Below are 56,632 nucleotides of genomic sequence, written 5' to 3'. Positions count from 1 at the left end.
TGCTGTAGTAGCTGTGATCTGACGTAGGAGGCAGAAGGTCCTGGATTTAACTCTTTGGGACACCGTACTTCTCATAACTTTCATCTGTCTGGTCTTAGATAAAGACATGCTAAAATAAATTTAATGACTATATATCAATGAGAACACTGATAGAGATTTTTTTTTTCTTTTTTGGAAAACTTGGCCTCTTTTGAATGAGTTAGTTTACCTAAGCTCTCTCTCCGTATCTGTGTACAATAAGCTCTTCTCTATTATTTTTATTGTCTATACTTGTTTTGACAATTTATCATAATATATATAAAATTGTTGCCTGGTCATAAATGAAAACGATTGCTGTCACATTAGCCTTTAAGAAAAGTATCCTCAAACCTTACATTTCTTTATAAAGTGCTTACAAGTTTTAACATTTCTTATTTCATTATTGTAAGGCCAGGAGCCACCATCGTGGCCATTCACATGCAGGTTCCCATTGGATTCGGGCAGACGATAAAGAAATGGCGGAGTCAGAGGATAGAGGGCCATCCTATTTATTGGTGTCTCACCAAGACAGGCAAACCACAAGAGAAGACAAGGGAAAAGCAGAAAACCAGCTCTTCCCATGAAGGGCAAGGGATCAGGGAAGCCGCTACAATTGTGATAGCAGGAACTGTATGTCCAAGCTCCTGGTCTGTCCCACTTTATAGTGTAGAAAACCAAAATCCCTTAATCCAATATACAAACAAGGAAGTCCCCGATACAAAGTCACCTATCCAAGGCATAATTGGATTCCTCATGAGAGTGCACCACCCAGATCATACAATCAGTCAAGGGTGTGGGGAAAAGCTTAGTCCCAAAACCAAACCCCAGGCCACAACAACCTGGCCTGCCCACAGCCTGTCCCCCACACCCAATATAAGTCACAAGCGAGCAAACATATATATCATATTTACAAACTTATTTGACCAACAATTATCTTTTATAAAAATGTCTCTCTACGTTAAGACAAAATATACCTCTGTTGTATGAAGAAGAATGCTAAGTATTACAGATTCAGAGACCTGCTCAACACAAAGTCTCCCTTGCTCAACGCTGGGCCCTGTGTGAGCAGAGGCTTGCTGTCCATCCAGCACTGTGACAGAAAATATGGAGAACCTGATCATGTAAGATAGGACTTAGATCCTACTTTTAGGCAGTTTAAAATAATTTGGGGGTGATAAGGTGTGATAGGGACCTATGTTGTATATGGGACCTCAGTATTGTGTATAGAGTTGGACATAAAGAGGAACTTTAAACTTGCTTTTAGTAGCTGCATAGAGTAGAAAATCCCCAACAGTCTGTACAAGGAAGTTAAGCATTAAAAGGAGCTTGCCTGGGGCTATAGTTTAGAGTGAATATTTTTACAAGCCCAACTAGTTAGATATCTTGACTTAAATCTTGCCTACAGAAACAAGATGTAGTTTTATGCTTTTAGCTTTGCAGCAATTATAGGAAGAGCTGTAATCAGCTTTAGAACAAAGAATGCTTTCTATGGAAAGGTCAAGAATGTTGTGCATACCTGTTGTAATACCTATGACTTTGTGGTTTATGCCCTTAAATACTGCCCTCTCCCTAGGCTCGGGGCTGTTAGCTGTTTCTCAGCTAGCAGTCGCTGGCTGGCTATTAAAGGCTCTTTAGCTTTATAATCAGTTTAGGCTCCAATCAATAATTACTCACGTTCGGTCCATAACAAAGGCATGAGAGTACAGCAGAACATAGAATAAAAGTGCTATATCAGAAAATTGGGAATTAAACGTTCTGAAGCAGACAGGAAGATTTTGCACAGGTTGTAGGCCTTGCTCCTAGAACCTATAAGGTGAAAATTTTTATGTAAGTACTTGTAAGGTGACCAACATTTTTACAATGAAAAGGAAGACAAAAATAAATTGAAGAAAACAATATCATAACTAAAAGAAACATCTTATTCATTGCAACAATAATATACTTGTTGGGCAGATAAAATGTATTATGCTCACTTTGTTAAAGATGGTGCTGCCCACGAGGAGGCTGTGGCCCAGGTGATATTAATGTGTGTTGGGGGTGGGCTGTGGGCAGGCAGAATCCTTGTAGCTTGGGGCTTGGTTTTGGGATTAAGCCTGTCCTACCCTTTTTGATACGGGGTGGTACAATCCCATCATACCCCAGATAAGTGACTTTGTATTAGAGACTTCCCTATTTTGCACATTGGATTAAAGGTTTGGATTTCTACACTATAAAATAGGGTCAGAATAGGAGCTTGCTCTCTTGGTTCCTGGGATTAGCATTAGAGAGCAGAGCAGAGAAAGGCCACGTGGAGGAGGCCAGGAGAAGCAACCAAGATGGCGGAGTGTTGAGTGAGAAGCCAGTTTGTGCAGAGTTTGTGCAAGGAGAAGGAAGGAGATGGGGAACAGAGGTGAATAAGTCTGGTGAGCTAGAAACCTTTGATTCTAGGAAACTCGGATAAGTCAGTAGCTTTGTGAGCACTGAATGTGAGTGGGTTTTGGAGCCCAGTGTGTGTTTTTTACTTGCCCGCTGGCTGCAAGGTAGGATTAAAGGCGATGGCCCATCAGTTCTTGGCTCCGTTGTTTCTTTACTGACTGTTCGAATCCAATGCAAACCTGCATGGGCCAGGCTGCTTTGATAGTGGTAGCCCTGGCTGCTGGCTTTACAATACTATAATAAGATAAATGCATAATAAAAACCTTTGTAATATTTTATATTGTAATTACTCTTACATGCCTATTTTTAATAATAAATGTAAGAAAAAGTATTTATTTAGATAATATTATCCATAATATTATCTATCTAAATGAGTATTTTTCCATTGAATGAAATTTTTTTAAATGTATCATCTTGTAACAATATATTGGAAATATCTGAACAAAAAATATACTTCCTATTGAATTTTATGGCAAGAGCTGCAACTAGAGTATCAACATTCAATCTCAAGTTCTCACTTGTCCAAAACTCATTAGCAATTAAGAAAACTCTTTCAACTGCTGCATTAGTTCCAGGGCAGCACAATGTAAATTGAACAAGAATAAATACATTTTCAGACCAAATATGTTCATTTTGGAAATGGCTGTATATTTCCACCCATCTTTTATCAATTTTGACATGTTCATTTTTCCATTGTATTTATTTTTTAGAATTTAAATATATATTCAGTCTTCTAATCTCTTCAAAGAAATGATTGTCATCTATTTGATGCCTAGCATTTCTTTAGATGAAAACTCAAGACAAGATTCAGTATCTGTCCAATTTGTTTGTGATGAAGTAAAAAAAACCATTGAAAACTCTTATTTCCTATGATGTTTGTTTCAGATCATTCTTTGATATATTGAAAACATGTCTGGTAAAAATTTTGCAATTCTTTGATAAACTTTTCTGTTATGCTCAGATTTGATTTCTCTAAGTCTGAAAATTTTCTTTTTATAATTAAAGAAAGAAATTTTTCTTCAAAATGAGATTTATATTGAAGGATAATGTCATTCAAAATAAAACTAACTTCTGTAGCTGAACTGTATTCACCTTCAATCTTTTGAATTGTTTTGTGAAAAATAGATGCTTGATTTTGTACAAAATACATTAATATCTCAGATATTTTATTATTGAAAAACAAGTCCAGGATTTTAGGACATTCGTTTAAACTTAAAAAAATAAGAATGGAGAGGTTCAAATAATTATAGAACACACCTATAACAGGTGTTAAAGCAAGCCATCTAACTTTTGAATATCCTAAAAGTTTTTTATATTCAACATTTGCTTCTTCACAGACTTATTTTAAAGTAGCAACACAAATGATAAAATGACTGAAATGCAAATAAATTGCAGTTATTATTACTTCTACATCAATTGGAATGACACATGACATTGTGTTGATTGCATTTGACAAAATATGTGCATTTCAACCTCTTCCTAGTATTTTTTTTTGGAGTACCTTTTGTAATTTTACATACACATTATTTGTGTCTTTGCCCACCAAAATTAGTACAATATTTATATTATCAGCCGTTAGTGCAACGTTGGATTTCAAGTTGTTTTCATTCATTACTCTGTATAGATAATTTGACAAAATTTCAGAAGTTTCACCCTCAATGGATTCTAAATTTAAAATGTTTACTTGAATGTCCTTGATAACAATAAAATATCTTCCTATTATTGGATACAATTTAATTTTATTATGATTTGATGCATCAGATAAAAATGTTAGAAATGCTGCAGTTTCCAAGTCCTCTGTAACTATTTTGTCACAGTAATTTTTAAATATTGATTTCAAAATAGCCTTGCATTTTGCACTGGCACATGAAAATTTTGCATTGTGTAACTTTTACAATAATTTAGTTGTACAATCTATACTACAAAAACTTTGATTGTGAATTATGCTATGAAATGCAAATGTTCCCTCCATTGCAGCCAACTGTTTTTTATCTTCAGAATAATTTGAAGTTTTTAAAAAAATGTTACTTTACAACTGAAAGCTGATGCATCTAATGATTGCTTATGTTTGTTGGTGGTCAGGTGTTTCATTATTGCTGCTCTGCCCCCAACTTCAATACAAAATTCTCCACTGCAAATATTGCAGAAAACAATGGTATCTTTGTTTAATATGAGGAATAAAAATCCCTTTTTCAATTTATTGTTGAAATGGCATTTTCGCTTTTTTTATTTTTCTATCCCTTAAATGAAATTTAGAATTAAAAATAAAATATAGAGCTACACAAATGGTGCAAGCACATTAAGAACTGAAAACGTTATATTATGGTAGGCGAATTTTCCAGAAGCTAAATTAACAAAACTAAATATCAAACAAAACCACTAATTTGAAATGAGATTTGAGTGTACTTAATATTTTGTTAATTTGAGCTAAATTAACAAAACTAAATATCAAACAAAACCACTAATTTGAAATGAGATTTGAGTGTACTTAAGTTGTTTTATGCAACAACTTAATCAAAATGCATTATTAATAGATATGGTTTGAGGTTAGATTTTCACTTTAAAACTTATATTTGGGAAAATACTTGTAAATAAAATTATATGGTATTTGGAAATTATTAAAAAGATAATGAATTAACAAAATGTGAATTGTGCTTACCTGTCTATGATTGAATATTCACTGAGAAAGTAATAATAGTGAGTCTACAATGTTGTATGTGCCGTGTCATGTTTCAGTAAAAAGTACACAAAGCCATTTGTGCCCAGGGTATATTGCACGCTCTCTCAAGGTGTTCTATGCATCTCATAATCTCATCTCACTGCACTGTACTCCTCCTTGACAAATCGTCATGTCAAATACAAATATGTCACATCATACGCAATGGATCGACTCTGCATTGATCAAATACAAACATTTACAGTTTAGTCTTTTAATATCAAAAAGGAGGACATGTAGGAGGACACTTTTTGAGGGAGGATGGAGCTTACAAAAGAAGAACTGTCCTTCCTATAGGAGGACGATTGGTCACCTTATATGACACTTGTAATCAGGGTTCTCTCTGAGGTGGGCACCTGGGCAGTCGCCCAATGTGGAAATCACAAATTTACATTCCTTACTCTTTTTAAATTTTCATCTGCTCCATAGAGTATTCTAAGTGCCTGTAGTAATGTTCATTCTGTTTACTGGTGAAAAAAATTGCAAGTGAGAACGCCAATCAAGAAGCAATATGGAAATATCTTAAATAACAGTTATACCATTTTTTGTTAGGTATTATTTAATATGTTTTCATTAAGACTTTAAAACAGTTTGTTATAACATAATCTAGTTTTGTGTACCTCTTCAATTTTCTATTTAAGTATTAAATACATGAAACATTAAACTACCTTTCAGTATATATTTTTCCTTACTTAAAATGGTCATTAGGGCAGAGAACCAGTTGTTAAATTATTTGAATCCCACCACTGGCTTCATTGGTTTTAGCAATTGGCCCTGGGTTCTGAGGATGGCTCAGTGGCCTTGCCTCAGGTGCTAAAATAGCTTGGCTGCTGTGCAATGGAGCAAGGGCCCCAGATGAGCAGAGCATTGCTGGATAAGAGGGGCTTGCCTGGTGGATCCAGTTCAGGGCACAAGCAGGAGTCTGTCTCTCAGCCTCCCTGCCACTCAATAAAAAAAATAAAAATAAATTTTTATTTTTATTGTTTTCTGTGTTGTAATATTTCTGACAATAAGTTTGCAGTCACTTTTATTTTCATTTCCTTATATATAATTTGTCCTTTTCCTATGGCTTAAAAACATCTTACTGAATTTTTGGACTAGTATTTATTGAGTTTTTTAATTCTATGAGTTCATAATTTTTATAAATTTTAAAAATATGCTCATTATTTCTTTGAATACTTGTACCTCTCTGTCTTTTTCTAGAAATCCAATTACACAAGTATTTGTTAGATCCACTTTTTTTCTTTTTTTACTGAGACAGAGAGAGGGATAGACAGACAGGAACGGAGAGATGAGAAGCATCAATCATTAGTTTTTCATTGCGCATTGCGACACCTTAGTTGTTCATTGATTGCTTTCTCATATGTGCCTTGACCGTGGGGTTACAGCAAAACCAGTAACCCCTTGCTTGAGCCAGCGACCTTGGGTCCAATCTGGTGAGCTTTGCTCAAACCAGATGAGCCCGCGCTCAAGCTGGTGACCTTAGGGTCTTGAACCAGGGTCCTCTGCATCCCAGTTCGATGCTCTATCCACTGCGCCACCACCTGCTCAGGCTAGATCCACTTTTTATTATCCCACAGATTACTGAGGCTCTGTGTCTGTTATTTTTTTTATATGCCTTAGTTTAAATAGTTTCTGTTGCTAAGATTTCAATTTCAGTTTATTTTTGTACAGTTTTTAATAGGCAGTTAACTATATCCAGTAAAATTTCCATCTCCTATATTACCTTTTCAAGCTCTTCAAATTCAATGTGAATATTTTTCAACCCACTTAACTCTCACTTTTTATGGTTATGATTTTCTTAATATTACTAAGCCTACTTTTATTATTCTTTTAAAGTCTTTGTCTAATTTTATAATTTTGCCAGTTTATATTTAATAATATTTTTATTGTGTCAAGTAACACTTTGACGATTCTTTAAATGTGTAGTAATATTTGATATGTTGCCAAATGTTCATTAAAAACATTATGTATTTCTAACTTTGAATTTAAAGACTTTTATTTAAAGAGTGTTAACATTTGTTTTGGCAGGAACTTAAATTTATTTGTATGTCACTTTTATCATTTCAAGACTTCTTTTTAAAGTGTATTCCTCTGGAAGATTTAAAGTCGTTTTTATTCCAGCGTTTTTTAGCCCAACTACAAAAGCATGACTTCTGGAATCTTTACTTATTACTTTGAGTGTTCACTGAGCCCTGTCCATCATGATTAAAATTCAACTATCTACCAATGTTGTATGAATCATATGGATTATTAATATTACAATTCCTTATCATTTCATAAAAGTGTTGATACTCTTTTGAAAACTAAAGAGGACTACTCTATAGCAATTTGAATTTCTTTTTTGTTTATCTCCTTTACCTCGGGAATTTAATTTTTCATATTTCAGCTGCCTCAACATACCTAAAATTGATTTCTGTCTTTTCAACTCATTGAAACTGTCATAATTTGCTTCTTATTTGTTTCTGTGCTGTGTAACAGAAATTTTAATCAAGCATAAAAATGTGTGTTGTGATATATTTTTATGCTTTGTGTCATTTGTTTTCCTTCTCTTAGCAAAAGCAGTAGCCTAAACTTTCATTGTTAAATGCCTGAAATGAACTGTTTCAAAATTTTTGCACAGTCTTTTTATTATTTATGGCAGAATGACAATACCTGTTACTAGTCTATAGCCACATGACAATTTTTTAAATTTTGGTAAATATTAGAGGCAAGAATAAAACAAAAAATACTAAAAATTGTGTAGTTTATTTGGATATAAATTATCACCCCTTTGTTCCCTACTTTAATCAATATTCTGATGGCTAACATCAGCTATTGATACTAATTTTAGTTGCCTGGAAAGAGGTAAAATTCTCTGGTCATAGTTTGTCTTTCAAGTGTGGGCATCTGGGCTTTAACAGTTGGATTTTCAAATGATTGCTGAACCTGAAAATAAAAAGAAAGTTTTGAGTTCTGCTTCTTGGACAGGAACAGGGAACTCATTACACTATTTGCCAAAATGAGGATGTTTGGGAGGAAGGATGCTTGTACAAATGTCAGAGAAGAAGAGCTATAATAGTCTTAAAATGGAATCAACCCTTTAGTTATGCTGTCAATCCCCATTTACACCATAAACTGATATCCTAAATCAGAGCCTAAATTCACCTTTCAATAAATTCCCACCAAATACAAGACCACAATGTTATAGGCTGAATTGCGATTTCCCAAATATTGTTTTGTTTTATGCAGTCTCACAATGTCTAATTTATTTGGTGTGTTTTAGACCATTTATATTTAATATAATTATTGTTAAGGTTAGGTTAAATTTTGCAACTTTAAAACAATTTGTATTATCTGTTATTTTTCCCTTTTTTCACTTTTTCTGCTATCCCTTGGATTGAGTATCATGATTTTATATCCTTTTGTTGAATTATTAGCTATAATTTCTAATTTTTTTCTTTTCATAATTAAAGGTTTATGATATATAACTAATGTCATAAACTCACCACAGGTGTTATTATTTTTGTTTAAACCATCTTTTCCCTTAATAAAGAATTGGATAAAAAAGAAGTGGTACATATATACAATGGAATACTATTCAGCCATAAGAAATGTGACATAGTGCCTTTATGACAACATTCATGGACCTTGAGAATATTATACTGAGTTAAACAAATTAATCTAAGAAAGCTAAAAACTTTACAGTTTCACACATAGGTGGGATATAAAACTGAGACTCATGGACATAGATACAATTGAAGTGGTTACCAGGGGGAGGGGATGTAGGGAAGTGGGGATTGGAAGATGGTGGAGGAAGGTGTAAAAAAGGGAAAATATAAAGGACAGAAAATTGTTTGACTTTGGGTGATGGATATACAACATAATTAACAGCTCAAATGCTATAGAAATGTTTGCCTGAAACCTATGTACTCTCGTTGATCAATATCACCCTATTAAATTTAATTTCCTAAATAAAATTTCAAAAAATCAAATTTTCCCTTAAAGATTATTTTTAAAAAGAATATATGTATATTTGTTCATGTAGTTACCACTTCTAGTGTTTTCATTCTTTTTTGTAGATCTCTATTTTCATATGGTATCATTTTTCTTCTGCTGATTGACTTCCATTAACATATCTTGTAGTTTAGATCTGCCGGTGATGGGCTATTTCAGCCTCTGTATGGCTAAAAAGTCTTTACTTTGTCTTTCTTTATAAAAAAAATAATTATTTTGTTTTTTTTAGACTTTAAATTTTAAAATGACTTTCTTTTGTCTTTCACTACTGTTGTCCAGCATGAAGTCTCTCTGATAATTCATCTGCTTCATTCTTTGTTTCTCTGTATTTAGCATATCTCTTTATTCTCTTTACTTTTAGGATTATATTTTTATCAGTGCTTCAGATAATTCAGGCTAATATGGATCTGTTGTATTTATTCTACTTTTTCAAAACTTCAGGTTTGCTACCTTTCTTAAACCTATAGATTTACAGATTTCATTACATTTGGAGAAAATTTGGCTATAATTTCTTCAGATATTATTTTGTTTCTTCCCCTTTGAGATATGACTTAAATATATCTTAAGTCTTTTCATTTGATTTTACTGTTCACTACTGCTTTTTCTTAATTGTATTTTTGTAGTCTGCTGTACTTTATCTTGCACAGATTCTTAAATTCATTATTTTTTACATCGTCTAATCTGCTGTTAATCCTATTCATTGTATTGTTCAGTTTACACATTTTAGTTTTTCTATCTTAAAATACAGTTTACATCTTTTAGTATGTTCCATTGCTCCACTTAACTACATATTTGGACATATGGAGCACTATTTATTGTCCATATTTGTTATTCTTAGTATCTGCGCCAGTTATGATTCAATTTTGATTATTCTGCTGCTAGTAGGTTTTATTTTTCTGATTCTTTACATCTCTGATAGTTTTTATTGATGTTCTATTTTTTGAATTTTATATTTTCAAGTGCTAAATACTTTTGTATATACTCTAGTACTTTGCTCTTGGATACACTGTGTTACTTGGGAACAGTTTGATCTTCTTGGGTGTGGTTTTAAATCTGTTTGGAAGGATCGGAGAGAATTATTTCTGAGTTTTTTATTCCCCACAATTTAGGTAAGACTCTACTGATTAATCTGAAGGAAAATTATGATATATTTCCAGTCTGGCTGGTGGCAATAGGCACTATACCTGGTTATGCATGAGTATAATATTTTTCCCTATAATGGAAATGGTAGTTCTTTCCCCTGATTCACACACATCCATGCTGAACATACTCTGCTAAATACTTCACCAGTACCCTCTAAAGAAACCCAGAGTTCTCTCTTTGTGTAGGTCGCTCTTTTTTGGTATTCCTTTCTGTGAACTCTAGCCACCTTGTACTCTTTGGACTACCAGCTCTGTCTCTTAAACTTTGGGAATCCACCAGATTCTGTCTTGTTTCTGCCTACCCGTGCAGTGACCTGGAAACTCAAGATAGTAAATTGACATCATTTTAGGACTCATTGTTGTTTACCATTCCTCAAGAATCAATGTTCTTCCTGGCCTAATTTCCAGTGTATTGAAAACCATTGCTTCATATAGTTTACATTTGGTGTTTATTAGTTTGTTTTAGACAATAATCTAAATCTAGTCCCCCTTAGTTCATCTTTGCTGAAAGCAGGAGTTTCTGACCCTTAGATTTTTAACTACAAATTTTTACATCATGGTTTATACCCTAGATCTTAATTTTGAAGATTTTTTTCCCTTTATTCCCCTATATTCTCTACTCTGTACAAGCATCCTCTTGACTAATGTTGTGACTGGCAGTTTTGTACTTCTTAGTCTCTTCCCCTCCTATCTGGCAACCGTCTGTTTGTTTTTTGTCTCTACAGGTTTATTTCTTTTAGTTTGGTTTGTGTTTTAGATTTCACATATTAATAAAACCACATGGTTTTTGTCTTTCTCTATTTGACTTATTTTGCTTAGCATAGTATCTTGTAGGTTAATTCAAGTTGTTGCAAATGTTAAGGGCTTATTATGTTTTTTTACAGCTAAGTAAGAGTCCACTGTACATTTTTTAATTAGAGTTTTTATTTCTTTCATAAGTTTTTTGCATTTGTTTGCAGAACCTCTTAGAAAAGGTACTAAATGAAAAGGGGAGAGGAGGAAATGGTGTTAATATTACTGACATTTACTTTACCTTATTTCCATTGTTTCTCACCTTATCTAAAAATAGTTGCATATTAAAAAATATAGATTTCATAAACAGGTCATTTGTTGATGAGATTTTTGTCATTTATACCTTCTTTCAAGTTAACATTTTTAGTGAATATCAACTCATTTTCTAATAAGCCTCATTTTATTATGGACAATATAAATTTTATAGTAATATAGTCCACTGAATATATGTACCACATTCTCTTTATCCAACCATCTAGCAATGGATACCTATGACCTTACCTCGGATTTTTTTACTCATTTACCATTCCATGTTATCCTCTTCCAAAAACCAGTTAATATTTTTATGCCAGTCAAAATCACACAAACTGCTTTATACTACCAAATTTTTACTTTACAGATGACAATATGTAACAAAGAACTTTTTGCCTATTCTCTCTCATGAAATCCTGTTATACTTTTTCTTAGAAATTGAAAATGACATACTTTGAATAATGTGGTTTTTACTACTTACATCTAATACTAGAATATTAGCTATGAAAGCAGGCCTTATGTCACTCTCTCTCTCTCTTTTTTTTTTTTTTACTTTTTTATCTGAACTAGGCAGTTTTTGTTATTTATAAAGAAAACCAATCAGTATTAATCAAATGTATATTTTATACCAAAATGTTCTCTATATGGTATGAACATATAAGTGTATATTATTCCATACCACATTAACTGTATAGAAAATATTTTTTTATCACTTTCTGTATTCGACAGTCCTTTTAATTTCTTCTTTATCTTCCAAATTTTTAATATTTTGAATACAGAATCTTAGAATGTATTATCTTTCTTTGCTTACTAGAGTTTAGTACTTTGGAAATAATTAAAACCAAGGTATAGTACAGTATGAGTAATAGTCTATCATTTGTGTGACATGCTCAGGTAGGTTATCATATACAATTTTTTTTTACTTTTATCAATAAATAGTTTAACAGATAATATGTAACTTACATTCATAAATATTTCTGTCAGGTGACAATTCCAAGAATGTTCTTGAACACAATTTATTAATTCTTTGATGAAGAGAGAACCACTTGGTTTTCTCCAGGAAACATTATCTGTACATGAAGGAAATGATATATTTTGAGTAACAGTCTTCATCCTTACAAAAAGGTCATAGATTACAAAAATCTCCAAGGAGACTTAAGCATGTAGGAGAAATAAAAACATAGATTTATGTATTTGGCTTTATATACAAAGTAATATGATGGATACAGACTGAACCATAAAAAATCATGTAAGGGTTATAGCACCTCACATGAAAAAATAGAGTTTTGTATAGCTTTACAGTTCAAAATCTAAAACTGATATGTTTAAATTGGTTATATAAGTCATATATTATAGCAAATATTCTCTCACTCTTATTTTTTTCAATGCTTAACAGTCTCAATGGAGCAGTTATTAAACCCACATCTGTCTATCTAAGAAGATGCTTAAATACTACACCATTAATGCCCTCTCCAGGTAAAAGGACAGCCAGAAGGTAACCGGGAGGGTGCTCTCTCTTAATTAACACTGGTTGGTTCAATTGCTAGATCAGTCATGGACAGAGTTTATCTTTGTTAAGACTGCTGTGTTCTGGTATTCCAGTATCCCATTCCTGAGCACAAAATTCTTCGTTTCTGACTTTGGAATGGTCCAAATGTGTAAATAATATAGGTTCTCTATTGTTTTTGTTGGATTAGCAAAAATATACTAAACTTCATATTCAAATGGACTTGGATTTATATTTGAATACTACCAGTGTTTATTCAGGAAATTGATATAATTTTTATGAGCTTTAGTTTCCTTATTTGGGTAAATGAAGTAATAGTATCTAGCTGACAGATATATGTTATAATAAAATATATCAAATAAGATAAGCTTTAGCTTCAGCATTTTAGAAATTCTATCTGCCTTTATTTAGGCCTGAAAATTCTCTTTTCTTTACTATCTTATTGTCTTTTTTAAATTATATTACCTTAAATATGATGGTTATTGGAATTGATTCTCTAATACTCATTACTACCCTTAGGTTGCAATCTCACTTTACCCAGTGCTACTAATTATTTGAAGATCTTCTAACAGTATTTTATACCTACATATTTTATTTTCCAAACTAGAAAATATACTTTCTGCAAAGGAATGCACATCTTCCTTTAAAAACAATTCTTCAGCAGCAAAAATAATGCTATTTTGCTTAACCAATACTGCTCACTAAACCAATACTGCTGTATGCCTACTGACTGATCACCTAGAAGATATGCAAGACTAGCATCTGGGTAGATATAGAATCTGAAGGAGACTGGACAACTATGGGAATCTACAAAGAAGCCTGTAAAAACTTAAATGGGCTCTTCATTCTTTATAAATGCCTTCCAAAGACTTTTAGCCTGTGTTCTTTCCTGGAATATTGAGCCAAATTACAAAGGCAGGAAGGTCTTATCCCCCCAAAAAATCTTGCTTACAAATAAAAGACACATACGTGGGGTTGAGGAGTAGAAAGCAACAAAGTCCTTCTCCACATGGGTCTTGTGAACACTGTCCTCCTTCAGGTCCTCTGGAGACTGTGCAGAGCTGTCTGTTGAGGCCACTGGAGAATCATTGACCCACAGCTCTCCCATATTTGCTGCGGGAACAACATCCTGCTATGTTATTCACTACTAAATCCATTTAAAAAAATCCTTGACAATTAAATAAATAAGATGCCCTTATGAAGATGTTCCAATTACACATGCACACACACATACATACATACACCTAACACAACGTCATCTCTGCTTACATCTAACAGGATGTCAATAAATAGAAACTGCCATCTGGATTTGGAACATGCTTATTGATCAGAGAGAGTAATGATGCTTTAAACTGCTATTGACTATTCCTAAGTAAAGTAACTGTAGTAAACTAACAATTCATAGTCAAGGAAAAAAATATCTGCTCTACTCAACAACAGACATAGAGTTCCAAAACAATTTTTCCCTAACTTTTCCCATTACTGTTCTTTCCTTCTAAGTCATTCCCTATTTGATTAATTACATTAAACTTTAGAGTAAAATATTTATGGGAGAAGGCAATGTCATAATTATTTGCTTTTGTTAATTGAGGTATAATTTACATATATAGAATTTACTTTTTTAAAATGTATAATTTACTTGATAAATATATATGGTTTATAACTACCACTGCAATCAAGAAGAGACTGGCCCTGGCTGGTTGGCTCAGCGGTAGAGCGTTGGCCTGGCGTGCGGGGGACCCAGGTTCGATTCCCGGCCAGGGCACATAGGAGAAGCGCCCATTTGCTTCTCCACCCCCACCCCCTCCTTCCTCTCTGTCTCTCTCTTCCCCTCCTGCAACCAAGGCTCCATTGGAGCAAAGATGGCCCGGGTACTGGGGATGGCTCCTTGGCCTCTGCCCCAGGTGCTAGAGTGGCTCTGGTCTCGGCAGAGCGACCCCCTGGAGGGGCAGAGCATCACCCCTGGTGGGCGTGCCAGATGGATCCCCGTCCGGCGCATGCGGGAGTCTGTCTGACTGTCTCTCCCCGTTTCCAGCTTCAGAAAAATACAAAAAAAAAAAAAAAAGAGACCTTTTATCCTTCACGCTCAACAATCATTGACCTGGTTTTGTCCGTGTGCTTTTGCTTTTCTCTTACACCATGTAAACAGAATTATATAAAATGTAAACTTGGGGTCAGTCTTCTTTCACTTACTTAGCATTGTATTGCATTTTAATCCCTCACTATCGTGTGAGATACTTCTCAAGCCAGAGATCCTAAAATTTTGATTAACAATGTTGAAATTGGCCATGGCCGGTTAGCTCAGTGGCAGAGCATTGGCCTGGCGGGCAGGAGTCAGGGTTCGATTCCTGGCCAGGGCACACAGGAGAAGCGCCCATATGCTTCTCCACCCCTCCCCCTCTCCTTCCTCTCTGTCTCTCTCTTCCCCTCCTGCAGCCAAGGCTCCATTGGAGCAAAAGGTTTCCAGGGCCCTGAGGATGGCTCTGTGGCCTCTGCCTCAGGAGCTAGAATGGCTCTGATTGTGGCAGAGCGACTCCCGGGGTGGGCAGAGCATCACCCCCTGGTGGGCGTGCGGAGTGGATCCCTGTCCAGCGCATGCAGGAGTCTGTCTGACTGCCTCCCCGTTTCCAACTTCAGAAAAATGCAAAAAAAAAAAAATGTTGAAATTAAAGTTATTTTTCTGCCATAATTTTAATAATTCCATGTAAAGATAATTTAGAATTAACTTTAATATCATCATCACTTGCTATGAGTCACTAAGAGCAGATGGCTTTTATATTTATTTATTTGTATATCAATTTCTCTATTGTCACTGCTAGGTACTTAAGAAGTATATTTGATATAATTACACTAAAGTGAGGCATAGTGTTATTTTCTTCTTTTTCCTTTCTATTGAATTTATAGGGGTGACACTGGTTAACAAAATTATTTAGGTTTTAGGTACCCAATTATATAATACATTATCTGTACACTATATTGTGTGTTTACCATCCTAAGGCACAGTATTATTTTCACTAGATATAAAGCATCCAGTAATACCTTGCATGACACACACCACCCTGTCCTTTAGACCCATCAGAACTCACCACCTCTGCAGGCCTGGATGATTATGACCTTGGGTTTATCCCTAAGATGGCAGCAGTTTCGACTATTAAAAATCTGGAATATGGTGTCATAAGGTAGCACATCTGGTTTTTCATCACTATGCAGAATCCCACACATTCTATCCAGGATGCCATGTGACATGAACACCAAGAATGTGCTGTCTGAGGACATGTGCTCTGGGCGATTGGCAAATTTCTTTAGCACTGACTCCATGGCCTGAAAAAGAATAAAGCTTTAAATATCAGATCATGATACCTACCCTTTCTACCTCTGATGCTTTGAGGATTAGATAGAATAAATGTCTACTTTCTAGTACTTTACAGTGACTGATATATAAAAGATGTTCAGAAGTAGCCATTGTCACAGTAATTTTGCTGTTATTGTAAATGTCATACTTACTATAATAATTCTGACAAGTATTTCACAATATACATAATACTTATGTTATAAGTATTATATTATATTAATAATATAATATAATAACATTATATTATATTATATTATATACATAATATAATATGTACTTATAAATTTTAACCATTCATAAGTACAACTCAGTGGCATGAATTACAGTCACAGTGTTCTATAAACATTATAATGATCTGTTCCAAAACTTTTAAAATTTATTTATTAATTTTTTTAAAGAGAGAATATGGAGGAAGGGGAGGGAGAGAGATAGAGAGATAAACATTAATTTTTTTGTGATTTATGCATTCATTGGTTGATTTTTGCATGTGCCCTGATCAGAGATCAAACACACAACCTTGGCATATCAGGACAATGCTCTAACCCACTGGGTTACATTGCTAGAGCCCGAAAACATTTTCCCCATCCCCAATTAAATAATAACTCTTCCTCATCCTCATCTCACAATCCTGGGTGATTTATTCTACTTTCTTTTTCTATGAATTTGCATATTCTAGGCACATCAGATTATATAACGGAGTTATATAATATTTGTCCTTCTATATCTAATATTTCAATTAATATGATTTAAGCCCCATTCGTATATCAAAATTTCATTCCTTTTTATGGCTAAATAATACTTTATTTTAAGTATATGGTATTTTGGGTCATTTCTACCTTTTAGCTGTTGTGATTAATGCTGCTATGAACAATGGTGTACAAATATCTTTTCAAATCCTTGCTCTCAGTTCTTTTCGATATATACCTAAAAGTATATATTGATGGCCATAGAGTAGTATAACATTTTGAGAAACTATTAAACTCTTTTCTACACTGCTGCACCACTTTACATTACTACCACCAATTTCACCATATTCTTGCCAACATTTGTTATTATGTGTGTTTCTAATAGCCTACTTGGTAAGTGTGGAGTGGTATCTCTTTTTTTTTTTTTACTTGAATTTTCCTAATAGCCAATGATATTGAGCATCTTTCATGTCCTTATCAGCCATTTGTATATGTTTTTGGAGAAATGACTATTCAAGTCCTTTGCTTACTTTTGAATTGAGTTGTTTGTATTTTTGTTGTTGCTGAGTTTTAGAAGGCTTTATTTACTCTGAATATAAGTCCCTTACCAGATATAAGATATATAACCATTTTGTCCCACTCAATGGATTATGTTTTTACTTTATTGATTGTATTCTTCAAGACACAAAAGTGGAGATGACGTCAGAGTAATGGCGGAGTAGGAAGCGATACCGATAAATCTCCCCAAAAACTCAACAAGATCTTCAACCAGAAACAGAAAAACCTATACTTGGAGCCTCCAGATGCTTCACAATACACCCGAAGGTATGGTCGAGTGAAAAATTGGCTAAATATATAACCAAATCCTGAAGGAAATAGGGAGTAAGAAATGCTCCGCCTTCCTCACTAACCTAAACAGGGCGGCTTTCTCTGGTAACTGTGAATATAGAAACTGAGGCGGGCAAAGGGGGTGAATACATCCAGGCTGCAGCAAAAAGGGCCGAACCAGGCTGTGGCACGGAGATCCTAGCGGAGGAAAAACTGTTCCTGTGGCAAGCCGGGCAATACAAGCTAACACTCGCACCAAACCCAAACAAAGAAAGACAAGCGGGGCAGCCATTTTACCCGTTCTCCTGGTCGGCATGCGCGCAGTTAGTGGGCGAGAGATCTCTTCCTAAGCCCCAGAAGTGGGTGTCCGTGTTGCTCCACAGAGAGGCAGGGTCAGAGGCCTTTCTGTGGGCCGAAAGCAGAATCTCTGGGCAGCCCCAGTGCCCTGGGAAAGCCGAGCACGGGAGGGAGCAAGAACTAATTCCAATGGTGGAAATTTTCCGTGCTGGTGAGGGTTTCACTCAGGGAAACGCGGCCGGCCTCATATCCTGGTGTGCGCGCGCAGATAGGTAGTGAGCGATTCCTCCGAGTGCCTCGGCAGGGCGCGCCCGTGTTATCGCACAGAGGGGCAGAGTCAGGGGCCTTTGTGTGGGCCAAAGCAGAATCTCGGGCCGCCCCAGCGCCTTGCAAAAGCCACGCACGGGGACGGAGCGAGAGCAAATTCCAGCGCTGCAAATTTCCAAGCGGATGGGGGTTTCACTCAGAGCGTGAGACTACTGGCCGGATATCCTGGTCTGCGCGCGCAGATAGTGAATGAGAGTTTCCTCCAAGCACCCCGGAAGTAGGTGCCCGCCTGTGTTACCGGACAGAGTGGCAGAGCCAGAGGTCTTTGAGTGGGCGGAAAGCCCGCCTGATTATGCTAGCAGCTCTGACTGACTGAGCCTTACCCAGAGCCCTGTGCTGAGTGGAAATAGAGTGGGGAGTTGCCAGCTCTTTGAGCCTCTTACTATCCAGGTAGAGGCAGCAGCAACCCCATAGCTGGATTCTCAGGCTACTAATTGAGGAAGGAAAGACTAGGAGAAAGGCTCCAGGAACACGGACTCCCTCACTGTCAGAGCCTATGAATGCTAATGAGCCTTGACTCCCAACGAGACTAAAGCACAATACATGACATTGCCATAGAGACTTATCAACTGCAAACCTCTACCTGAGCATGCCAAAGGGGCAGAACCTGGGGTACAGAGTCACCGACCAGGAAGAGGGAGAGAAAAGAAAAAACAAGAAGATAACCTCTCAAAATCAAGAATAATCTGCAGACTTTATAACCTATCCCATTTTATTATATTTGTTCATTTGTTTCTCTTATCTTCATTCTTGATACTTTTTTTCCTCCTCCAATTTGGCCGATTAACTCTCTGCCGGTCTTACTCTCTCCTCTCCTTGAACTACACTACCCATAAGTGTTACATCTCCCATTATCTTTTTTCTCCTTTTCCTTTCTCTCTATGAGGGTTGCACTCCAAAACCCTTAACTCTCTCTCTCTCCTTTCTTTTTTCATCTTTTACTGGTTCCCTCTTTTTTTTTCTCTCTCTCTCTTTCTTTTCTCCCTCTATATTAGTTTCTTCCTTTCTCCTTTACATCTCCTCTCATTCAAACATCAATAACAAATTATCTTATCTGGGACTCAAACTTATGTTTGTGGCATTTTGGGGGTTTTTACTTCACCTTTTTAACTCACTAGCAGTGCTCCCATCCCTGGCTCTCCATTTTATCTAGTTCTTGTTCCACTAAATACAATAGTATTTTTTTAATTTGTCCCCCCATTTTTCTGTTCTCCTCTTATTCCTCTCATCATAACTCTTAGACAACCAACACCTAAAAGCAAATCATTTTATTCTTGACCCAAATTTTTTCCTTATTTGCTTTTTGTGGGTCCATACCACCCCCCTTTTTCTTTTTTTTTTTTGCCCCTTTATTACTTTTCCCCAATTCAGGACCTCCATCACAGGCATTATTTGTTATAATTCACAGTTCACCACAAGATTTTCTCAAGAAAAAGGGGAGAGGAGAGGAAAAAAGGAGGGGGGGAATAATTTCCTTTTTTTAAAAATTATTATTTTATTTTTCTTTATTTCATTATTAATTTTTTTATAAAAAAACAACTCTTTTTTATTTTTTATTTTTTTTAACTTTTTATTCTTTATTAAATCTCATTAATACTATCAACAAAACCACCCTCAGATGCCATTAAGGAAGAGAAAATCAAATATCATGGATACAAAAGAAAGAGAGGTAACACAGCTAGATGAGGAAAAATCTATGGAGAAAAAATTTAATATATTGGAAACCTTGGAGCTAAATGACAGAGAATTCAAGATAGAAATCCTAAAAATCCTCCGAGATATACAAGAAAACACAGAAAGGCAATTTAGGGAGCTCAGAAAACAACTCAATGAACACAAAGAATATATGTCCAAAGAAATTGAAACTATAAAAACAAATCAAACAGAGATGAAAAACTCAATTCACGAGCTAAAAAACGAAGTAACAAGCTTAGCTAATAGAACAGGTCAGATAGAAGAGAGGATTAGTGAAATAGAAGACAAGCAACTTGAGGCACAACAGAGAGAAGAAGAAAGAGACTCAAAAATTAAAAAAAATGAGATAGCCCTACAAGAATTATCTGACTCCATCAAAAAGAATAACATAAGAATAATAGGTATATCAGAGGGAGAAGAGAGAGAAAATGGAATGGAGAACATACTCAAACAAATAATAGATGAGAACTTCCCAAGCCTGTGGAAAGAACTAAAGCCTCAAATTCAAGAAGCAAACAGAACACCGAGTTTTCTTAACCCCAACAAACCTATTCCAAGGCATATCATAATGAAATTGACACAAACCAACAGCAAAGAAAAAATTCTCAAGGCAACCAGGGAAAAGAAGAATACAACATATAAAGGAAGGCCCATTAGATTATCATCAGATTTCTCAGCAGAAACTCTACAAGCTAGAAGAGAGTGGACCCCAATATTTAAAGTCCTGAAAGAGAGAAACTTTCAGCCACGAATACTATACCCATCAAAGCTATCCTTCAAATATGAAGGAGAAATAAAAACATTCACAGATACAGAAAAGATGAGGGAATTTATCATCAAAAAACCCCCACTCCAGGAATTACTAAAGGGGGTTCTCCAATCAGATACAAAGAACAAAAAAAAAACCAGAGCCACAAGTAAAAGCTCCAAGAAGAACACAATAAAACCAAATTTAAACTGTGACAACAACAAAAAGAAAGAGGGGGAGAAGATGGAGATTAACAGTAGCAAAGGACGATGGGGTGCAAAAGTACTCACAAAATAGTTTGCTACAATGAACAGGGTAGGGACCCTTTTCATTACTCAAAGGTAACCACCATTGAAAAAACCACCACAGAACCACATGAGATAAAAAAGATAGCAACAGAGGAAAGATGTATGGAATACAACCAAATAAAAACAAAAGATAGAAAAACGAAAGAGAAGGATCAAACAAGACACAAAACTAACAGAAAGCAAGATATAAAATGGCAATAGAAAACTCACAAGTATCAATAATTACACTAAATGTAAACGGATTAAACTCACCAATAAAAAGGCACAGAGTAGCAGAATGGATTAAAAAAGAAAATCCAACTATATGCTGCCTACAGGAAACTCATCTAAGTAACAAGGATAAAAACAAATTCAAAGTGAAAGGCTGGAAAACAATACTCCAAGCAAATAACATCCAAAAAAAAGCAGGTGTAGCAATACTCATATCGGATAATGCTGACTACAAGACAGGAAAAGTACTCAGAGATAAAAATGGCCATTTCATAATGTCTAAGGGGACACTGAATCAAGAAGACATAACAATTCTTAATATATATGCACCAAACCAAGGAGCACCAAAATATATAAGACAGCTACTTATTGACCTTAAAACAAAAACTGACAAAAATACAATCATACTTGGAGACCTCAATACACCGCTGACGGCTCTAGATCGGTCATACAAACAGAGAATCAACAAAGACATAGTGGCCTTAAACAAAACACTAGAGCACCGATATGATAGACATCTACAGGACATTTCATCCCAAAATGACTGAGTATACATTTTTCTCCAGTGTACATGGATCATTCTCAAGAATTGACCATATGTTGGGCCACAAAAACAACATCAGCAAATTCAGAAAAATTGAAGTTGTACCAAGCATATTTTCTGATCATAAAGCCTTGAAACTAGAATTCAACTGCAAAAAAGAGGAAAAAAATCTCACAAAAATGTGGAAACTAAACAACATACTTTTAAAAAATGAATGGGTCAAAGAAGAAATAAGTGCAGAGATCAAAAGATTTATACAGACTAATGAAAATGACAATACGACATATCAGAATCTATGGGATGCAGCAAAAGCAGTGATAAGAGGGAAGTTCATATCACTTCAGGCATATATGAACAAACAAGAGAGAGCCCAAGTGAACCACTTAACTTCCCACCTTAAGGAACTAAAAAAAGAAGAACAAAGACAACCCAAAAGCAGCCAAAGAAAGGAGATAATAAAAATCAGAGCAGAAATAAATGAATTAGAGAACATAAAAACTATAGAAAAAATTAATAGAACAAGGAGCTGGTTCTTTGAAAAGATCAATAAAATTGACAAACCCTTGGCAAGACTTACCAAGGAAAAAAGAGAAAGAACTCATATAAACAAAATCCAAAATGAAAGAGGAGAAATCACCACGGACACCGTAGATATACAAAGAATTATTGTAGAATACTATGAAAAACTTTATGCCACTAAATTCAACAATCTAGAAGAAATGGATAAATTCCTAGAAAAATACAACCTTCCTAGACTGAGTCAAGAAGAAGCAGAAAGCCTAAACAGACCTATCAGTAGAGAAGAAATAGAAAAAACCATTAAAAACCTCCCCAAAAATAAAAGTCCAGGCCCTGACGGCTATACCAGCGAATTTTATCAAACATTCAAAGAAGATTTGGTTCCTATTCTACTCAAAGTCTTCCAAAAAATTGAAGAAGAAGCAATACTTCCAAACACATTTTATGAGGCCAACATAACCCTCATACCAAAACCAGGCAAGGATGGCACAAAAAAAGAAAACTACAGACCAATATCTCTAATGAATACAGATGCTAAAATACTAAACAAAATACTAGCAAATCGAATACAACAACATATTAAAAAAATAATACATCATGATCAAGTGGGAATCATCCCAGAATCTCAAGGATGGTTCAACATACGTAAAACGGTTAATGTAATACACCATATCAACAAAACAAAGAACAAAAACCACATGATCTTATCAATAGATGCAGAAAAGGCTTTCGATAAAATACAACACAATTTTATGTTTAAGACTCTCAACAAAATGGGTATAGAAGGAAAATATCTCAACATGATAAAGGCCATATATGATAAACCATCAGCTAACATCATGTTAAATGGCACTAAACTGAAGGCTTTCCCCCTTAAATCAGGAACAAGACAGGGTTGTCCACTCTCTCCACTCTTATTTAATGTGGTACTAGAGGTTCTGGCCAGAGCAATCAGACAAGACAAAGAAATAAAAGGCATCCATATCGGAAAAGAAGAAGTAAAGGTATCACTTTTTGCAGATGATATGATCCAAACATCGAAAACCCCAAAGAATCCACAAAAAGACTACTAGAAACAATAAGCCAATACAGTAAGGTCGCAGGATACAAAATTAACATTCAGAAGTCAATAGCCTTTCTATATGCCAACAATGAAACAACTGAGAAGGAACTCAAAGGAATAATCCCCTTCACGATTGCAACAAAAAAAATAAAATACTTAGGAATAAACATAACAAAGAATGTAAAGGACTTATATAATGAAAACTATAAACCATTGTTAAGGGAAATTGAAAAAGATATAATGAGATGGAAGAATATACCTTGTTCTTGGCTAGGAAGAATAAATATAATCAATATGGCTATATTACCCAAAGCAATATACAAATTCAATGCAATTCCCATCAAACTTCCAATGACGTTTTTTAAAGAAATGGAGCAAAAAATCATCAGATTTATATGGAACTATAAAAAACCCCGAATAGCCAAAGCAATCCTAAAGAAAAAGAATGAAGCTGGGGGCATTACAATACCTGACTTCAAACATTATTATAGGGCCACGACAATCAAAACAGCATGGTATTGGCAGAAAAATAGACACTCAGACCAATGGAACAGAATAGAAAGTCCAGAAATAAAACCACATATATATAGTCAAATAATTTTTGATAAAGGGGCCAACAACACACAATGGAGAAAAGAAAGCCTCTTCAATAAATGGTGCTGGGAAAACTGGAAAGCCACATGCAAAAGAATGAAACTGGACTACAGTTTGTCCCCCTGTACTAAAATTAACTCAAAATGGATCAAAGATCTAAACATAAGACCTGAAACAATTAAGTACATAGAAGAAGACATAGGTACTCAACTCATGGACCTGGGTTTTAAAGAGCATTTTATGAATTTGACTCCAATGGCAAGAGAAGTGAAGGCAAAAATTAATGAATGGGACTACATCAGACTAAGAAGTTTTTGCTCAGCAAGAGAAACTGATAACAAAATAAACAGAAAGCCAACTAAATGGGAAATGATATTTTCAAACAACAGCTCAGATAAGGGCCTAATATCCAAAATATACAAAGAACTCATAAAACTCAACAACAAACAAACAAACAAACAATCCCATAAAAAAATGGGAAGAGGATATGAACAGACACTTCTCCCAGGAAGAAATACAATTGGCCAACAGATATATGAAAAGATGCTCATCTTCTTTAGCTATTAGAGAAATGCAAATCAAAACAGCAATGAGATACCACCTCACACCTGTTCGATTAGCTATTATTAGCAAGACAGGTAATAGCAAATGTTGGAGAGGCTGTGGAGAAAAAGGAACCCTCATACACTGTTGGTGGGAATGTAAAGTAGTACAACCATTATGGAAGAAAGTATGGTGGTTCCTCAAAAAACTGAAAATAGAACTACCTTATGACCCAGCAATCCCTCTACTGGGTATATATTCCCAAAACTCAGAAACATTGATACGTAAAGACACATGCAGCCCCATGTTTATTGCAGCATTGTTCACAGTGGCCAGGACATGGAAACAACCAAAAAGCCCGTCAATAGATGACTGGATAAAGAAGATGTGGCACATATACACTATGGAATACTACTCAGCCATAAGAAATGATGACATCAGAACATTTACAGCAAAATGGTGGGATCTTGATAACATGATACGAAGTGAAATAAGTAAATCAGAAAAAACCAGGAACTGCATTATTCCATACGTAGGTGGGACATAAAAGTGAAACTAAGTGACATTGATAAGAGTGTGGTGGTTACGGGGGGGAGGGGGGAATGGGGGAGGGAAAGGGGGAGGGGGAGGGGCACAAAGAAAACAAGATAGAAGGTGACAGAGGACAATCTGACTTTGGGTGACGGGTATGCATCATAATTGAATGACAAGATACCCTGGACTAGTTATCTTTGAATATATGTATCCTGATTTATTGATGTCACCCCATTAAAAAAATAAAATTATTATTATTTTTTTTAATAAATTTTTATTAATGGTAATGGGATGACATTAATAAATCAGGGTACATATATTCAAAGAAAACATGTCTAGGTTATTTTGTCATCAAATTATGTTGAAAACCCCTCGCCCAAAGTCAGATTGTCCTCCGTCACACTCTATCTAGTTCTCTGTGCCCCTCCCCCTCCCCCTAACTCTCTCCCTCCCTCCCTCCCATGTCCTCCCTCCCCCCTCACCCTTGGTAACCACCACAGTCTTGTCCAGGTCTCTTAGTCTCATTTTTATGTTCCACCAATGTATGGAATCATGTAGTTCTTGTTTTTTTCTGATTTGCTTATTTCACTCCTTATAATGTTATCAAGATCCCACCATTTTGCTGTAAATGATCTGATGTCATCATTTCTTATGGCTGAGTAGTATTCCATAGTGTATATGTGCCACATCTTCTTTATCCAGTCTTCTATTGAAGGGCTTTTTGGTTGTTTCCATGTCTTGGCCACTGTGAACAGTGCTGCAATGAACATGGGGCTACATGTGTCTTCACGTATCAATGTTTCTGAGGTTTTGGGGTATATACCCAGTAGAGGGATTGCTGGGTCATAAGGTAGTTCTATTTTCAGTTTTTTGAGGAACCACCATACTTTCCTCCATAATGGTTGTACTACTTTACAGTCCCACCAACAGTGAATGAGGGTTCCTTTTTCTCCACAGCCTCTCCAACATTTGCTATTACCCGTCTTGTTGATAATAGCTAATCTAACAGGAGTGAGGTGGTATCTCATTGTAGTTTTGATTTGCATTTCTCTAATAACTAATGAAGCTGAGCATCTTTTCATATATCTGTTGGCCATTTTTATCTCTTCCTGGGAGAAGTGTCTGTTCATGTCCTCTTCCCATTTTTTAATTGGATTGTTTGTTTGTTTGTTGTTGAGTTTTATGAGTTCTTTGTAAATTTTGGATATTAGGCCCTTATCTGAGCTGTCGTTTGAAAATATCAGTTCCCATATAGTTGGCTGTCTGTTTATTTTGATATCAGTTTCTCTTGCTGAGCAAAAACTTTTAATTCTGATGTAGTCCCATTCATTTAGCTTTGCCTTCACTTCTCTTGCCATTGGAGTCAAGTTCATAAAATGTTCTTTAAAACCCAGGTCCATGATTTTAGTACCTATGTCTTCTTCTATGTACTTTATTGCTTCAGGTCTTATATTTAGGTCTTTGATCCATTTTAAATTAATTTTAGTACATGGGGACAGGCTGTAGTCGAGTTTCATTCTTTTGCATGTGGCTTTCCAGTTTTCCCAACACCATTTGTTGAAGAGGCTTTCTTTTCTCCATTGTGTGTTGTTGGCCCCTTTATCAAAGATTATTTGACCATATATATGTGGTTTTATTTCTGGGCTTTCTATTCTGTTCCATTGGTCTGAGTGTCTATTTTTTTGCCAATACCATGCTGTTTTGATTATCGTGGCCCTATAATATAGTTTAAAGTCAGGTATTGTAATGCCCCCAGCTTCATTCTTTTTCCTTAGGATTGTTTTGGCTATTCGGGGTTTTTTATAGTTCCATATAAATCTGATGATTTTTTGTTCCATTTCTTTAAAAAATCTCATAGGGATTTTGATGGGAATTGCATTAAATTTGTATATTGCTTTGGGTAATATGGCCATTTTGATTATATTTATTCTTCCTATCCAAGAACAAGGAATATTTTTCCATCTCATTGTATCTTTTTCGATTTCCCTTAACAATGCTTTGTAATTTTCATTATATAGGTCCTTTACGTTCTTTGTTATGTTTATTCCTAGGTATTTTATTTTTTTTGTTGCAATCGTGAAGGGGATTATTTTTTTGAGTTCGTTTTCTAATATTTCATTGTTGGCATATAGAAAGGCTATGGACTTTTGTATGTTAATTTTGTATCCTGCGACCTTACTGTATTGGTTTATTGTTTCTAATAATCTTTTTGTGGAGTCCTTCGGGTTTTCGATGTATAGGATCATATCATCAGCAAAAAGTGATAGCTTTACTTCTTCTTTTCCGATATGGATGCCTTTTATTTCTTTGTCTTGTCTGATTGCTCTGGCCAGAACTTCTAGCACCACGTTGAATAAGAGTGGAGAGAGTGGACAACCCTGTCTTGTTCCTGATTTAAGGTAGAAAGTCCTCAGTTTTATGCCGTTTAATAGGATGTTGGCTGATGGTTTATCATATATGGCCTTTATCATGTTGAGATATTTTCCTTCTATACCCATTTTGTTGAGAGTCTTAAACATAAAATTGTGTTGTATTTTATCAAAAGCCTTTTCTGCATCTATTGATAAGATCATGTGGTTTTTGTTCTTTGTTTTGTTGATATGGTGTATTACGTTAACCGTTTTGCGTATGTTGAACCATCCTTGAGATTCTGGGATGAATCCCACTTGATCATGATGTATTATTTTTTTAATATGTTGTTGTATTCGGTTTGCCAGTATTTTGTTTAGTGTTTTAGCATCTGTATTCATTAGAGATATTGGTCTGTAGTTTTCTTTCTTTGTGCCATCCTTGCCAGGTTTTGGTATGAGGGTTATGTTGGCCTCATAAAATGTGTTTGGAAGTATTGCTTCTTCTTCAATTTTTTGAAAGACTTTGAGTAGAATAGGAACCAAGTCTTCTTTGAATGTTTGATAGAATTCACTAGTATAACCGTCTGGGCCTGGACTTTTATTTTTGGGGAGATTTTTAATAGTTTTTTCTATTTCCTCCCTGCTGATTGGTCTGTTTAGGCTTTCTGCTTCTTCATGACTCAGTCTAGGAAGGTTGTATTGTTCTAGGAATTTATCCATTTCTTCTAGATTGTTGTATTTGGTGGCATATAATTTTTCATAGTATTCTACAATAATTCTTTGTATTTCTATGATGTCTGTGGTGATCTCTCCTCTTTCATTTTGGATTTTATTTATTTGAGTCCTGTGTCTTTTTTCCTTGGTAAGTCTTGCCAAGGGTTTGTCAATTTTGTTGATCTTTTCAAAGAACCAGCTCCTTGTTTTATTGATTTTTTCTATAGTTTTTCTGTTCTCTATTTCATTTATTTCTGCTCTGATTTTTATTATCTCCTTTCTTCGGCTGGTTTTGGGTTGTCTTTGTTCTTCTTTTTCTAGTTCCTTAAGGTGTGAAGTTAAGTGGTTTACTTCGGCTCTCTCTTGTTTGTTCATATAGGCCTGAAGTGATATGAACTTTCCTCTTATTACTGCTTTTGCTGCATCCCAGAGATTCTGATATGTCGTATTTTCATTTTCATTTGTCTGTATATATCTTTTGATTTCTGCACTTATTTCTTCTTTGACCCATTCATTTTTTAGAAGTATGTTGTTTAGTTTCCACATTTTTGTGGGTTTTTCCCCCTCTTTTTTGCAGTTGAATTCTAGTTTCAAGGCTTTATGATCAGAAAATATGCTTGGTACAATTTCAATTTTTCTAAATTTGCTGATATTGTCTTTGTGGCCCAACATATGGTCAATTCTTGAGAATGTTCCATGTACACTAGAGAAAAATGTATACTCTGTCGCTTTGGGATGAAGTGTCCTGTAGATGTCTATCATATCCAGGTGTTCTAGTATTTCGTTTAAGGCCACTATATCTTTATTGATTCTCTGTTTGGATGACCGATCTAGAGCTGTCAGCGGTGTATTGAGGTCTCCAAGTATGATTGTATTTTTGTTAGTTTTTGTTTTAAGGTCAATAAGTAGCTGTCTTATATATTTTGGTGCTCCTTGGTTTGGTGCATATATATTAAGGATTGTTATGTCTTCTTGATTCAACTTCCCCTTAATCATTATGAAATGATCAGTTTTGTCTCTGAGTACTTTTTCTGTCTTGTAGTCAGCATTATTAGATATGAGTATTGCTACACCTGCTTTTTTTTGGGTGTTGTTTGCTTGGAGTATTGTTTTCCAGCCTTTCACCTTGAATTTGTTTTTATCCTTGTTGCTTAGATGTGTTTCTTGTAGGCAGCATATAGTTGGATTTTCTTTTTTAATCCATTCTGCTACTCTGTGTCTTTTTATTGGTAAGTTTAATCCATTTACATTTAGTGTAATTATTGACACTTGTGGGTTCCCTACTGCCATTTTATAAATTGCTTTCTGTTAGTTTTGTATCTAGTTTGATTCTTCTCTTTTGTTTTTCTATCATTTGTTTTTGTTTGTTTGTGTTCCATACTTCTTTCCTCTGTTGCTACCTTTTTCAAGTCAAGTGTTTTTGTGGTGGTTTTTTTGAGAGTGGTTACCATTAAGTAATGAAAAGGGTACCTACCATATTCATTGTAGTACCCTATCTTATAAGTATTTCTGCACTTCATCATCCTTTGCTACTGTTAATCTCCATCCTCTCCCCCCTTTTTTTCCTTTGTTGTCACAGTTTAAGTTTGGTTTTATTGTGTTCTTGGTGGAGCTGTTACTTGTGGTGTTGTTTTCTTTTGTTCTTTGAATCTGGTTGGAAAACCCCCCTTAGTATTTCCTGGAGTGTGGGCTTTCTGTTGATAAATTCTCTCATCTTTTTTGTATTTGTGAATGTTTTTATATCTCCTTCATACTTGAAGGATAGCTTTGATGGGTATAGTATTCTTGGCTGAAAGTTCCTCTCTTTCAGGGCTTTAAATATTGGGGTCCACTCTCTTCTAGCTTGTAGAGTTTCTGCTGAGAAATCTGATGATAATCTAATAGGCCTTCCTTTATATGTTGTACTCTTCTTTTCCCTGGCTGCCTTGAGAATTTTTTCTTTGTCATTGGTTTGTGTCATCTTTATTATGATGTGCCTTGGAGTAGGTTTGTTGGGGTTAAGAATACTTGGTGTTCTGTTTGCTTCTTGAATTTGAGGCTTTAGTTCCTTCCACAGGCTTGGGAAGTTCTCGTCTATTATTTGTTTGAGTATATTCTCCATTCCATTTTCTTTCTCTTCTCCCTCTGATATACCTATTATTCTTATGTTATTCTTTCTGATGGAGTCAGACAATTCCTGTAGGGCTTTCTCATTTTTTATTATTTTTGAGTCTCTTTCTTCTTCTCTCTGTTGTGCCTCAAGTTGTTTGTCTTCTATTTCACTAATCCTATCTTCAATCTGGGCTGTTCTGTTAGCTAAGCTTGTTACCTCGTTTTTCAGCTCGTGAATTGAGTTTTTCATTTCTGTTTGATTTGTTTTTATAGTTTCAATTTCCTTGGTAATATATTCTTTGTGTTCATTGAGTTGTTTTCTGATCTCCCTATATTGCCTTTCTGTGTTTTCTTGTATATCTCTGAGTATTTTTAAGATTTCTATTTTAAATTCTCTGTCATTTAGCTCCAAGGCTTCCAATATGTTAAGTATTTTCTCCATAGATTTTTCCACATCTATTTGTGTTACCTCTCTTTCTTTTGTATCCATAATATTCGATTTCCTCTTTCTTATCGGCATCTGAGGGTGGTCTTATTGATAGCACTAATTAGAATTAATAAAGAGTAAAAAAAAAAGAAAAAAGAAAAAAAAAAAGGGTAAAACACCCCACAAAAAAAAACAGTAATAATTTATTATTTCCCCCTTTTTTTCTCTCTTCTCTTTCCCTCCTCTCCCCTCCTCAGGGAAATATCGTGCCTATAATGGAGGGCCTGATTTGGGGTGAAGAGTTCAAGGGGCAAAAAAAGGGAGTAGGGACCTACTAAATGCAAAAAAAAAAAAAAAAAAAAAAAAAAAGGAAGAAAATCTTAGACAAGCATAAGATGATTTGCTTGTAAGTGATGGTGAACTAAGAGATATAATGAGAGGGATAAGAGGGAATCAGAAAAAAGGACCAAAAAAGAATAATAAAGAAGAAAAAATAAAAATAATAAGTAAAAATCTGTTGTATTAAGTGGAGCGAAGACTAAATACAATGGAGACCTTGGGTTGGGAGGACGCAAAATGCCACAAAAATAAACAAACAAGAGAAAAAAAATAAAAACAAAAGCAAAAAAGAGAAATAAAGCCAAAAAAAAAGCCTTGAGTCCCAAATTAACTAATTTGTTTGTGATTGAGGATTATATGGGAGGAAAGTAAAATGAGAAAAGAAAAAACGAATAGAAAGGAAAAAATAAGAAAAAGAGAAAAACGAAGGAAGAAATAAAATAGGAGGAGAAAAAAACAAAATAAAGCAAGACAAAAAAAAAACAAAAGAGGAGAGAGTGAGAGTTAAGTGTTTTGGAGTATAACCTTAAAGGAGGGTGAGGATGAAGAAGAAAAATAAAATGCAACACTCATGGGTAGTGTAGTTCAAGAAAGGGGAAGCATAAGATGGGCAGAGAATAGAAGGACCGAGGTGGAGGAAATAAAGGCAAAAAGTTAGAAGAAACAAACAACAACAACAACAACAACAAAAAATTAGTGGATCAAGTTGTAAAGTCTGTGGGTTTTTCTTGATTTTGAGAGGTTTCTTCTTCCTTTTTCTTTTCTCTCCCTCTTCCTAGTCGGTGACTCTGTACCCCAGGCTCTGCCCCTGTGTCACTCTTAGGTAGGGATTTGCAGTTGATGGGATTCTATGGCAATGTCATATAATTGGCTTTAGTCTTGCTGGAAGTAAAGGCTTGTTGGCGTTTGCAGGGTCCAACGATGAGAGAGTTTGCTTTCCTGGATTCTCTCTCCTAGTCCCCCCTTTCTGAATTAGCAGCCTGGTGATCCAGCTATAAGGCTGCAACTGCTTCTGCCTGGGGAGTAAGAGGCTCAAAGAGCTGGGAAATCCCCACTCTATCCCCACTCAGTGCAAGGCTTTGGGAAAGGCTCTGGCAGTCAGGGCCTCCAGTGTAATCAGGCGGGGGTGGGAGTCAATTGTTGTCAAGGTGACTGTTCAGCGCCTATCATTTAGTTGGACCTCTCAACCCAGGCTTTCCACACTTTGTAGCCTGTTTTTGCAGGGAAGAAGAGGCACTAGTCTCTGCTTACGACTAGTGTAGTATAGACCTTATTATCTGCCAAGTCCTTCTTGTTAACGTTTATCCCTGAATATGGAGGCTCTATCAATCAGAAGTTGCCCCCGCCCCTTTAGTGAGAGGCACTAAGAAATATCACGCCTCTTGTCTTGGATCGCTGAACTGAGAGAGATCTTATCAATTAGAACCGAGGGTGCGCCGATTTTATGGGTTAAGCTAATTTCAGTGATTGGGTCACAGCTGTGTTTCCGAAGGTATTTTAGGCTGCCTGCGCGCGCCCCTCCTCCAACGCTTGATTTTTAGCTTGAATGGCTGGGTGAGGTGCCCCGCCCACGGAGAGAATCTACCAAGCCTCTCCCGCTCGCCCCGCCGCTGGCGGCTGGACCGCAGCAGGCGCAGGATAATGGAGCCCCCTGGGTGTGCGGGCCAGTAGGGCGCCCTGGGCGCGTGGAATGCCCAAGGCACGCGCGCGAATGGGGCGCTCCGGGCACCGGTGGCTGGCGACCCCCACTCGCAGTGTGCGGGCCGCTGGGAACGTCAGTGGTGCTCAACCGGACCGGGCGCGCGCACGGCGGCTCGTGGCGGCCACTTGCGGTGGCGGTTCGCGGGGGCTCGCGGCAGCTCGCGGGGGCTTGCGGTTCCCAAGTATATGGGCTGACTCACCGCAGGCGTACTCCCTGGCGGCTTGAATGAGTGTCGCTGCAGTAGCTTCCTCCACACCCTCGTCTCTCAGATTCAAGTGATAACAGTCCTTTCGCTTTCAGTTTATATGGAACTCCGGAATGCTCCGAGGATAAATTTTTCTGTTTCTAGTTGATAAATTTGTTGTGATTTAGGGGAGAGCTGTCGGACGCGCTTCTCACGGCGCCATTTCCGTGACGTCAATCAAAAAAATAAAATTATTTAAAAAAAAAAAAGACACAAAAGTTCTTAATTTGATGAACTCCACTTTATCTACATTTTTCTTTTATTGCCTGCTCTTTTGGTGATATTGCATAAAGTTGTTTACAAAGCTGATGTCATGAAGATGTCCTCCAATGTTTTTATAAGGAGTTTAGCATTTTAATTCTTAAATTTAGATGTTTGATTCATTTTGTGTTCATTTTATATTTGATGTAAGGTAAGGGTCCAACTTTATCTATTTGCATATGTATATCCAGTTTTCCTAGCACCATTTGTTGAAAGACTGTTCATTCCATTTTACTAGTCTTGGTACCTTTGTCAAAAATCAATTAACCATATATATGAGAGTTTATTTCTAGATGCTCCATTATATTCCATTGATTTATATGTCTGTCCCTATACAAGTACGATATTGTTTTAATTACTGTATCTTTGTATTACATTTCAAAGTTAAGCAGTATAAATTATCCTCTGTTTTATTCTTTTTCAAAATAGCTTTGGCTATTTGAGTTTCCTTGAAATTTCATATGATTTGAGGATTGGCTTTTCTACTACAAAGAAATGGTTTTTGGAATTTTGATAGAGGTTATGTTGAATCTATAAATCACTTTGGGTAATATTGACATCCTAACAAGATTATTATGAAAATGAGTTCTATTTTCACTTATTTAGCTCTTTCTTAATTTCTTTCATAAAATGTTTTATAATTTTCAGTGTACCTCTTTTTAAAAAAAATTATTCCTAAGTATATAATTATTTTAAGTGCTATTATAAACAAAATTGCTTTTCCAGTTTTATTTTCATATATTGATTATGGACCTATAAAAAAACATACTAATTTTTATGTAAGTTGATCTTGCACCCTGTAAATTTGCTGAATTTGTTTATTAGTTCTAATATATTTCTTGATAATTCTCTGTATGATTATCTATATGAAGATTATATTATCTGTGAATGGAGATCATTTTACCTCTTAACTTACAATTTGGATATTTATTTATTTGTTTGTTTGTTTTTTAGTGTCTCTGTCAAGAACTTCTATTATAATATTGAATAGCAGCAGTGAAAGCAGTTACCCTAATAGTTTTCTTCATCTTAGTGGGAAAGATTTTAGCTTTTCTTCATGAAGTATGATGTTTGTTGTGAGTTTTTTATAAATACCTTTAACATGCTGAGTAATTTTCTTTTTTATTCTTATTTTTCTGAAAGTTTTTAACATGAAAGAATTTGGGATTTTGTCATAGGTAATTTTATGTATCAGTTGAGATTATCATGTGTTTTTTGCCATTTCCTTCTCTTAATGTGATGTATTATGCTGATTGATTTTCTAATGTTGAAACATCATTACATTATTGGAAAAAATCCTACTTGGTCAGAGTGAATGTCTTTTTAATATTCCAGTCAATATTATTTTGTTGAGAATTTTTACCCTGTAATATATTTTCTGTGATGTCTTTATCTAGTTTTAGTATCAAAGTAAATCTAGCCTTATAGAATATATTAAAAACTGGGGTTTTTTTATTCTTCAATTTTTAAAAAGAGTTTGAGAAAGAGCAATGTTAATTTTTCTTTAAATGTTTATTAGAATTTATCAGTGAAGACAGTTGGTCCAATATTTATTTATTTATTATTTTTTTTTAATTTATTTATTTATTCATTTTAGAGTGGAGAGACAGAGAGAGAGATGGGTGGGGGAGGAGCAGGAAGCACGAACTCCTATATGTGCCTTGACCAGGCAAGTCCAGGGTTTTGAACTGGCGACCTCAGCCTTCCAGGTCGACACTTTTTCCACTGCACCACCACAGGTCAGGCCAATATTTATTTTTGTGAGGATTTTGATAGAATTTTAATCTCATTATTAGTGTACATTATTTAAGAATTTCTATACCTTCATGATTTAGTTTTATTAGACTGTACCTTTCTTATTTAAATACTTTATTGAATTTATTGGTGTGACATTGGTTAACAAATTTATGTATGTTTCAGGTATACAGCTCGGTAACACATCATCTGTATATTCTATTGTGTTTTCAGCCCCAAGAGTAAAGTCTTCTTCTATCCTTATTTATGCCCCTTTATTCTCTTCTGCTGCCCTTTATTCCCCTGTATCTCCTGTAATCCCTGTATAGTTGGCTCTGTGTATAAGGGTTTTTTTTATTTTATTTTTGCTTAATCCTTTCATCTTTTTCACCCAACCCCCATAACCCCTTTCCCTTTCCCTTCTAACAGCTGTCAGTATGTTTTCTGCTTTAAGAATTTGTTTACTTTATCTAAATTATTCATTTGTTGGTGTTAATAATTATTCATAGTACAATACTCTCTTAAAATCTTATTTATCTCTATATAAGTACAAAGTAAATTAATATCCCCACTTTCATTTGTGATTTTACTTATTCGAATCTTTTTTTCTTGTTTTTTTTTTTTTTGTCAGTTTAGCTAATGGTTTAGTATTTCTGTTGATTTCTATTTTTTTAAGAACTAAGTATTAATTTTTTATTGATTTTCCTCACTTGCTTTTTTGTTTCTGTTCATAATTTTTCTCTTTATTGATATTCTTATTTTGTTTATGTATCTTATTCTTGTTTTTGCCAATGTCTTCCTTAAACTTTTTGAGTATACTTATTTGTCTAAAGGTTTTGTCTAAAAAATCTGCCATCTCGACTTTCTCATATAATGTTTTTTTCTTTTATTTTGTTCCTTTGAATGACCTGTGCTTTTCTGCTTCTTTGTGTGCCTTATGAGTTCTTGTTAAAGTGGGATATTTTAATTTTATAATATCTTTAGAAGTCTGTTTCTCCTCTTACCTTAGAGTTTGCAGTTTATTGTTTATTATTTCTATTATTATTATTATGTATCTCTGTGTCAGAGAGTAGCCTGAGGTAAAAAACTTGGTCATCTCAAATATTTTTTGAATATCTGAGCATAGATAATAGCTTTCTAAATCCTCTAATATTCACAGTTGTTTTGAATGTCAAAAAGAAACCAATTGATATAGCTCCTTTAAATCATAAAGAAGTACCTTTGGGAACTAAAACAATGGTATTCAACTTCTGTGCCCACCATGGAACAATATAGAGCATCAATGCAGTCAGGACAAAGGGCCCTGCTATTTGGGGAGAAGTTCCTTATTGCCCATGCTGGACCCATCAGGTGGCACCATAAATGTGGCTGGTAGTCCCCACAGCTGCCTGCCACAAGCTGGGGAGTGAGCAATAGGCAGGCATCACTGTATTTATAATTAACTGACTGAAACTAGCATCAATTTATTAGCTCAAATGGCCCCTGCAAACTTTAAATATTCAATAAATTCTGGATTCCAAAAAAGTTCTGTTAAACCATTTCTATCAGTACATTTGTTGCAGTGATGGATTTCTGGCACTTCCTACTGCTCTGCCTCCCTGATGTCACTCTGCGGTATTGGTTATTTTTACTTGCTATCCATAGAGCCAGTTGTTGCTCTTATCATCCCTGTTTTGCTGCTGTCTGGATCATATACCAGTAGAACTTTCTTGTCAACAAGTTTTTTTTTGCCAATAGGAGGCCCTAGCAGGAGGTTTGAGGAAATTGAAGAGTAGTAGAAAAGAGGAGTCAGAACACTCCACATGCACACATACCCCGGCGTTGCCACAATTCTATTGACAGCTATGTCTTCTATAATTACAGTGCCTTGTGAATAATCCCTGTCTCTAGCTGTTTACTACATCAGCACATTCTGGAACAAAGTATGTGTACATATGTGTATGTGTGTGTGTGTGTAATTCTTACATAAAGTAAAGTGAGCAGTTTTTGGTTTAATAATAATAAAATCACTAGAATTATAATAATATCATTGTGGCTGAAATATACATACACATGCACACACATATGTATGTGTTTATATGTGCATGTATATACACCACTCAAAGGAGGCATAAAGAATTATAAAAACCACCTTTAACTTTTTTTTTTTTTCTGTATTTTTCTGAAGCGGGAAACGGGGAGAGACAGTCAGACAGACTCCCGCATGCGCCTGACGGGATCCACCCGGCACGCCCACCAGGGGGCGACACTCTGCCCACCAGGGGCTATGCTCTGCCTCTCCGGGGCGTCGCTCTGTTGCGACCAGAGCCACCACTCTAGCGCCTGGGGCAGAGGCCAAGGAGCCATCCCCAGCGCCCGGGCCATCTTTGCTCCAGTGGAGCCTCGGCTGCGGGAGGGGAAGAGAGAGACAGAGAGGAAGGAGAGGGGGAGGGGTGGAGAAGCAGATGGGCGCTTCTCCTGTGTGCGCTGGCCAGGAATCAAACCCGGGACTTCTGCACGCCAGGCCGACGCTCTACCACTGAGCTAACTGGCCAGGGCCACCTTTAACTTTTAAAAGTTTAAGAAAGCAAGGTCCAGAGAAGTTAAATGGCCCCAAATTACAAAGCTAGTCATTTGAGGTATATGGGCATGTAGGTTTATATGTACTACCCAGGGGAGAGATGCTTACACTGGCTGTGAGATTCTCTTCCACGTGCACACTGTAGTCCAGGTCCCCAAGCAATTCCTTCATGTTAGTGATGTCATGGTTGGACCCATTACGCCTTGGGAGGTGGTCAAACTCTGTGTTACAGATGATGAGGGCCAGACGTGTGCGGTCCCCTTTCTCTCTTATTGGATAAATCTGCAGAATAAAGACAAGTGGGATGCATTACAAATTTTTTCTCATATTCACAACGTAGTCAGTTATATGCTCAAGGATATGACAGCTATTTGTTTGTCTGATAACTTTTGCCAGAAGTATTTTTTTACTCTCTATAACTATGGATAGGAGATGAAGTTTCTGAAAGAAAGCAGTGAGAAATGATTTAGGGTATGATTTAAAAAGTGAAATACCAGAGTAGTGAACAAGAACAGCTACAGGCTTTCATATTCAATGGTTTTGTGGAGTGCACTAGAATATTTTCTCCAAATATTTTGAACAAAACTTATTTAATATTTAAGATCCATTTCAAATATTTTGAACATTAAAGCCATTCTCCTGCTACTTCAGTCTACATTGATCATAACTAAACCTTCATGCCTCTTGCACAGACATTGTTTTTCTACAGTATATATAAATATACATGTTTTAGCATCTATATATAATGCATTACAACATTATTGACTCATTAATGCTTATCTAACTCTTTTTTTTTTTTTTTCTGAAGCTGGAAACGGGGAGAGACAGTCAGACAGACTCCCGCATGCGCCCGACCGGGATCCACACGGCACGCCCACCAGGGGCGACGCTCTGCCCACCAGGGGGCATGCTCTGCCCCTGCGGGGCGTCGCTCTGCTGAGACCAGAGCCACTCTAGCGCCTGGGGCAGAGGCCAAGGAGCCATCCCCAGCGCCAGGGCCATCTTTGCTCCAATGGAGCCTCAGCTGCGGGAGGGGAAGAGAGAGACAGAGAGGAAGGAGGGAGAGGGGGTGGAGAAGCAAATGGGTGCTTCTCCTATGTGCCCTGGCTGGGAATCGAACCTGGGTCCCCCACACGCCAGGCCGACGCTCTACCGCTGAGCCAACCGGCCAGGGCCTATCTAACTCTTTTAATAGAATGAAATTACCTATTTATAATTATTTATTAGTTATTATAGTGCCGTAAGACATCACTGAAAAAGATAATCTAGGGATATTTCCACTTCACTTTGCCCCTATTTCTGCATTGATCTTCTTACCCTTCCGGCCTTCATTTTGCATATTTCCAGGAATTTTTCACGAGGACAAAGCTTGAGTTGACCTTTGGGTTCTGTGGATGCCGACTCTGTTCTTCTAACAAGAACTTCTGCACGAATTTTAAAACACATGGTATAATTAGGATCATAATATCTGGTAAATGACTCTCATATTGGGCCACCTGCCCTATGTCACCCTAGAAACCATTACAGAAAAGGGCACTCATTGTTTTGAAAGATGGAAGGATACTTTAAAGAAGACAGCGCAGCTTATAAAAGTTATAATTTTGTTCATCATTTTGTTAACAGAGATAAATTATGGACAGGCAAAAGAGACAGCTGCTATGTGGGAAAACTTATTTAATTATAAGATCTACCCAAGATGCAGAATTGCATGCATGTGCTTATTTTGGGAAGTTTAAAAGGAAAGAGATCTAATAAGTTTCTTCTAATCTATTTTTCTCTCATGTTTCTGCTTTTTAATAAATGACACCACTATTCACTTATTTGCCCATGATGAAAACCTGGAGGCCTTCCTTGATTCCACTATTTCCCTTACCCTATATCCATTTCATCCCCCAGATCCATTCCATCAGTGTGTTATTTTGTTAACTCTACCACCAAAATATATCCTATACTTTAGTTCTCACATCCCCATTGATATCTTTCTGTTCCCAACACCAATATACTCCCATATGGATCACTAAAATAGCCTGAAAACTACCTTTCCAATCTGCTCTTATTCCATTCTACTGTCCAAATAGTGACCAGAACGGCATTTTATAAAGGTACATTGGCATTTTTCTCTTTTTTCAGTTCTGAGGCTCATTCATTGTACTTTCTTTAGCCCAATGCCTTCAAGAACAAAAATTTTGTAAAAATACCAGTATAATTATCCTCCAGAATAAAATAAATCAATCATAGACATCATAAGAGAACTTTACAATACCTTTTCTGAGGAGACACTTGAAATGTCAGAGATTTCTCTGTCCTTACAATTAACTTTCCATTCTGGAAAATTACATTGGCACTGAAAGAAACACTCCAATGACTTCTCACCATAGTTAAAATAATATCCATGTGGTTTTAACATGCCATTTGAGGATCTATATCAGGGGTCCCCAAACTACGGCCTGTGGGCCGCATGCGGCCCCCTGAGGCCATTTATCCGGCCCACCACACTTCCGGAAGGGGCACCTCTTTCATTGGTGGTCAGTGAGAGCACATGCATCCTGTGCTCCTGGAGTACTCTATGTGGTGGTGCCACAAAGTGCAGCATTGCTCACGTACAGTACTACTTCCGGTGACACGGGATGCACGCGTCATGGCTCCAGAAGCACGTCATATCACTTGTTATGGCTAGCAGTGACAAATATGGATATTGACCATCTCATTAGCCAAAAGCAGGCCCATAGTTCCCATTGAAATACTGGTCAGTTTGTTGATTTAAATTTACTTGTTCTTTATTTTAAATATTGTATTTGTTTCCATTTTGTTTTTTTAATTCAAAATAAGATATGTGTAGTGTGCATAGGGATTTGTTCATAGTTTTTTATTTATAGTTCGGCCCTCCAAGGGTCTGAGGGACAGTGAACTGGCCCCCTGTGTAAAAAGTTTGGGGACCCCTGATCTGTATGATCAAGTTGCTGTCTAAACTTTAACTTCATTCTATTCTTGCTCACAGCATCTACAGTCTTTCTGTGTTTCTCTACTACCCCATTGCTGCCTTGAGACCTTTGCAATTACTGTCCTCCTTATTTGTGGTTTTCTTTCCCTAGACTCATGTAAGACTGGCTTTTGTCACTTGTTCATTAGCATAAACTTAACTAGTAGTGTTCTAGTCATCTTCTATCCTAAGCTATTCCATTGCCGTCTTTTGTTTTTCTGTATAGCTTTTATCAATATCTGCAAGCATATTGTTTATATTTTACTTCTAATTGCCACCTCCTCCTCACTTGAGTCTTAAATCATATGAGTTTTACTTTAAAGTTATATAAGCTCAAAGTGAAGAAGAATAATTGGCAGGAACTATTCATAGTTTCTGTTAAGAAGGAAGAATAAATGAACTAATTGGTGAGTTCAAGAAATTCAGGTTATATTTTGACCTAAGTTCTTTTACAAACTGAGTCTGGGTCTTAGTTTCAATTTAATAAGAGGTCTCTGAGAAGAAAATGAGCATTTTCTATTACAAGGAGCCAAATATAACATGGAGAGCTATGCAAAGTGGGTTAGAAGCTGGATTAGAAAACTAGAATAAGTGCCAAGTTAAGAATCATGGGTTTTGCCCTTAATATAATGGGAAGATACAGTTTTTCACGTTACAGAAAGACATTTTACTGAGTCTTCTACTTTGTACCCTGTTACCCTCGCCATTATCATTCGTATTTAGCATCCTTCTTGAAGCAAAAACATTTAAATGTGACATGGTTAAGGCTATAAGAAGTAGTTCTAAGATATATCACTGTAAAAAATATAAAATAAACACAGAAAAAAGAATGACACCTTGACTTTGTAGAAGAGATGACAGGTTGGGTCTATTATTATTGAAAAAAATAAGTTATTTATTTTAGGTAGAGGCAGGAAAAATGTGGCCAGAGAAATGGCTTAAAAACATGTCAAAATCAAGTAAGTAAAGAAAAGGAGAGGGGAAAACTCTTTTCATTTTATTTCAAGAGCCTTCATGAACTACAAAGGCCTTCTGTCAATGACCAAAATGAAGGTTTTTGTCTTCTATTTACTTAGGAAGATTGGAATAAAAATTTCCAAATTTTTCTGTAAATTATTATCTTGTAATAAACTGATAACTTCAAACTAAGAGTAAGACATGGTCTAGATGTGAGAAAGAAGCAGAGAACTGGGAGAATTCTGCAGGAACAGAGTGAGGAAGAACAGAGGAAGCAGGTTAGCCTCAACTATGGGATGTGAATGGGAACCAAAGAGTGAAAGGATAGAAGGTTTAGAGCTGATGAGTCATCTATTATCTGACAAGTGAATAAAAACCAGAGATTGGGTGCCAAGATACACGGGCAAGTTGAAACATTCCTTAAACAAATTTGAGGAATCTTACCTGAGGAAAATCCTAACATAAAAGCAAGAGTGGAATCTCTCTTGCAGATAAAGCCTATAAATAATTGGCTGGCATGGGACCCTTTGGGAGTCACCAAGTCAATCAATTCACGGGCCTTGTCTTTAGTATAATTTTTCATTTTTACTCTTTCAATCTCTTCGTGGTTTAGCACTTTTTCACTTACAACGTCATCCAGCAAGCCATTAAGTGTATTTTCAGATACTGAGTTAACAAATATTTGTCTTGTCTTACGTAGTTTATCTGTTGGAAACACAGAAAGGTTGAGACTTATAAACAACTGAGAAAATATTATTGTTACCTCAATAACTGGGATACTCTTTATTTCTATATTTGCTCTTTATAGATTAGATGTTCCCAGGAATGGATTAGTAACTGTCTCCAGGATCTCTTCCATTCTAAACTCGTGGGTGCCCACAGACAGAATTCTAATCTAGCTAAGTCAAAGCATTGTTGTACTTACACTGTTCTCCTTGTTTTGCTTTGGTGAGTGACAGGCAGGACACAAGGAGCTTCATCTGTGCTTGATTATGTGTGTGGAAATCAGATTCAATAATGGTCACTTCTTATCATTTTTATTTCTCTTATTTAGGAACACTAGCCTGTGGTGTTCCTGTCACACAGAGCAGAGCCTGAACTTTGATAATATTTGGGTATATGAGCATTCAGGGAAGACCCACATAAGAATCTCAGAAAATGAGATCACACCTTTCTGGCATTTACTTTTCCTTCTATATACCAGAAAAACCCAACTGACTTATAGATCTCCACCCTCAAAACGAGAAAGAATATTGATCAAGGATGAAGGCTCCTTCCTTTCTTTTCTAGTTAAATATTGCTCACACAAACTATATAGAACCTGGTAAAAAAAATGTGAGTCGATTTTATCTTCCAAATATATCTCCTAAAGATACTGAGATAGGGTATATGGCAGAAGAGTTGCAATCAATAAAATCTACAGGAGCTGTCAAGAAGAAGCTTGTCCCCCCCATCCTGACACACACATACACACTAAATTTATAACTTAAAACTGGCAGACACCTGCTCAATTTAACATAAGGACTAATTTCACCTAAGGCTAACCAGGCTAAACAACATACCCAGCCTCCACGGTATGAAACAAAAAGCCCCCCTAGGACACAAAGCAGCCAATGAAGCTCCTTCGAAAAATCTCTGCATCTTTCCCTGGAAAGATTCCGAACATTTCTTCCCCTAATTAAATACCCTACCCCTCGATTAAATGAACTTCAATAAAAAGAGCAAATTCTGCTAGCGGAAAGCTTCTCTGCCTGTGGAGTAGCTCACTCTCTCACTGCTTCAGTAATAAACTCACTTCCACTTTCAACTCTGCGCTGGCTTACATTTAAATTCTTTCCTATGCAAAGCCAAGAACCCACTGTGGGTCTTGAACTCTAGGGTCCCTGAACACAAACTCATCTCAAAATACCCACATCGACACAACAAAGTATTACCAGCCATGGCTTCTGTGTCTCTCTTCTTAGGAGGAAGACAAAAAGAAAAACAAAACAAAACAAAACAAAAAAAACCTCAGGACAATCAGGATCTTCCTGTCAGGCAGAAAATGAGAAAATGAATATTCATAGCTTGAGACTTATATTCATTAGCTGTTGCTTCAGTCATGTGAATAGCTACATATAAACACACTTTTTTTTTTTTTTTAAATGAAACTCATAATGATATCATCTCTCAGGATCTCTTATGAAAGAATGAAGTAGCGTTCTGTAGGCTGCCTTTTTATTTTGGAGATTCTTTCCTTTGCTGTGCAGAAGCCTTTTAGTTCAATGCAGTCTCACTTGATTATTTTGGCCTTTGTAGTGTGGGCTTTTGGTGTTGCTGGGGCAGGCCACCTCAAGATATCCCTCAATCTCATATTGAGAATTTTGAATTAAAAATCACTTGAAAAGCAGCAGGAGCTTCTGTAGTCTCTCGAAATGCAAGAAATAACACTGCATATGGTAGGTACCTTTCTATGCCAAAGGGCTGAGAGACAATATTATCAAAGAGTTGTTAAACCCTGGCCCTGGCCCTGGCCCTGGCCCATGAGTTCAGGCGGTTAAGAGCATCACCTGGAAACAACACAGTTGCAGGTTCAATCCCCCAGTCAAGGCACACATGGGAAGCAACCAAAAAATGCTCTACTGAATGGAACAACAAATACTTTTCTTCCCCTTCCCTTCTCTTTCCCTTCCCCTCTCTGTCTCTTTCAAGATCAGTAAAAGGTTAAGCCCTGGACCTATAGCTCGGTTGGTTGGAGTGTCATCCTGGAGCATAGAGATCGCCGGTTTGATTCCCCAGTCAGGGCACATTCAGGAGCAGCTAAAAAAAAAAAAAAAAAAAAAAAAGTTATTAAATCCAGAGTCAAAAAAGCCTGTATAAACAAACTTTGTATGTTCTTTACTAATTTACTACTTAAACCTTATCCTCGCTCAGATTCCTTTCTCATTAGCACTAACTTCCTTTGTCCTGTCAATTTCTCAAGAATTTACTGTTTGTCTAAAAAGTATAAAAGGTATCTAGTTTGATCATTTCTTTGAACCATTTTATTCTAAACATCAAATTGGGATTTTCCTGTACACACATTTGTTTTTTATTCCTTCTGTTAATATAGCTTTGTGTCAATTTTACTAGTCTACCTATAAGAACTAAAGAAGGGTAGAAGGGGGAAATTCTCTCTTAACTACAGTTTCATATCCGAAAAGTCATTGCCAAGATCAATGTCAAAGAGCTTCTCCCTAGGTTTTCTTCTAGAAGTTTTATGGTTTCAAGTCTTGCATGTAAGTTTAATCCATGTTGAATTAATTTTAGTGAGTGGTATAAGATAGGAATTCAATTTATCTATTTTGCATGTGACTATCTAATTTTTCCTACACTGTTTGTTTATTTATTTATTTTTGCTTAACAATTTGTATTTTTATTAACAGTTTTTAAATTTTTAAAAACTTTCTGCCTTGTTACAACAATTAAATGGGAAGCCACAATTACAATTCACAAACTGTGACTTGAGAAATAACACACATTCCATCAGACATTGAAGTAGGCAGTTAGGAATGAACAGAGCAGGAATGTGAGGCCAGGTGCAAGGCCTTGTAGTTTTGCCTACTGCATGACACCTCCCTTAAGCATTAACTCCTAATGATGACATCTAGGCCTCAGCTGTGTTTCAACTCCAGGTCCAAAAAAGCAAAAAAGCTAGGTGAAGGCCATGGCTGACATCAGGAACAGTTTGGGTGACTAATGATCCCTCCCCTGGAGCTGGCCAATCAATGGAGACCACAATTTTGTAGAGACACACTAAGAAAGCTAATGACTATTCTATTGAGAGCCTCCTGTAAGACTTCCAGATATCAAGACTGCGGAACCTGCAGCTTTCTCTGTGAAGCACCCCTAAGCTTGCCTCCACCCCTTCTTTCTTCTAGGCATTCTCTCCCCTGCTCCAGAGCACCCCTGAACCTCTCCTTCCATTTTTGTTTCTCAAGGCACCTCTATCTCTCCCCTGAGCTCCAGAGCTTTACTTTCGTTATAACTTGTTTCCTGAAACTATTTCTAGTATGGCTCACTTCTTCTACCTCTGTGACTTTCTAAATAAACTTTGTCTTATAATTAGAGTCTTGGCTCTAAAATCTTCTTTTAGCCAGATCTCAAGTACAGAAGTAGCTGAACCAACATCTGGCTTGACTCCATGGTATAGTTTTTTTCACTGTCAACAGAATGACACCAACCCCTTTCCATTTTATTCATTCAAAAGAGTCCACCACACAAGTGTCAAATATGAGCATTGTCATTTTTTTCTTGGAAGTAGGGGAAACCATTTATTCAGGTGGTATTTTACAATTCTGGAAAGTGGTTTTGATATCACGAGTTGCAGGAATAGAAACCATAACTAATTTGGAGGACGTTTCTTTGTAAGGCCAGGGACTGCTCAGCTGTAAGACTGCTCTTGTGCTTTAGTGAAGTGCCTGTCAGCTTCAGCTGGCTGAGTTGTCCCGGAGGCTGAAAGAGGAAGTCTGCTTTCCTGCACTGATGGCAAAAATTCTTGTAGAGCGAAAGGAGTGTTCTCTGCAACTTCAAACCTCCCCCCACCCAGAAGCAAGTTCTCAAACTTTTCTGGAGCTGCTTTCAGTCATCTGATCCTCTATCACAATGACCTTTTTCTATACCATTAATTGAAAAAAACTATCCTCTCCCACTGAGTATTCTTCACTCCCCTTCAAAGATTTAGTTGACCATACATGCCTGGGTTCTGTCTCTGTTTCATTGATTATGTCTGTTTTTATGCCAGTGACACACAGTTTTTATTACTATTGCTTTAAAATGTGGATTAAAATCAGGAGGTAAGATCTCTCTGGCTTTGTTTTTTTTTTTTTTTGTTTTGTTTTAAGATTACTATGGCAACTTAAGGTGTGTTGTTAATTAACCCCTTTGATTAAAGAGATTAATATACAAAATATATAAGAAACTCATATAAATTAATAACAAAAATACAAGTAATATGATTTAAAAATAAACAAAGAATTTGAATAGGCAGTTTTCTCCAAACATAGAGGGTCCATAGGTAAATGAAAAGGCCCTTGATAATACTAATAATCATCAGGGAAACACAAATCAAAACCACAATGAGATCTCACTTCACATCTATTAGGATGGCTGTTACCAAAATGACAAGAGATAACAAGTACTGGCCAGCACGTAGAGAAAAGAAAACCCTTGTATGTAGTTTATAGGAACGTAAATTGGTACAGCCACTCGTGAAAACAGCATGGAGTTTCCTCAAAAAGTGAAGGAATAGAACTACCATCTGATTTAGTAATCCCATTCCCGGGTATATGTCTGAAGGAAATAAAATCACTATCTCAAAATAATGTCTGCACCACCATATTAATTGAAACATTATCCCCAATAGCCACACATGGAAGCAACCTAGGTGTCCATCAATAGTTAAGTGAATAAAGAAAACATTATATATTTATTATATATAGTATATATATTAAATTTATATTATTACATATTCAGTCATGAAAAAGAAATAAATTCTGTTATTTGAGACAACATGGATAAATCTTGAGGGCATTATACTAGGTAAAATAAATCAGGCAGAGAAAGGAAACTACTGACATGTGAAATCTAAAAATGCTGAATTCATAGAAATAGAGAGCAGATTTTTAGTTGCCAGGGATTAGGGGGTGGAGGAAATGAGGAATGTTAGTCAATGGATATAAACTTTCAGTTATAAGTTAATAAATTCTGGGGCTTTAATGTGACTAAAGTTAGCAGTACTATATTAGATATTTAAAAGTTGCTGAGATTTGCCCCAGCCAGGCTATTCAGTTGGGTAGAATACTGTCCGATATATCAAAGTTCAATTTTCCGGTCAAGTCACATACAAGAATCAACCAAAGATTGGATAAATAAATAGAATAACAAATTGATCGACCTCTCTTTCTCTTTCTTCTATCTTCTTCTCTCTCTAATATCAATTAAAAATTTTTTTTTAATTCCTGAGAATAGAACTTAAATATTCTCATAAAAAAAGAAACAGTTATATATGTGAAGTGATAGATGTTAACTAACTTCATTGTGGTAATTATTTCACAGTATAAACATATATCAAATTGTTACATGTACATCCTAGATTTATACAGTATATATCAATTATATCTCAATAAAGCATGGGGAAAAATAAAGTAGCAGAATTAAGCATTGACCTGGAAGATTTTTTTTTTTTTTTTTTTTTTTGTGACAGAGACAGATATGGGCAGACAGACAGGAAAGGAAAGAAATGAGAAGCATCAATTCTTCATTGTGCCACCTTAGCTATTCATTGATTGCTTTCTCATATGTGATTTGATGGGGGGGGGGGCTGGCTAAAGCAGAGTGAGTGACCTGTTGCTCAAGCCAGAGAACTTGAGCTCAAGTTGGTGAGCTGTACAGGCTCAAACCACATGAGCCTGGGCTCAAGCCAGTGACCTCAGGGTTTTGAACCTGCGTCCTCCGAGTCCCAGTCCAATGCTCTATCCATTGTGCCACCACCTGGTCAGGTGACCTGGGAGATTTCTAAACTGAAAATTAACTCAGTCAAAATTAATGCAAGCTTCCAAGCCCACGGGCCCCTTCTTTCAGCTTTGGTTGCCATTAGCCAGCCACCAAAGACAGGAGAGCACTTCTTGGAGCACCTGCACAGAGCCTCTCTGCTCCCAACATCACAAACTATACAAAGACTTTACACTTGATCTTAGCCAAAAGGCCGAGAAGCGATTATACAAAGACTTTAAAATAATGTTTGTTCTTAGCATTTAGTCTTTATTTGTAATAAAACACCAAAAGCAATTACAAAAACAACTATTTGATGAGTTATTTAGACAAGCCTGGCACTTAGCATCAGATGACTGAGAATTTCTCTGTAGAAACAAAATAATAAGTGGCTCCACAGGCTGCTTATAACACAATTTCAAGTTCAACAATTTTATGTCTGTTATTCGTCATTGGTTTTTCTTTAATCATAACCCATGTCCTTATGCTAAATTTCTGAATCAATAAATTAAGGGCTATAAGAGTTTGTTAAAAAGTCACTGTTTGTATGATAAAATTGGTCAATGAATTATAATATTCCTGTATTCTAACCCTAGTCTTTTCTACTCTTTAGCTCTATGGTCCTAAACAAATAAATGACCCTTTCTAGGTCTTATTTTGTAAACTGCAAATTAGGAGTATTTCATGTACCTCCAATTCACATAGATTTTGTAAAGAGCTAATGAGGTACTTTCTACCTAGCAAGACTGAGCAACTAAAACTCATGAATCCTGGTTAAATATGTCTGAAATATTTTATGGGGCATGTTTATCTAAACATTTAGATCTTCTTTATAGTAAAATGATTATATGTTATTTAGCTGAAATTTAAATTTGACTGCTTTTCAGCATTTTGTCTGGCAACATTATGAACATTTGGGCCAGATCATAATGTGTTGTAGGGGCTCTGCTGTGCATTATAGGGTGTTCAGCAAGATTGCTTGTTTCCACCGACTGGATTCCACTAATACTTCCACCGTGGTGACAACAAAAAATGTGTCCAGGCACTGCAAATTGCCACCCCCTTCCCCACCCTCACTTCACAATAAGCCAATAAGTTTATTTAATACACAATTATATAAAGCTGTGTACACACACATTTCAATTATCTATTAGTTTAATATACATACTGATAGATATGTGTATTCCAAACTGCCCTCTCGATGTTCCGCTTATCTGTAAGACCTCACCCTTACTGGACTATTGCCCCTGAGACAGAGGAATTCCTAAAAGCTGACAAGTCGCCCCAAGGAGGGGCTCCAGACATACCAGGACTTTTGATTCAACCCCCATGTGCTTGAAGCTCCCAAGGAGGAGCATTTCGGACATACCAGGACTTTTGCCTCAGTATCCCCTCAGGCTCTCCCAAACACTATATAACTCGCCTCTAGTCTATAACCCAGTGCACTTCTCCTGGAGGAGTGCCCTAGCAGGTCTTTCTCCTCTAATAAAGCCTGCACATCTGGTGATGGAGTGCCATCTCATTCTTACATATAATGATTATATAAGGTGGGTAAATTCAAGTCTATTCAATAAATGAGAAAACTGAGGCACAGAGAGGGTAAACAATTTTCCCAAGTCCATCAGCAAGTAAGTAGCAGAGCCAGAATTTAAAGTCAGATGTTTGGGCAGCAAAGTATGGTGATTCATTCTGCCATGCTGCCTCTGAGAAAGAGGACACAAATTGGATGGCAGGTTTCAGCACATTGTTAAGAGCTTAATAGATTGCATTGATATTAGAGTTAGTTTGGTGTTAATATTTTATACAGCCCTGAAAACAGGTGTTGTGCCATAAGTTCATTTAATACTTTTTTTACACACCATCCTTACAACCACCTTGTGAGCTAGAACAGGCAGGCAAATAATAGCAACATTCTCTGATGAATAATTATGAGCCTGCATACTTGCCAGAGAGGTGAAATGAGCCTGAGTGGGAATCTAATTATTCTGATCCCTGGGCCAGCTCCTATGTGTCAAAGCAACTTTCATATTGAGAATTGTGCCAAGTCCTAAAAGATGACAAGGAAAGTAATATTGAGGGTCTGCTTTCAAATAGCTTAGCTAGTCTGGGGGACAAAAGCATAAGCATAAGAAAAAAATAGATATTACAATAGAAGAGAGTAGAGCATCCACTAAATGGTAGGGCAAACCAGGAGTACCATATTAGAATTTTAGAAAAGGATGGATTTAAAAGTGCTTTGGGTTTTAAAGCAAGGCAAGACTTTGAATGTGCAAGTGAAAAAGAAAGGGACTGTATTTAAGGAATATTTACTAAGTGCTAGGCATTGCTGTGAATGCTTTACAATAGGGTATTGTTCACTTAACATCCCTGCAAAGAAATGTTCATTTTTTATCTCTGTTTCACAGATGGGGTAAAGCTCTAGATTTAAACTCTTTCAGGAGGTGACATTGTTAATATCTGGTAGAAATCAAATGTAAACTAACTCTCCCAATTCCAAAATTTAAGCTATTTTATTCATGTGCAAATAGTAGAGAGGAAGGGCGAGGTTGGGGAGGAAAGGTATTTCCTTTGAAAGAGAGAATGCTTGTGAAAGCAATGTTCAAAGAAAATGACCCAGGTGAACTGGTTTCTTCACAAAGGACTTTTTTTACTTAGTAATATTTTCTGTTTATTTATTGTCTGTCTTCACTTCAGAATGAATCCCCAGGAAAGAGTGACCTTGCCCATCTTCATTTCTATGTCCACACATCACCTAAAACAATGGTTGCTTTCTCCTGGGTAAGCAGCACACCAGTATATGGTAAAACACAAATGTTTTACAGTGAAAGAAGAATAATGTCTACATAGCAAATTTGTTACTGAAAATTAATTTAGAAAAAATATTTGATAATACAGAAAAACTAATTGAAAATTAAACTGAATACATTTGTAGGAAAGGTAAAAATGAGGTATGAATTTAATCATAATACCTTCCCCATTTATTTTCATCCATTAAATACATATTTATAGTATGTCTAATAAATTTAAAGCTCTGACTTAAAATCTGAGGATTCAAAATAAGAATAAAGTGTTGTCCTTTCCTTAAATATTTTTATTGACTACACAGAGATTCAGGCATGTAAATCATTCACTGGTGTTAACAAAATTCATATCTACACAAGGTGATAGATAACATTGTTAGATGAATAGGTTCGGCTATATCTTTTGTGTAGAATAAATGTCCTGGGGTATTTTGTTCTCATAAATTTAGTAGGTGCTAGAAAAACTGAATATAATCTTACATTGTATTAATCTCTTTTTTAAATTTTATTTAGAAAATTAAATTTAACAGGGTGACAGTGTGGCCAGTAGTCCTGGCTGTGGCAACCATGCACATACAGATTCTCATTGAATTCAGGCAGATGGTAAAGAAACAGTGAAACCAAAAAATGGTGGGCCATACCTTTATTAAAGTCCTGTACTGGCCGATGAGCAAACAGGCAGGAAAAACATTTTCCTTTCACTCATTTAGAGCTCCCAAAGCCCCGACACATTCTCCAGTTCCACAACCAAGAGAATTTTTTCTCTGGTTTTCTTTTAGAATCAAAGGGCTCAGTCTCAGCGGAGCTACTCTGTTTCCCAGAAAATAAGATATCCCCCAAAATAAGACCTAGTACAATTTTTTTCAAGCCTAGAAATATAAGGCCTCCCCTGAAAATAAGACCTAGCACATCTTTAGGAGCAAAAATTAATATAAGACACTGGCTTATTTTCGGGGAAACAGGGTAGACTGTTGTACATGGAAGAGTCACAAGAAATTCTTGATGGAATTCAGAGTTTGGCTGGTTATGCTGTTGTTTGTGATGACATGACTACAGTATACTATTAAATGTTGATTTTTTGTTCAACAATAATTGTTAATTATTGTTTATGGAAAAATAAGACATCCCCACAAAATAAGACCTATTGTGTCTTTAGGAGCCAAAATTAGTATAAGACAGTCTTATTTTGGGGGAAACACAGGAGCAAAGTCCCTCACCTCTGGTTCTTCATCTGTACACTTTCTCACTTCTCAGCCAACATTCCTCTTTAGCATTCTGCATTCTCTCTGTTCTCGGTCTGCAAAGATGGCTTCTTTCTGCCTCTTCTCCTTCTTCTCCTCTCTTTTTAAAACTTTCTGGCATGAAAACCTCTCCTCCAGCAAACATCAGCAAAACAATGGCCCTTCTTAAGCAGGAAGGTAATTTGCAATTTCACAGACCACATATACGCGGTGTTGCCCAGTGCCATTTTGTAACAATAAAAGTGAGCAAACTCAAAAAATACATTTTTTACAAACTCATTTGCCCAACAGTGACACTGATCAATAAGAGTTCAAATCTTAACCTACTTAAAAATATTTACTGTGACCCTACTAAATGTGCTTAGTGAGAATGAATAAGTTATAGAATCTTGGTTTCATAAAGCATACATTTTCACAGGAAAGAGACAGTTAATAAATCCACAGAGCAATACACATTATTATTGCAAATTATAGTTAATATTATTGGAGGCCCAGTAGTCGTGGCTGTCACAGCCAGGCATGTGCAGCTTCCATTAGATTTGGACAGATGGTAAAGAAACAGAGGAGTCAAAAACTGGTGGGCCATCCCTTTATTCTAGCCTCACAACCAGCCAGTGAGTAAAAACAAACACATGGGGCACAAAAACCCACTCACACATTCTTTGGTTCCACAACCAGGAGAATGTGTTCGAGTTTTAATTAGAATCAAAGGCCCTCACCAGCTCAGTCACCTCTGGTTCCCCATCTGCACATCTTCTCCCTTCTCATCTCTGCACAAACTGGCTTCTTCAGCACCCTGTTATCTTGGCTGCTTCTTTCTGTCTTCTCTCACTCTGCAAAAATATGGCTTCCTTCTTCTTCCTTCTTTTTCTTAAAACTTTTTGGCACGAAACCCCTCCTCCAGCACACATTAGCATAACAAGGCCCTTTCCCAAGCAGGAAGTTAATTAGTAGTTTCACCTGGCAGCAGCCATTTTTTAACAGTAAAAGTGAGCAAACTCTGAAAATACAAATTTTACAAACTCATTTGCCCAACAATTATGAAGGAAACCTGTGTGGGTGTGGTAGGGGGGTGTATCTTTAACAAATTGCTACAAATCTAATGGCTTAACACAGCAAAAGTATATGATTTTATACTTTTGAAAGTCAGAAGTCTGAAATGGATTTCACTGAGCTGAGATCAAGGTGTCAGCAGTGCTGTGTTCCTTCTAGAGGTGCCAAGAGGGAATTCTGTCTCTTGCCTTTTCCACCTTCCTGTAGCTGCCCAAATTTCTAGGCTCACGGTCTTTTGTTACTTTGACCACTGCTTCTGTTATTATGTCTACTTCTGTGACTCTTATTTCCCTTCCTTCCTCTTTTCCTTATAAAGAACCTTGTAATTATGGGTGCACCTGGGTAATACAGGGTATTCTCCACATCTCAATGTTTTTTATTTAAATATGTCTACAAAATCCCTTGTATTAAGTGAGAAGGATCAGATTTTGACGTCCCAAAATATGCCTTTTAGGGTATTAATTTTAAGCTCATTATTTTTAAGAAACAAAAGACACAGAAAGAAACTTTGACAACCCCACACTTGCCTAACAGAATTCAGATAGAAAAACCTGTTTAAAGGAGGGAAGCTATTCACCATAGCATAAATTAATCATGTGGCAAACAGGCAGTACTCAAGTAACCTGTTTGGAAGACTCCCATCTATGTCTCATCGTTTCTGGATGGGCCAGCAAGAATTTATTTATCACATGATTGCCCTTTCTCATCTCTCTGCCTGCCTACTTTCTCTCTATAACATTAGACCTCTGCCTTCCTCTATTTAGTCCAGAATGGCATGCAAATTTTAACTGGCCAATGCTTCCTTAGATCTCATGTTCTTATGGCACCCTTATATGCACTTATGTATGAAATTTGTTCATGTTGTCTTGTTAATCTGTCTCATGTTGATTTCTTATTTTTTTTTTTTTTTAGGAGAGGAGAGGAGATAGTGAAGCAGACTCCCACATGTGCCCTGACTGGGATCCACCCAGCAACCCCATCTTGGCCTGATGCTCTAGTACCTAGTCTGAGGCTGATGTGCTTCAACTGAGCTACCCTCAGTGCCCGGGGATCATGCTCAAACCAATTGAGCCACTGGCTGTGGGAGGGTAAAAGGGAAAGAAGGAGGAGAAGGAGTTGGAGAGAAGCAGATTGTCACTTCTCTTCTATGCTCTGACTGGAAATCAAACCCCAGCTGTCCATAGGCTGGGCTGACACTCTATCCACTGAACCATTGACCAGTTCCTCTCTCATGTTAATTTGATTATTAGTCCAACCATAAAAACTTAAAAAGAAAAAAGGAAAAATTATTTTTTACTCCTCCATGGAGCTAACATTCATAGTTTCTAATAATTAAGATATAAACCTATTTGGATGTTCATTATTCTTTCTAACAAAAAATTAATGTTGGAAAATAAGGCAATGAAAGCAATAAAATTTTAATAAGATAGAAAGTTCTAACTATGTAGGCAAAACTGTGTATTCAATAAAGCAATTTTATTCTAAATCACTTCCAGAATATTTCTTTCATCTCTGAGTATTGATTTTAAATAATTTTTAGCACACTACATAAAATGAAATATTTTAAATCTGGAAGTTGAGGGCATAGGGAAACTGCAAAGTGTAATACAGTCTGGTTATTTTGAACTCATATTATAGTACATTAAAACTTGACAGAAATATATACTTGTTATAATACAACAACATTTTCACCTTAAAAGTAAAAAGTTTCAGCCCTGGCCAGTTGGCTCAGTAGCAGAGCATCGGGCCGGTGTGTAGAAGTCTCGGGTTCAATTCCCAGCCAGGGCACACAGGAGAAGTGCACATGTTTCTCCACCCTTCTCTCTCTCCTTTCTCTCTCTCTCTGTCTCTCTCCTCCCCTCCCACAGCCAAGGCTCCATTGGAGCAAAGTTGGCCAGGGGTTGATTATAGCTCCATGGCATCTGTCTCAGGTGCTAGATCAGAGGTCCCCAAACTACGGCCCGCGGACCGCATGCAGCCCCCTGAGGCCATTTATCCGGCCCCTGCCGCACTTCCGGAAGGGGCACCTCTTTCATTGGTGTTCCTGGAGTACTGTATGTGGCGGCACCACAAAGCACGGCATGTACAGTACTACTTCCGGTGTTGCAGGATGCACACGTCATGGCTCCAGAAGAGGGTTTGATATGGCAAGCAGTGACAAATATGGAAGTGGACATTGACCATCTCATTAGCCAAAAGCAGGCCCATAGTTCCCATTGAAATACTGGTCAGTTTGTTGATTTAAATTTACTTGTTCTTTATTTTAAATATTGTATTTGTTCCCGTTTTGTTTTTTTACTTTAAAATAAGATATATGCAGTGCGCATAGGGATTTGTTCATAGTTTTTTTATAGTCCGGCCCTCCAATGGTCTGAGGGACAGTGAACTGGCTCCCTGTGAAAAAAGTTTGGGGACCCCTGTGCTAGATTGTATCTGGTTGCAACGGAGCCACACCCCAGATGGAGAAAGCATCACCCCCTAGTGGGCTTGCAGGGTGGATCCCGGTCAGGCGTATGTTGGAGTCTGTCTCTCTGCTTCCCCCCTTGTCACTTCAGAAAAATACAAAAAAAAAAAAGAGTTTGAACTATAAACTTAAATTATTAAATAAAAACTATAGAATCTTAACTATAATTTGTAAACATCACTGTGAATGCCTGGCCTCTACTCTTTTAACAAAATACATATATTTTTATCTCTATGTAAAAGGCCTACATGCCAGGATAGTCTTGTAGTGATACTCACATCTAGCATTCAAATCTAATTTCTAAATATTATTTGTCACTAAAAAGTATAAGTACTCCTTAGAGAAATCAGTGATCCCAGGTGAGGAGCAGGAAATGTACAAAACAAAGGCAGGATTTCTTCTAGGACCGGAAAGTAAGGAAGCACTCATGGGGTAAGATAAAGAGACTCGGAGAACCAAGATAAGGGCTCTCTCTTGCTACCAATGGGGCAGTTTTTGTTTTAAATTATTATAAAAGATAGACAATAGTTAATAAACCAGTGTGCACCAACTTTTAAGGATAACCAGTTGAAGTTGCTAAAGGACCCATTAATTACTCTGAAATTTGAAATGAAAGGGAAATGAGTTATCCCTTTATCTTTCTTTTCCCATATAAATTGGAATAAGGGTATTTAAATTAGACCTAACATATTAAATTAGACCTATTACTTAAAAGAAGTTCTTATATTATGAAGCATTTAGCTGTTAGATGAAATAAGAATGATGGGAAAACTATCATTTTATAACTGGTAATGAAAAATAAGTCATGGGAGTGGAAACCAATGAATAGTAAAAGTGTTACAAAAATGTTGACAAGGATCTTTATAAAGAAAAGATCAAGTCTGTCATCACCTAAACCAACTGGTCGTTTTCAGCATTATTAAAGCTGAGTCATCCCAAACATTATGTACCTTCTAATAGGATGTCTCATGAGGTATTGAGTGTAACCCAAGGAGTCTCACCAGACCACAGTGGAGCTCTCTGATTTTGGCAGGCTGGAGTGGAATGGAGTGAGGCAGAGCCATCTCCATAGCTGTGCTGGTTAATATTTGAGCTATTATATTATTGAGTTGTTCCA

At 36.4% G+C, this 56,632-nt stretch overlaps 1 protein-coding gene across 2 annotated transcripts; it reads right to left on the bottom strand.

The window, feature by feature from the left end:
• Positions 1-7,978: 7,978 nt before the first annotated feature.
• LOC136320485 (caspase-13-like) lies at positions 7,979-52,814 on the bottom strand. Of its 2 annotated transcripts, none has more exons than XM_066253657.1 (8): positions 52,718-52,814; positions 41,891-42,151; positions 38,827-38,933; positions 37,618-37,791; positions 15,925-16,159; positions 13,808-13,951; positions 12,295-12,401; positions 7,979-8,077 (listed from the first exon to the last, which is right to left on the bottom strand). In XM_066253657.1, the coding sequence occupies exons 2-8, from the start codon at positions 42,027-42,029 to the stop codon at positions 7,979-7,981; spliced, it is 1,005 nt and encodes a 334-aa protein (XP_066109754.1). In that variant the 5' UTR covers positions 42,030-42,151; positions 52,718-52,814. The 2 variants fall into 2 exon arrangements, with proteins under 2 accessions (XP_066109754.1, XP_066109753.1); XM_066253656.1 differs by lacking the exon at positions 52,718-52,814 and adding an exon at positions 43,381-43,446.
• Positions 52,815-56,632: the final 3,818 nt, after the last annotated feature.

The sequence above is a fragment of the Saccopteryx bilineata genome, chromosome 1, assembly GCF_036850765.1.
Source record: "Saccopteryx bilineata isolate mSacBil1 chromosome 1, mSacBil1_pri_phased_curated, whole genome shotgun sequence".
Lineage (NCBI taxonomy): Eukaryota > Metazoa > Chordata > Mammalia > Chiroptera > Emballonuridae > Saccopteryx > Saccopteryx bilineata.
The sequence above is the reverse complement of the archived record's forward strand: the minus strand, read 5'-3'. Positions and strand labels throughout refer to the sequence as shown.

Coding starts and splice junctions, on each gene's coding strand:
- LOC136320485 (XM_066253656.1), bottom strand. Junction 37,792..38,826: donor GCAAAATGAAGGCCGGAAGG/GTAAGAAGATCA, acceptor TTTATTCTGCAG/ATTTATCCAATAAGAGAGAA. Junction 8,078..12,294: donor TGACAGAAATATTTATGAAT/GTAAGTTACATA, acceptor TTTTATTTTCAG/GTTCAGCAATCATTTGAAAA.